Source organism: Sceloporus occidentalis, unplaced genomic scaffold, assembly GCF_023333645.1.
Source record: "Sceloporus occidentalis isolate IW3139 unplaced genomic scaffold, rSceOcc1.0.p SCAF_1, whole genome shotgun sequence".
Classification (NCBI taxonomy): Eukaryota; Metazoa; Chordata; class Lepidosauria; order Squamata; family Phrynosomatidae; genus Sceloporus; species Sceloporus occidentalis.
The window spans coordinates 174374592-174446680 of NW_028316981.1; the positions used below are offsets into that span (position 1 = coordinate 174374592).

Genomic DNA, 72089 nt, shown 5'->3' on the forward strand with positions numbered 1-72089 from the left:
GCAAAGGTGTCATTATCTCAGCCACCTATTTTTGGATTTTGGAGTATTTTGAATTTCAGATAAAGATTTTGGATATCCAGATAGGGGATACTCAACATATATACAGTTGTGATTAATCCCTGTTCTATTGTAAACTGTTTGTGAGTGGCTTGCTTTCAAATGGGTAGTTCAGAACCATTAGCTCTACAAAACACCTACACCTGGTGGTGATTAAAACTTGTAGCATTGGTTTGGTAACAGCTGCCTGCAATTTTGGACTTTTCTAGCCATGTATGACTGTGAGTACCAGCCTGAACATGTGTCCTAATGGTAGTCGAACATTCTAGGCAGTGTAGTCCAAGTAACAGAGCACAGTGCCAGAGAGATTTGTTGCACATTGGTAGACTGACCTCCTTCTTTATCTATGGGGAGGAGATCTCAGTATCCAGCAGCTCTTAGCTGGCCTCTAAGACATCACAGACCTGATGCACACGTACATGCAGAATCTAGCAGTTCCTTGTGAGATAAATGTCTTTCCTTTTTCTTTTCCATAGCATCCAACATGCCTTCATCTTTCTTCATACCAGCATTGAACTATTATTCATCTAGAGACCATGTCTGCTTAGCTTAAATGGAGCATGCCATGTCAAGACTAGAAAGAATCTCAGCATAGGCCTCCCACTACTATGTACCTGGCCTTTCAAATTCTGAAGTTTTTGCAATAAATGTGCATCAAGTAAATAAGAACCAAAAAAATCTTATTTAAAACAAAACAGAATGAAAGAGTATACTGACATCCAGGTATTTGAACAATACAAGACTGTATTTCATTGGAACTGGAAAAAAATAAAGTAATAAGCTAAACCACTAATTTGTACCAATCATTTATCAACATGTGTATTACTTTATATGTTCCCTGCTGCAGAAAACATATGCCATGTGTGGAAATGTGTTGCTCAGAACTGTAGCTAAGGGTCTGATATGGGGAATTTATTATTAGCTCGATATTGTGGGATGGACCGGCTACAATAGCCCTGCAGGGTTACCTCCCATTGTGTATACCAAGAGACCAGGAGATTCCAATAAACGGAGCTGAGAGAGACTTCTACAATTAATATCCAATTTATTTATAAGGGGGGAAACACATACAATTCACTAACATACACACACTCATACAAGGCTCGGGAAATCAAGAGTGGAAATAGGGAATAGTTCAAGGCAATACTAAGGCTATACTTACTTCAGTAGGCTTCTTCAGGAGTTCAAATGGAATATGATGGGGATGGCATGAGCCTCAGTCATAGAATGACTGGGCCAGGAGCCAGGTCAAGGTTCAAAGGGACAGAGCTTCCCCCTGAAATCCAGACTGGCCCAGTGAACAGGCAAATCTGGGAATTCTTATAGGGGCAAAAGGCCCATTGCTGGCAAAGTGTTTGATTACTTTCTTTACACCTGTATGACTAGGTCTTATTGTCTTTTAGGCTTAATCTGCTAGGACAACAGACTCAGGGAGGGGGTAAGTGCCTCAGGGAAGGCAAACATTGTTCCTCTTGGGTAATATGATAATCCCATTTGCAACTCCCTAGACTATCTATGACAATGTGTGTGTCTTTAGGGGTGGTGTGTACATGTCCCCTGCTTGGCTCTTAATGGCAGACAGGCAACTAGAGTTCATCTAGGAGTCATCATGGGCTATCAATTATACCAAAATTTATATGGAGCAGAATGGGTAACAGAACCTCTGTACTTATTTATGGGACTCAAAGTACAGCAATGTGGTATGTTCTCTCTGAAAATAGAAATGTGAAATCTGATAAATTGTCAAGGAATCTCAGCCTTAAACATACTCATTTGCAATTTACATTTAGATATCACAGCAGTCAAGCAGATGGGCTGGGAAGTGTGGTCCATGGCCATGCCAGGGATGGGACAACCACACATGTCCTACATTTTCTGGTTGCCCCATCCTATCAGCTGAAGACCTATTTCTTAGTGAAATCTTTCAACAGAGGTGTGATGGAAATCTTCAGGAGTCATTTAGGTGGATCTATTTCTCCATGGAAGGATGTTCAACTAGGTGGCTGTTGGCATCTCTTCCAATTCTAAGATTCTTTCATTGTCTAACTGGCGTTTTAGAATGAGAGTGTCGGAAGAGAAGGCGAGGGCCTTCCAATGGAACCCAGAGGAGTCATGTAAAGAGCCTGAGTGAGAACTGTCCTGGTGCATGGGAAGCCAGGATCCCTGAAATCACCTGGAAAGAAGGAGGCTCCACCAGTCTGGAAGAAAGCATCTTCTGTTGGGCAAGATCTTTTTCCATTAGGAAGATTCTTATGATGGTCAGGTGGAATGTGTTTTCAAGTGTTTGGAGTCTATTTCCTGATGTCCCAGTTTGTGGAGTAGGGGAGAGTAAACTCGCTGTATTGTCAGAAGTATAATTACTTTTTTATTTTTATTTTTGTTATTCTTTATTTTATTTTTTTATTTTTATTATTTTAATTTTAATTTTTACTTTATTTTATTATTATTATTATTATTATTATTATTTATTTATTTTTTCTTTTTATCTCTTTTTATTTATTTTCACTTTTCATTTTTTATTATTTTTATTTTTATTATTATTTGCTTATTATATCTCCCCTAAAATATGTGAAGGCATTTGCATGAGAGGGTGTGGATTTATAGGCAGTCCTACATTTGTAAGACGTGTCCTACAGTTTCAGGACATCCCAAATTTATAGGGTGCATGCTTCATTTTTACACTGGTAGAGCCAGAGTTGGAAATCCCAGAAACCAGAAACAATTTCAGTTTGAAACACATCCACCACAAGCCAAACATTTTCACCTATCAACGCAAGACCTATTTCTAACTGAAATCAATTTTCTTCGACAGTTCTCATATTTCCCTTTTTAGACATCTTTCAACCCTAACACTCATCCTAACTCTTGTCCTAAACCCTATACCCTATACCTAAACCCTAACCCTGGTGATCTTGTATGGATTTATAGGGAGTCCTACATTTGTAGGCTGTGTCCTACAGATTCTCATTGCCCCATCCTATCAACTGAAGACCTAGTTCTTTGTGAAATCGATTGTCTTCAACCCTAAACCCTAATTCTAACACTAACCCTAAACTCTGTCTCTATTGTTCTTACTGTCACACTCACACAACTGTCTCACCCACCAGAAATTGGTGCTGCTAATCATCACCAGCACACGTACTCTGTCCATGCACATATATGCTGTCCAGTATAATCTCAAATCTTGACCGGTTTTAAACATCAGAATATCTTCCTGGTACTTTCCTTCAAGATACTATGTCTATGACTTTGCTGGTAAATATCCCACAGTTAAAATCTTTTGCCCTGTTTCCATTGATGGATACCTCACACAATTGTCTCACTATAAGGGAGCTTATTGGTTCTTATCTATTCTAACTTCAACAATGCTTGGATTCATCATCTTCTAGTAGTGGCTAATATCCATCATTTTCTAACTGCAGGAAGAAGGGCTATTTCTGTACATAAAAGGCTTCAAATCCAGTGGAGCATTTATGGCAGTACTAAGGAGGATGTGATTTTTGTCAATCCCCTTCTTTCCTCTTCCTTCAACTATGTTCTACCGGACTGGGGCACCATCCTGACCAGTGGAGGGTGTCACATAGGGGACTGCAGAGAAAGGTTGACTCAGTAAAGATTGCCTTTCTGCCAGTAGAAGTGTTTGGACTAAGGGCATGTCCACACAGGCCAAATTAACTGGTTCCTCCTGCCCTTGCCATGACCTGTTGTAGGACCAAAGCTTTGATTTGACTGTGGACTGTCTTCACAACATGAGGCCAGTTCTTCATCAAATCCGCACCCTCCCTCCCTTAATCTACATTAGGGACTTACCTTTTGCTCCAGATTTTTCAGGAAAGCACAGAGCACTATGGACCAATGCCAGGCTACCGTTTACAGAATTTCCCAGTGTTCTACATGACATCACCACTACTGGTGTGAGTCATTCACTCTGAAGTCACAATGATGCTCCCAGCCATGTGACTGATGCTGGGCATCAATCGGAATCAGAGAGAGTGACTCATGCCAGCGGGGATGGTGCAGGGTGGCCAAGGAAGACACATTGTAGACAGCTGCCTGGTGTTGCTCTAGAATGTGGAAATAACAGAAGAGGAGGAATTAAGGGCAGCTTTGGGACAGAATACTCCAGGAGAAGCCCGGAATATTCTACCTGGTGTAGACCTGCCCTAAGACTCAACAAAGGGGATGCCTCTACCACTCTGAACTTAACTGCAATGTTCACAGTATATGCAGAGGAAATGGATTTGCCCACCAACAATATATTGTTGAGGGTTGACCCTTTTGTAATTCATCACATTTGAAGGATTACTTGGTCCTGAGTGGACAATTAAGAAATGGGACTAATTTGATTCAAATTATCCATTGGTTTTACAAAAGACCTACAGCTGGTAAAAATGAAAACTGCTAGGGAACTGCTTTGTTAAAATACATAATTCTTGGATGTAGAAGGTGAATGGTGGCAATGGGAATTATGAGTGTTGTGATGACCTGCATTTCTAAATTTTCCCTTAAACAACTGACTTGGTTCTTGACAGTGGCAAAGAGGCTAGATGCACGCTAATGGGTAAAGTGGCCATTCTCCATGCTCGTCTAATTGCAAGGGCAGATCAAGGGTAGAATTGGATGCTATGGATGATGTGTGGCTCATATTCCAGCTCCCACTCTCCTCCCTCCACTTTTACCTGTCATTTTTGGAATACTAAGCACCTTCATCACACTTTTAATTCTCCTTTTCCACTTTAGAGCCAGTGTGGGATCATGTTGGGGGTGAGTGGGTTTAGAATTCAGAGACAGCCATGTTAGTCTGGAATATCAGAATGCAAAGGGATTTTGTAGCACCTTTGAGACTAAGCAAAAGACATTGTAGCATAAGCTTTTGTAGACATGTGGTATCATGGTTGGAGCACTGGACTAGGACTCAGGGAGACTACGGGTCTAATACCAGCTCAACCATAGAAACCCACTGGCAAGTCAGACTCTCTCACCCTCAGAGGAAGGCAAAGACAAGCCACCTCTGAATAAGTCTTGCCAGGAAAAACCTATGTTAGGGTCTCCACAAGCTGGAGACAACTTGAAGACACTGAACAGCAACACATTTCCACTTAGGGATCTGCTAGTAGCAAGAACAGTGAGGGAAACTCACATTATGTGATCATGTACTCTCAGATCTTTTTCATGCTTAGAAATTATCTGGAGAGAGATGAAAAGGAATTGAAGTGGGACTGCTTCTTTCATCAACAAGGCATCAGTTACCATCTGATTTGGAAGCTAAGCAGGTTAGTACTTGGAGGGGGGGAATGCCATACCAGAGACTGTATGCAATATTCTGAAGAAGGCAATGATAAACATTCTCTGAATAAATCTTGCCAAGAAAATCCCACAATACAGTCACCATAAATCAGAGTCAGTCTGAAGGCACATAACAGCAAGAAACATATAATTGCCAAGGTTTAGTTTTGAACTGGGCTGTCTGATAAGGAATGCACAGGGGAAACAGGAGGAAAACGTTTCATCTTCTTTCCAGCAGAGGACAGCAAATGTCAATTAAAGCACCATACAGTAATAGACAGGTTGAGCTCCTATATTAGCAAGGAAAGAAGACACCGACTCCTTTCTTCTTGTTGTGTACTTTCAAGTTCCTTCTGACTTATGTTGAGCCTAAGGCAAATGAGTTCTAGAACAGATCAAGCCTGAATTCTCCCTGTAGGTTGAACAAATTGAGACAGTGGTACTTTGGCCAAATCTTGTGAAGGCATGACTCAGTGGAAAATACAATAATGCTAGGGAAAGCAGAGGGCTGTAGAAAGAGAGGAAGGCCACATGCCAGATGGGTAGATTCAGTCAAAGGGGACATGGGCCTGAACCTGCAGGAGTTGAACAGAGAAGTTGAAGACAGGGGATCCTGAAGATGTTTCATCCACAGGGTCACCATGAGTCGACCAGAGCAGTTAACAACAGCAAGGTGAACTTATCATGTGGTTTTCTTGGCAAGATTTGTTCAAGGGGCCCTGTGCCTTCCTCTAAGGCAAAGAGAATTATGTGAATTGTGTGAACTGACAAAGGTCATCCAGTGGGTTTTTATGACTGAGCAGGGATTTGAACCCTGATCTCCAGAACTGAAGTCTAATGCCCAAACCATTACACCATGCTGTCTGTCTACCATATCTTTTATACCAAATACATTGATACATGTAGTAGATGGACTTCTTCATGATCATATAAAACCCTTGTTTTTTTTAAAAAGATTTTTTTAAAGGTTTCCGAAAAGTGATCCACTTATGCTTGAGTGGGAAATAAAGGAATGACTAAGGCTACACTCTTCAGACCTTATTCATGAAGAAGTCCTGCTAAAATGAATGGGGAATATTTTTGAGTAGACTTGCATAGGTAGGCTTGCATGGTAACATGTGTTCCAGATGAAATTAACTTAAATAATTCAATTATGAGGGGTTTATAATTGAGTCCGGGGGAAATGGAAGGCCTTCAAATGTGGATCTGTGATAGCCACAGGGTATAAAAAACAACAAGTCAGTGAGAAGCTGTTATTGCATGGGATATAAAGACAATCAATCAACCACTGAATCATTGGCTGAACACAAGTCAAAGGATGTGTCTACACTGTAGACATAATGCAGTTTGACATCACTTTAAGTGCTACAGCCCCATTCTATGGAGTTCTAGTATTTGTAGTTTTACCAAGATTTCAGCTTTCTCTGCCAGAGAGAGTTGCTGCCTTACAAAACTACCAGTCCCAGGATTCTATAGGATGGAGCGGTGGCAGTTAAAGTGGTGTCAAACTGCATTATTTCTACAGTGCAGATAGTTAAATATTCAGATACTTAGTCTAGTACAAATTGCCACTTGGATATAAATTGCATCTTCTGGAGTGAGTCTAACTGAAATGGATTCATGTCGGTGATACTTATCCAACTATTTTACATGGGTGTGTGACAACAAAATTCCAGTAGGTTGGTGCCTGAACCTCCACTTTTGGGTTTTGCTATACCACTACACTGATCTTCAGTCACTCAGGGGTTGCATTTTTTTTACTCTATTCCCTGGAGCACACACTGCAAAGTTATCCATATCCATGAATAAAAATATTGACAAAGATTGAAAATTCGGGAGCAATTTCAGTTTCACCTATTACATTTTGAAGTTCAAATTTAAAGCAAAAAACTTATTCATACTTTATCATCAAACTGAATTTTGAGTACCTTTAGTTCACTAGCACCTTTCAGTTCTTATTTTATTAGTCATTAGACATGAAAAGCCATACTCTACCCACTGTCTAATATCAAACTGAATCTTTTCTATTCATTACAGATAGATACTAAATGTCATTGCATGTCATTTACCAAATACTAAATTGGAATACCATTGCTGTGCCTTCTATCAAACTGTGTAAAGTATCTGCTGATAAATAGGAACTAGCAAAATCAAATGGGATCAGATGTCAGGTACAAGTATCAAATGTTCAATAAGTATTTGATAAGCATTTGGAGAACGTCCAGAGAATATTCAACTTTAGAGTTTACAGAACAATCCCACTCAAGTCCAATGGGATTTATTCCCCAAAAAATGTATGTGATTCATTTAAGTTTAAAAAATAGCTAGTATGATTTGTACAGTCCAGCAACACCCCCACCATTATTTGTGTATGTGGTGCTGCTTCTACCCAGTGCACCTCAGCTTGCAGAATATAATAATAATAATAATAAATTTTTATTTATATACCGCCCTGTGGCGAACCAATCCGGGCGGTTTACAGCATTAAAATAACATACAGCATAAAAACAGTTTATTTCCCTCCCCCCTTAAAAAGTAATTAAACAACATATCTAATTTAAAACCACAATAACTAGTTAAAATAACAATAAATTAAACAAAATAATACCAACCAATAAACCACTGCAACTTCAGTTCTAAAGAAAAGGGGGCTTTGGAGACATTACTGAGGAGGGGGAAATCCTAAGATCCTGAGGCCGGGATATTTCAGTCTGGGAAGGCCTGCCTGAAGAGATCCGTCTTGACAGCCTTTTTGAAGCTGTCCAAAGATGTTAATTGACGGATCTCATCCGGCAGGCCGTTCCAGAGCCTAGGGGCGACAACAGAGAAAGCCCTCCGGGAGGTCGCCGCAAGCCTCGATTTTTGAGGCTGCAACAAGTTCCTCCCAGAGGACCGGAGAGCGCGGGGAGGATTGTATGGGAAGAGGCGGTCTCTGAGATAGCTTGGACCCAAGCCATTTAGGGCTTTAAAGGTAATAACCAACACCTTGTACTGGGCCCGGAAACCAATAGGCAGCCAGTGGAGGGACCTCAAAACCGGAGTGATATGGTCCCTTCTGGATGTTCCTGACACAAGCCTGGCTGCCATGTTTTGAACAAGCTGTAGTTTCCGAACCAGGCACAAGGGTAGCCCCATGTAGAGCGCATTACAGAAGTCAAGGCGTGAGGTTACCAGCGCGTGCACAACTGTCTCGAGATCCCTTACTTCCAGAAAAGGGCGCAGCTGGCGTATCAGCCGAAGCTGATAACAGGCGCTCCTGACCGTCGCATTAACCTGATCTATCATCAGGAGCGACGAGTCAAGGAGCACCCCCAGACTGCGAACGCAGTCACTAGAGGAGAGTGTGACCCCGTCCAGGACTGGTGGTTGCAACCCAATTCTTGGTTTCGGGGCCGCTACCCTGAGCACCTCCGTCTTGTTCGGATTCAGCTTCAATCTGTTTTTCCTCATCCAGCCCATTGCCGCCCGAAGACATTCATTGAGAGAAGAGATGCCATTAGAATTCGAGGCCGACGAACGAGACATGGAGAACCTCCTGGGACAAATCCCAAGATACCTTGCATGAACATTTGCAGATGAAAACTATTAAATTTCAATTTAGAGAACAACACGTCAACTGAAAGTGGGTGGAGCTCAGATTATCTAAGGGCTCGAGTCTCTTTCAAAACTTCAGAGTCAAGGCAACTTGCATTTGGAGAGGGCACAAGGGACCCATCTGAGGCAGACAGCAGAACAAAGACCAACCTTGAATGGAGGCTTTGTGTGCAACTTCACTGTCAGATGGCCTCAACCATCTCAAACCCAAATAGAGACAAAGTTTGTTGTTGTTATATGCCTCCAAGTCAACTTCAGCTTAAGACAACTCTGTCATAGGGTTTTCTTGGCAGGGCTTAGTCAGAGAAGGTTTGTCATAGCCATCTGAAAATAGCTTAAAGTTTCCTAGCTTTTGTCACTCAAGTCCATTCTTCCATAGAGAGTGCCTTAGATTCAGCTTTCGCCATACATTTGCCTCTCTGCTTTCTAGTGATGGAGATTTATTTCTTTAAGTCTGTTCATATATCTCATCTTTCATTTTTTTTAAAAAAAACCCCACAGTGGTTGGCAATATTTTTTAAAAATTAATAATATTAAATCAATAAAATGCAGCATAACTAATAAATACAGACCAGAATCCTGTTGCGGTCTTTACTGTTCTTCTGTCTGAAGGAATTAGAATTGGACAGTTCTGCAATGTCTATATCCAGTAGAGGGCAGCTATTGCATTATTGTGTAGAAGGCTGACAAAGTGACTGATGCACAATCTGACTGATGTACAACAGGATGAGCACCACATCAGTGCATTACATTGGTCCTGATGCACACCATATCAATTCTGATCTGTATCAGACACCAATGCACTCTAGGCACTCTTGCCAATGTCCTGTTATGTGTCTTCACAATTCAGTAAAGGGGTTTCCTAGCATCTCAGCTCCATAGCTAGGTGTATGTAAAGTTATATAACATAACAGGTCATATAGAATTCTGGCTACAATAACTTAGATAGCAGTATCATCTCAGTTCAGTCATTTTAATGTTAGGATTTCACAGCTTATTTTGTGGGGACTCTGATGATACATGTGTGCCCATGCACTTATGCATTAGAATGATTAAGACAATGGAATTATTAACATTTTAAAGTGAAATGTTCTATTTCCTGTTTTCTACAAATTCTTTGCTTTAAATCTTCAATGTCCCTGGCATATCAGTTATGCATACTGTACAGTTTAAGTGGCTAACAGTATCCTCTGGGGACCAGAACAAATCTGTCTGAAGTGCGGTTTCATCTTATAAAACTTGTCAGATGGACACCAATGGGCAAACAGAGAGAAATAAATACACAGAGATGTTATAGTTCTGCAATTAATCATAAGGGTACCACTCTGGGCTTCTGCTTTCTATTTAGTGATGGATGTAGGCTTCTCTTTGAAGGAAGGGAGGGGGGACACTCTTGTGAGTCGACCCCTCAGGCCCATGGGATTTCCTGCCCGTGAGGGAACATTGTTTGGACTATTGAAACCCTTAAATCAAATCATGTTAACTTTCTAAAGCTCTTTCAGATGCTAAACAGGCTTGTCTGCCAGGCCTGCTGGGCCAGCAGAGAATCACCAAGGGCTGAAGCAGGGATGGATATTGGATGGGGACAGCCACCATTAACTCCAGGGAAAAGCTTTGGGATAAGGCTGAGAGTTTCTGTCGACTTCAGCTGTTGAGTGTGCTCAGAGTACGAGGCAAGAGAGAATGGGTCTTAAAATTGCATCTAAAAGGATTCCCAAGAAACATTTATCATTTTTTTTCTTGAAAACCATTCTGTTCCAAAGCCTCGCCTCAAGATACATAACCCTTTGTGCAGATGAACAGTTCTTATCTTTAGAAAAACCTCCACTGTTACCACACAAGGAAGTTTCTGCCAAGAATGTTCACCTCCCCCCTCCAATTTAGACTACTTCTTTTACTGAATATTTAGACCATGTTAGTTGAGGTTGCAGCAGGAGAAGAGTCATTTAGCATGTCTTGACTGCGGCTTGGAAAATTGCAACTTGAATGCCAATGCCATCTCTTTCTTTTGAGTCTTCAGCTTTCAGAAACCCCAGACATGACAGCTGGAGAATTTTGAGAGTTGTAGTCCAAGCTTGACCTCATGTTAAACTATGTACCATGCATAATGCTTTGCACACCACTCTGAGACCCATCCTGTATACATCAAGAAAATGCAACAACAAATAAATAAATAAATAAATAATAAAACTTTTATTTGTATCCCGCTTTTCTGTGACAAGACAATCAAAGCGGCTCACAACACATTAAAATCCACATTTACAAAATTATGTCCCAAATCCCCCCTTAAAACAGGATTAAACATATTACAATTAAAATATCTATTAAAAACACAATAAAAAATACGAGGACAGAGCGGTGGGCTAATACATGATGTGAGGGGCGATCATTCTGTGGCCGGACACTTTTATTCAGGAAAGGCCTGCTGGAAGAGATCCATCTTGACAGCTTTTTTAAAGCTGTCTAAGCTGGCAATTTGACGGATCTCGTCTGGCAGACCGTTCCATAGTTTGGGAGCAGTTGCAGAGAAGGCCCTCTGGGAGGTAGCAGTTAGTTTGGTTTTTAAAGGCTGCAATAGATTCCTCCCTGAGGACCTGAGGGTGCGGGGCGGATTATATGGGAGCAGGCGATCCCACAAATAGATTGGACCCAAGCCATGTAGGACTTTAAAGGTTATAACCAACACCTTGTACTGTGCCCGGAAACTAACAGGCAGCCAGTGAAGAGATTTTAGGACAGGTGTTATTCGGTCACTACTAGTTTTTCCAGCGACCAGCCTGGCTGCCATATTTTGCACTAGTTGAAGTTTCCGGACTAGGCACAAGGGTAGCCCCATGTAGAGCGCATTACAGAAATCAAATTGTGAAGTTACCAGTGAACGTACAACAGTTTCTAGGTCCTTTACTTCCAGGAAAGGGCGCAGCTGGCATATCAGCCGAAGCTGATAACAGGCGCTCCTGATCGTCGCATTCACCTGACATTATCTGTACTGTGTGTTAAAGGGTTAAGAGGGTTTCATATACATTACCTATGTGTAATATTTACAGCAACCCTATACTACATGTCACTATTATTGTCTTGCGGATGGGGGAACTAAGACTTGAGAGTGGCTTGCCAAAAGCCATCTAGGGCTTTAACACATGAGACTAAAGAGTAGAATTTTAACAGGACAAAATGTCATAGGCAGGTACTTATTACCCGATGTCGTGTCTGTCCTGCTTCTGCGTTGTATTCCATTCATTACTGTAATGCACCTTTTCATTGATGGGCAAAATCTGTCAATAGGCTCTCAATCCTGCTGCTATTCCATTCCTGCATTTGTGTGATAGGTCCCTCTGCTGCAGTTTTGGTTCTCAGGCAATCACATGGTGTGAGTGGGTGTGATTCTGTCCTTCTTTCCCCTTTTCACAGTGATCAAAACTACCAATAGCTTCCCAAAGCTTTCCCCCTTCCCCAGGATCATAAACACAACCTAAATGTATTTGCATATACATAGTGAATATTGATGAATATGTGATGTTTTTAAAGAAAATTTTAAAAGAATATTTTAAAAATTAAAAATTACATTTAAAATTTTGAAATTTGAATTTTAAAATTGGGGGGGGCTCTCCTTTCTCCTCCCACTGAGCTTCACCCCACTTCCACCGTATCTTAAAGCCCTTTAAAGGGAAGCAGGTGAATACCATGGTGCATTTCTGCCAAAGGGTAGGTGTTTGAGGAGCAATGGTTTCACCCTCCCCCCAGGCTGTCACCTGGTGCAGTCCGCACCCCCTGTACCCCACTATTGATGCCACTGATTGCTTCTAAATCAATGCAGGAGATTCAGCAATCCCAGCTGTTTCCTGATCATTCTTGCTTAATGGTCTTTTTGGGACAACTACAACCTCCTCTCCCACCTTTCCAGATTACGTATCCAAATCTCCTTACCTCTGAGGTGTCAGCCTCCAATTCTATAGGCTCAGGGGAGGCCCAACACATTTTTGCTGCTTGAGGCAAGGGACAACATGATGCCCTACTCCCCTTTCATGTACAAAAGCTGAACACATTGGTAGCTAAATCTTAATCAGCACGGGAGACCACAGACTAGTTTAGGGAGCATTAGACAAAACTGGTAGCATACACAGTGATGGATATATGCACACACACTAGGGTTGCCATAAGTCAGGACCTCCAAACCGGGACAAATGTAGGACAACATTTTTAAATGTAGGACACATTTTTTTTAAAAATGGAGGACACGTGAACAAGCATTAAAAGCACCAAAAATACACAAAAAAGACACTTTGAGGGAAAGGGGAATAAATGGGCACACACCTCCTCATCTTCTTCCTCTTACTTCTTCCTCCTCCTCCTCCTCCTCATTGCTTGAATTTCATGCCAGGAAATGGCGCTTTTCCCTCCCACTGGCCAGAGGCCTTGGTCCTCCTCCTTCTCCTCCTCCAAAGCTCACTGGCCAATGGCAGACTGAGGCTGGAAACAGGCCAGCCCCCGCTCTTCTGCCATTGGCCAGACAGCTTCAGGGATGTGCGCTCCTTTTTAAGCCCCACGCGTGGGCATGCAAGAGGGGCAAGCGCGCACTGCTGCCGGCCACTGCCCGGGCAAGTGCTGTGGGCGGTGCAGCAGCTGCGCAGAAGGAGGAGGAGGAGGAGGGGAAGGAGGAGGAGGGCGGCACGGCCGAGGAGGAGGAGGTGAATGGCCAGCCAGCACCAGCCGCATTAGCGGCCGTGGCAATGGCCGCATGAGCGGGCCTGGCCCAGAAGCCGGGCTCAAACTCAGGATCTAGGGGGAACTGGACTGGGGCGGGCCCGGTTCCTCAAAAAACGTGATTGCCCCGGGAGCCGCTGGGATATGGCATCCCTAACACACACAAAAAAATAAGATACAGATTAGAGCAGGGGTGGGACTGCACTGAGGGTCAGAAGACTATTTTGGGTCCTCTGGACTGAGCACAGACCATATTACTGTTGACAAATGAACACTGTAATACAATGAATCCCTTTCATGGGGTTACAATAACTTCTGCTCACTTTTTTCCTTTGGTTTATGGTTGTGTGGGTTTGTTTGGGAGGAGCACAGCATTTAGCAGGAAAGCCAATTCTCTACAACCTGTTTTCTAACTCAAAAATAGTATTTTGAGTTGAGGGTTTTTGTTTTTTTTAAATGTTAACGGGGGCCTAGTGCCACAATGGAATACCTGTGGGCCACATGATTCTTAAGGCTTCAAGATGGGCCTCTAACCTGGAGGAAAAAAATGACAATTAAAAAAAAATCAGGGTCATACATATTTTTGCCAGTGCTATAGAACCCTTAAACTTGTATTGTCTTATCCCTTTGCTCTTGTTGTATACCCTTCAAGTTGTTTCTTACTTATGGCGACCCGAAGGTGAACCTGTCACAGAGTTTTCAGGGACTGTGTAACTCATTGAAAGCCACCCAGTGGCTTTCCAAGGCCAAGTTGGGAACTGAACCCTCGTCTCCAGAGTCACAGTCCAATGCTGACACCACTACACCATGTTGGTAGTCATGCCTTTCTCTCCCTAAATGATATTAAGACTGTCCCTCTCAATATGATCTACCGGTGTTTTGAGATATTTGGAGGTGTACTTTCTTTTAGTCCCCGGCACATGTTGTGAAGATGTGGGAGAGACCCATCTCAGTGGCTTTGGAACTCCCTCCCAAAGGAGGCTCAGTTAGTGCTCTCTCTGCTTTCTTTCTGACTGCAAGTTAAGACCTTTTTAGTTATACAGGCCTTTGACTTTTAACCTATGGTAGCAGAAGGAGCTTTTGTGACTGTCTCTTTTTTTAAAAAAATGTTTGAAATGCATTTTAATCTGTTAAAACTTTATTTTTTAAATAGAATTGTTGTTTAATTTTGTAACTTTTGTATTAATAGGTTTTTTTTTTTAAAAATGGTACTTGTTTAACTTGTACCATGCCTCCTTGGGTCCTGTGCTGGAAGAACGGTAGGACATTAATCAATCAATAAATTAATGGGTTGTGAAGAATCAGGAAATGTACTCAGGTGTGATACTAAGGGTGTAAACTGACTGTCTTGGCATTGGCTTGCACTTCTTATGTCCTTACAACAGTTAAACAGAACCCATTTTCTTGCTGATCCAGTGTGATAATTGATCAAAGTTGCTGTCTGTACTGAACCCAAAATTCTCCACCATCATCATATTATTCCCAATTTAGTCAGTTTATGTAGGGAAATAATCCTACAATAGCCCCTAAAACACACTCTGACTCTCCCCCTTCATCTCTCTAGAAGGCTCAGTCTCCTCTTGGGCCTCACAGAGCCTGAGGCTATGATGATAATAAGGGCTGGACATGAGAACATGGACTGTGCATACCTCCCATTGGGGACTATAGTCAGCTGCTCTTTTAAATAATACAAGTTGTAAGTCTTCTCTCTCTGCTTGACAAGCAGCACCTGTGGAAATCTTTTCTTCTTCACAACTACTAAAGATGCTGGAGCACTGTGTCTCTTTGCCATAGGGTCAATCTATACATAAACACAGGTTTCTTTGATTGCTAGAGATGTAAATAGCTCCCCTTCTCTGCATTGGGTTACTCTACATTGCACCTCTATTTCCATTCTATATGTTAAGATACTTTGGGTTTATTTCTTCCCACATGACAATCAGTATATATTTTTCTATCATGTATGTGTTTCTTTATGTGATTTCCTTAATGTGCTTCACTTCCCCCACTGACATTGACTTAATATGTGCATATTTGTACACACACACACACACACACGGATCCTAGCATGTTGGTACATATTTTCCCCAAGCTGTAGGGATTTTAGCCATTTGCATTTTTTAAATATCACTTTTATTAAAACACAAAAACACAAAAAACATAAACTGCTATCTGTCTATCTACTTATCTTGGATACATAAACCACAAAAACACACCAATATCAAATTAAGAAACATAACTAAACATACTAAAGATACATTATGTATAACTAACATACTAGTAACTTCCCTGTTACTGATGATTATTTTCCTCTAATTCATCATTAATGGAAGCCCACTAAACCATAATATATATTATTACGTCTACCTTATTCACTTAACAAAACCAAAAACATTATATTTATCCCATACATAAAAGAAATAAACAGTTCCCAGTCTTTCTTAAAACTTGTTAAGGATTTTTCCATGATTATAGTTGAAATTTTAACCATTTGATCAAGCTCAACAATCTTCATCAGCCCAAAATCTTTATGTATTTCTACTCTAATTGTTTATCCATCAGTCCAAATAGAAAGAATTCAAGTTTCATTGGTATTTTTGTTTTTAAAATGTCTTCCAATGTCATTTGCATTTGCATTTTTAATAGTATGCACAATTCTAAACCAGTTTCAGCATTGGACTATGACTCTGGAGACCAAGGTTCAAATCCCTGCTCAGTTCCAGAACCCAACTAGGTGACCTTGGGCAAGTCACACTTTCTCAGCTTCAGATAATGACAATAGCAAACGCCCTCTGAAGAACCCTGTCAAGAAACCCCGGTTACAGGTTCACCTTAGGGTCTCATAAGTCAGAAATGACTTCTAGGTACACAACAACAACAAGAACACATACATATATTGCACACTTGATGAATGTGCAAGTTTCTCAAGGAGGGCACACTTTGTCTTTCAAGGAGTCTTGGAGTGTGTGAAGTGAGCAGTTTTAATGAAATTCTTTTCCAGCCCCACTGATCCAAGGTCCCCAGAGGAAAAACTGGACAAAGCTCCTGTACCTTTAATAGATTTCAAGGAATTTTGGCAGGTGTTGAGTATTACCTGGTTTCATGACAGGCAACACCTGCTGAAATTCCCTCTTCTAAACAACCTTTAAAGGTACAGGAGTCCTCTCCAGTTTTCCTTCTGAGAAATCATCACTGAACACTTTTGTGTGCCGGCTGGTTTCTGTGCTCCTCCACTACTTCTCTCCCATGAGGGCTAATCCAATTTCCTTCCAAATCTCCAAATGGAACCAAATTACACAAGCAAATATTGGGCATAGGATAATTTCCATCTTGGGCCTGTTTTTTCCCCTTTAACCCAGGCCCTGTGCCCTGCACAGGAGAGGGCCTGAGATTCTGTGTGGAAAATAGAATTACTGGGTATTATGTGACAGTTCTAATTGAATCCAGGCAGCTGCGGCAAATGGGCTCCGATTAGCATGACACTGGATGGGGAGGTGGGGAAAATACAATTAAAGGAAGGGAATCAGGTGTGAGCTGATCTGGAGCCTTGCATCATTGTGGGGGACTGCCCTTGGCCAGTGAGGGTTGCTGGCTTGCTTCAGCCTTGGCTTGTCAAGTTGAGTGATTGTAACACTGCATGGAATGGGAGGGCAGGGGAGGCAGGGGTGTCTATGGCCTCTTCTGCATGACAAAGAGTGATGTCCGGAGGGGTCCCCCCTGATAGATTGAGGTGCACAGCTGCACCCCATGTGACAAGGCAGTGGACAATAGGATCCTGCAAGGGTGGGTGGATTGTAGGACCAATGACAAAGTAAGGAGGCCACTGAGGTGGGAACTAATGGGTACAAATTAGACATTAACAAATACAGAGTATAGATATTTCTTTTGACGGTGTAAGATCATAATATTTCTGGAACAGCCTCCCGGGAACCATTAGGAGAAGAAGAACATGCAATGGGACTCAAGAGGCATTGGATATACTGTATTTTCTTGCTGAAGATCTTGCATATGTTGCAAAAATAATCTGTGCAGAACATCCTCATGTTTCTTTTGTGTGGTCTCAAGAGAAATTCATTCATGATAATGTGGTTTTGTGCATCTGGGTCATAATTAGTTAATACTTGGAGAGTGCCAACAAATATCAGATGCTGAAAACTATATTTCAGAGAAAGGAACTGGTAAAACCACCTCTGCCTAAGGAAATCCTATGAAATTCACGAGGACATCCTAAGTCGGCAGACAGCTTGAAAGCACACACATACACACATTCTTAGGGGAGTTTCCATCAATTAACTATCCTTTTCTTCTAAAGACCAGCCTGATCTGTGGACAATAGACAATGATAAATTCCTCTCTCCCTTTCCATTGACAAGCTTCACCTGTTGATTCCAGCAGATCTCACTGCTGTTTGAAGGAGTAGGAGCAGCTCAGGCCATTTTCTCTGGCAGATGCTTATCTCAGCTATGGAATGCTGTTTGCAAGATCTGTTCTGTAGACCTATTTTGAATGCACAGCTGTTCTGAAAATGCACACTCATCAGGGATCTTTGAACTGTGGCAGTAGGGCATCCATGTCTGGAGCAGACAACTTGGATGGGGCCCAGGAGCCAGTGTTCTGCCCCAGGAATCTCCAAAGGCTACCCTAAGTGTCAAATAAGGAAGCTGTGGCAATTTTTGCTATAACTGTATTGAGTAAATGGGACACAAGAGGGAACCAAAAGGTTGGAATCATAGTAAGTGAACATTTATGCACCCTCTGGTTACCACCCAATATAAGATTCAAATATGGTTCAGACCTTGATGATGATGATGATAAATACGTTTCATTCATCATCATTCAGGCTCAGGAATATTGGTTTTTCCATTTTTTCCCCCCTACCCCACCCAGTGTGGCACTTCAGTTTATTATTGTTGTGTGCCTTCAAGTCATTTCCAACCTCCGTCAACCTTAAGACACTGAGCCTATCATTGAGTTTTCTTGGCATGTTTCTTCAGAGATGGGTTACCATTGCCATCCTCTGCAGATGAGAAAGCGTGACTTGCCCAAGGTCATCCAGTGGATTTACACAGCTGAACCAAGAATGGAATCCTGGTCTCTAGTCCTAATCCAACTCTAAAACCACTACACTTCAACTTATATTGGGCCCAAAATCTATATCCTGTTTGCAGGCTGAAACTGGAATTCTGTGGGAGTGGGAAGTCCACCCCTGACCCTCCTCATCCACATCCCCCAAAAGTGGGACCCTGCTCTCCCAAGAGACACCCTCCAGCCTCTGGCTCCTTCATTTATCCTCTTCTCCCTGCCCTTCATCCTCCTCTGTCCTGCTGTTGCTTCCAGACAAAAGGAATACAATTACCACTGCCACAAACTCTGCTTTTGTCAAAAGCAAAGTTTCTCTTCTCTTCTTTCTACGCCCCCCCCCCCCACTTCAAAGAACAAAAGAACAGAGGAGAGTCAGTAACCCTGGTCCCAATTGGTGGGTTTGGATTTCACATGAAGAATGGTGCCAGGAGTCCCATCTCAAAGGTCCCAAAGGGGATCCACGGGTGGAAAAAGAAGGGGGTGAAAGAAAAAGGGAGGAGAATGCGGCCCTTCAATGTGGGTCTGTGGCGGTGGCTGACAGATGGATCCCTGGACATTTTCTGTGTTTTGATTTTTGCTTCCTAAGAAGGTGCCAGAGAAATACAATGTGCAGGAGCAAATCCAATCTGGGCAGCATGTGCAGTGAAAGGGGAGTAGAGCTTTCTAGTTTCAGAGAATGAAGAATGTGTGATGGGAGAGGTTTGCCTGGCTCCCACCCCTGGATTGGCCCTGAGGGAGAGGAGCAGTGCCAATGCAGCCTGAGAAAGAAGGCAGCCTGCCTTGGAATGGATCCAAATGTGGCACACCAAGTGGGGCACCGATGGCTGCCTCTGGGCCAGAGCTTCTGTGGAGGGAATCTGCCCCAGAAGGGAGCTGGAAACTCCAGGGGATGCTGAGATGAGAGGGAAGATTGTGTCCAAAAACTGGGGTTAAGAGCAATAAATCCCAGAGGAAGCTAGGAGGGATGTGAGCATTTTCAGAGAAAAAAGGGAGAGGAGGGGAAGAGAGAATAAAATAGGTTGAACTTGTTGATTGATTGATTGATTGATTGATTGATTGATTAAATAAATAGCCTTCTTTCCTAAATACCCCAAAGGCAGCAGATCCCACCTGATCTTAGAAACTAAGTAGAGTCAGCCCTGGTTAGTACTTGGATGGAGAACACCAATGAATACAAGGTGCTGTGGACCAGGATATATTCCACAGGAAGGAACTGGCAAAACTACCTCTGAGGATTCCTTGCCTAAGAAAAACCCTCTGAAATTAATGGGGTCACTGTAAGTAGATAGACAGTTTAAAAACTCATACAAACATGCATACTCTCTCCCCAAATTGGGAAACATGGGGTCACAAAATCGGTTAAAAACAAGCAAACACCCAGGTACAAATAAAAACTAAACTGTTATTAGTTTACTCTTTCTATCCACATATTCTATGTAGTATATCATTATTATTAAATACTAAAATCTTTAATATATATTATATACATTGGAGACATACATATATGTATACGGATATTTACACATATTCTCACAGACTATATTTTTGTCATCTGTTTTGTTTTATTATGTGCACGCACACACATCTGTCTTTATATCTATATAACTTATAGACATATACATGCAAATTTGTGTGTGAGTGTGAGTGTGTGTGTGTGTATGTATGTAAGTAATTGGCAATCTCATATTAATTGGCAATCTCCCACTCAAATACTAGCCAGGGCTGAAAATGCTGTGCTTCCAAGATCAGAGATGTTGTTATTGTATGCCTTCAGGTTGTTTCTGATGTAGGTGACTGTGAGGGATTTTCTTAGCAAGCTTTCTTCAGAGGGATTTTTGCCTTGAACTTTCTCTGAGGCTGGGAAAATGTGTCTTGGCCAAGGTTTGGGTTTCCATGGCCAAGAGGATATTCAAACCTTGGTCTCCAGAGTCCTAAGCAACTACATCAGGCTAACTATCCCCCCCCCCCCCCCCAATATCTGTATAAACACACACAATGAGAGAGCTTTATCAGTATGTTTACATACAGAGATATATACACACACAAACACAAGGGTATACAATCAAGTAGAGGCCTGAATCCTATTGGTTAGACCCAACTAGAGTAAACCCATCAATCCAATTATTGATTAGAATGTCAATAAGTAAATCCCACTGATTCCATAGGTCTACTCTTGTCGAGATTATCTGTAGGCTTTAGCCATCTTGAATGTGTATTATATTAACTGTGGAATATATCCTAAAAACAATTAAACAGGTCACTCTTGTAAACTTAACGTAGAATCTTCTCTTGGCAATCCTAAAGCATTGGCTTTTCTTGGCAAGATTTGTTAAGAGGAGGTTTGCCACTGCTATACTCGGGGGCTGAGAGAGTGTGTCTTGACCAATGTCACCCAGTGAGTTTCATGGCTGAGATGGAAATCGAACTCCAGACTCCAGAGTTGTAGTCCAACGCTCAAACCACTATGCCGTAATCTGGCCATGACATATGAGATTTGTAATAAAATGTTGCAGTGTTATCTTCTTTACCTCATTGAAAAGGTGTTCCTGTTTGAGAAGTCAGGCAGTTCCTCCTCAAGCATCAGATTATCAGAAATGTCCTTGTCCATCCTTTTCCCGTTCTCATAGTGTGATTGTGAGAAGATTTTCATACGACATCGCTCTTGTCCAGACATTATTATACCATCCAGAAAGTGTGATTGACTGTGTCATGCATATCCTGTTATTGTCCTGTCATTGAAGCAGCATTGCCTGACATTTTGCATTAACGGGAGTTTGCGTTGATGCAATGCCGCTTCAGTGACGGGACAATAGCACTGTGATCTGAAAGCCTTTCTTGGGATTGCAAAGATGGGATAAGGGCAGGGGAGTGATCCCATCTGGATCCTGTCCCCTTGTGGTAATCTCCATTGAAATAAAATGTGATCTTGTAGCACCTTTGAAACTAACTCAAAAACAGTTGGCGGCATGAGCTTTTCTAGACTTCAGTATACTTTCTTAGATGCATGTGAGGAAGTGCATCAGAGGAAGTAGCCTGAAGCCTATGAAAGCTGATGCTGCCAACTTTTTTCTTTCAGTTAGGCTCAAAGGTGCTACAAGATCTCTCTGTGCACTGATTCTACAGACTAACATGACTGTGTCTCTGAATAAGAATGAAATGAAATGGATAAATAACGAGCAAGGGGTCCAAAGCCTGATCTAAAGTGTGGGCCTGGAAAAATCAAGAAGGGATATAGCTGTGTTAGTCTGTGAAATCAGTACGTAGAGTGATCTTGTAGCACTTTTGAGACTAACTGAAAGAAAGAAGTTGGCAGCATGAAGTCTAGTTCAGGCTGCCAGCTTCTTTCTTTCAGGGAGTCTCAGAGGAACTCTCTCCAGTTGGTGATGAAAAAGCCAGGGCCGGAGCTGCACAGCAAAAAGGGAACATCTTGAATGAAAAGTCCCCCAAGGCAGGGGAGGAGGGACGGAGGGGGGGAGGGAGTCCCCCTTAACTCTGACAGATGTGAGGCCTCTTGACAATAGGCTTAGTCTGCGGCACGTGGAGTCGCCCAACGAAGCTTTGAGGGGAAGACAATAGGTGGCCCTCTCCTTGCTCAATTCCCTGTCGGTGCAAAGGAGGAGGGAGCGTGGGTCAGCCAGCTTTAGGGGGCTGTGCGTTGCTGGAGGAGTGGGGTCAGTGTCCAAAGCAGTGGCTCCTTCCTTCTGGCGTCCCTTGGAGCAGCCTTCCTGCAGCGATCAAAGCGAACATCTTGCCAAAGAGGAACTCGTTGTTTCCAAATGTGCCATGTGTTATGTGCATGGTTCAAAGCGTTTTCAACTTACGGCGATCCTATCATAGAATGGTAGAGTTGGAAGAAACCCCAAGGGCCATCCAGTCCAACCCCATTCTGCCATGCAGGAACTCTCAATCAAAGCATCACCATTGACAGACGGTCATCTAGCCTCTGCATAAAGACATTCAAGGAGGGAGACTCCACCACCCTTTGAGGGAGTGTGTGCCACTGTTGAACAGCCCTTATTATTGTGGGTTTCTCTTGGCAAGATTTCTTCAGAGGGTGCTTTTTTAAAAAAAATTTGGCCATGGCCTTCTCCTGAGGCTGAGAGAGTGTGACTTGCCCAAAGTGGGTTTCCTATGGCTGAGCAGGGATTCAAACCCTAGTTTCAGTGGAGATGATCCCATGGAGATGGGATCAGGATGGGATCACTCCCCTGTCTTTATCCCATCTTTGACTGTGATCCTGTGAAAGGCTTTCAGATCACAGCGCTATTGTCCCATCATTGAAGCGGCATTGCATTAACTGAATCAAAGCACTAGGGGCCATCATGCTGGCTGGCTCTGTTGAACTTAGTGGGGAAAATTAATGCCTTGCCGAAGAGGAACTCCTGATTTCAGAGTCATAACAAATGAAAAGCAACAACAACTACTACTACTGCATTAAATTAAGCATTAAGCCATCTTGCATCCCTGCACTGGAAGGAAGGTGGAATATAAATAAACAGAATAATAATGATGATGATGATAATTGTGGATCCTTCTGGCATCTTTTGGAGCAGGTGTGGGTGTGCAGGCTTGGCGCCCTCCTCCAGAAAGCCAAGACAGTTGGAAGGAGGGTCCCAAGGGCCATCCAGTCCAACCCCATCCTGCCATGCAGGAACTCTCAATCAAAGCATCCCAACAGATGGCCATCTGTTTAAAGACCCCCAAGGAAGGAGAGACCACTGCAGAGGGAGTGTGTTCCACTGTGGAACATTTTTTTACTACCAGGACTTTCTTCCTAATGTTCAGGTGGGATCTCTTCTCCTGGCATCAACCAAAGTCACCCAAAGCCCCATCGCAGGGAGGAAGAGTTGTAGCCATGTCCCCCTCCACCCATAAGCCTACCTCCCAAGGGCCAGCTTGGTCTCATTGGATGCTGGGGCTCCAGTTTCTGTGCACCTCCCCTTTTTTTGTTGTTAAAGGAGAGGGGGAGGGAAATCCAACCCTACACCCCCCTCTTTCTGTCAACCTGTTGGGGCCATCTGTCGAGCGAAGGCCTCAACAGGCAGACTGAGGGGGCTCCCAATCTGTTCTCTGCACCCTTCCTCCCCCAGCCGCCTGCCATCCTCCAGCGCTGGAGATGGGACACCAGACTGGCCCCAGCATCACCCGCTTCCCTCGCCTAAGGAATTAATGAGGGTGGCTGGTAATCCGGGGAGAAGATGACGAGTGACTCCAGGAGAGCTTGGTGTTGGCATGTGGGGCCTTTTTTTTGGGGGGGGGTGTCCCCCAACCAGAAATTGCCCTCAGATGGAGTTAGAGTGACAAATGGTTGCTGTGTGCCTTCAAGACCTTTCTGATTTATCACGATCCTCAGCAGAACCCAGCTTGGCTTTGGTTTTGTGGGGCAATTTTAAGCTTCCCAAGGCTTTGCTAAGGAAACAAAAAAAATTGAGTATGCAAAATGTCAAAGCCAAACTTGTTAAGGTCCAGCTTTAAATGAGCAGATTAGCAGAAATGGGCTCTTCTCTAACTAAGACCTTTCCCTAACACCTGACACTGATGCCCCAAAAAACAACAGCAACAATAAAGATGTATTTGGTAGTTGAAAGCAAATGTTTACTAATGGGTTTAATCTATGTTGATCTAGAAGCTATAGCCTAAGCTAGCTAGTGGAAAAGAACTGTTTATCGCACCATATTTCCAAAGAAACTTGAGAGAGGAGGAAGAGGGAGGACCAGCCATTCAGGAGAAAATCTTTTGAGAGAATGCTTGTTAGTCCCAAAGAGGAAGTAATCTAAGTCACAAGAGAGAGATAAAGAGGAGAGTTAGCATGCAGGAAATCCCTATCTATCTAAGGAGAGGGAAAGAGAATGTGCAAAAATCTTCCAACATCTTTTTTAAAACAAGGTTTGTTTAGTTGAAGTTTGCCTTTTCCTTCCTCTGAGGCTGAGAGAGTGTGACTTGCCCAAGGTCACCCAGTGGATTTCATGGTCCAGCTGGGATTCAAACCCTGGTCTCTAGAGTCGCTCCAGAGTCCAGCGCCCAAACTGCTACCCCCCACTCAAACCACTACACCCTACAAACCACTATACCTCCCCCTCAACCCCATATCAATCTGAACATATCTATATAAACAGGAGGTTGGTGGCTTGGGCCAGAGCCACTAATTATTCTTGTGGGCCTTCAAGTCCTTTCTGACTTATGGTGACCCTCGGACAAAGGTATCATGGAGTTTTCTTGGCAAGATTTATTCAGAAAAGATTGGCCATTGCCATCCCCTGAGGCTGAGAGCATGTGATTTGTCCATGGATTTCCATGGCCCAGCAGGGCTTCAGACCCTGTTCTCTAGAGTCCTACTCCAGTGTTCAAACCACTACACCACACTGGGCTCTTATTTACACACTATTTCCCCTCAAATTAGTTCAAGGAGGCATTGTGAGCTGTCATCTCACTTTATCCTCACAGCAATCCTACCCTGTGAGGTAGGCTTGGCTGAGAGAAGGTGACCGGCCCAAGGTCACCCAGTGAGCTTTGGGGCTCAATATGGGTTAGAACCTTGATTTCCGAAGTTCTGACCCAACACTGAGCACTAGGCCCCACTGCTTTCATCTGACTAGGACTGCTTGTAGCTGGAGTCTGTGTCATTTCAGGCTCTGTGTTCTGTTCAAGCAGTGTGAGATGGAATGGCATGCTGTGTGTTTGTTTCCCCCTTTCTCTGTTTCTGTGCATATTACAATTGGCTCCGGCATGTATTTTGAAGCTCCACACATACACATCATGGGCACAGAAGTTCTTACAGGATAGTACAGAATCCAGCCTCATGAAAATCCCAGGCTAGACCTGGCCTGGCATGTTGCTTTGGTCCTGACACATAAACACCATTGATGACTCCTATGTGAGTGGGACCATGAATTCCCGCCAGATTTATCCACTCTGGGTTTTAGTTTTAGTCTTAAAGGAGCTGTTCAAGGTGCTGAACTTATTTTGGGAATTGAGTTCAGCATGCAGGATTGCTCAGAGCAGGCTCACTGTGCCACTGGCATGGGAATCAACCACCACTGGCCCTCAACTCTTTTACTTTCTTCACTGTTGTGTTGAGTAAGAAAATAGTTGGGATGCTATTGGTTGGTGTTGTCTAGAGTAAACCCATTACATTCACTGATGAATAGTGAGTTAACGTGTGTGTGTGTGTGTGTGTGTGTGTGTGAGAGAGAGAGAGAGAGAGAGAGAGAGAGAGAGTCTTTAAGTTGCCTGTTGACTTATGTTGACTCCATGAATTTCACAGAGTTTTTCTACACAAGAAAAATTCAGAGGAGGTATAGTTAATTCCTATCTCTGAAACAGAGCTACAGCCTCTGGTATTCATTTACAGTCTCCCATCCAAATACTAACTAGGGCTGACCCTGCTCAGCTTCCAAGATCAGACAGGATATGGTGTCGTTAAGGTATATCCATCTGATTCAATCCTACTCTAATCATAACTAATAATAACTTTAGGCCAATGTTATAACATTGTTTTGCTAGTTGTTTTACCCATAACCCATTGGCTGCCAAGATAACAGAGAAAGGGATGGTGAGACGATTAATTTAATACTCTACGAGTTTAATTCTATTTTAAAACCCCTTTTTGTATGTTTTAATTGTATCTTTTGAAATTTGTAAACCGCTTTGGGTCCCAGTTGTAGGGAAAAAGGAGGATAAAGAGAGAGAGAGAGAGAGAGCCGAATCAGGGCTGAACAAGATTATTCTGAACACTGCTGTTTTGCTACAGAGCAACTGTGTAGTGTATGCCTTCGTGCATGTGCAGCCTTTCTCCCCCCCCCCTCCCCATCTGCTGTACCTGAAACACTAAAGTGGAACACTCAGCCACTCTTTTCTAGAAAGTTAAAGCAATAGATTTCCTATGTTTCAGGAACCAAGAAATAGTCGTGGTTCTGTTGTGGTGTGCCTCCAGGTCATTTTTGACTTATGGCAACCCTAAAGGCAATAGGGTTTTCTTCAGAGTGGGTTTGCCATTGCCATCCTCTGACACTGAGAGAGTGGGACTTTCCCAAGGTCATCCAGTGGGTTTTTATGCTGAAGGGGGGACTCGAACTCTGATCTCCAGAGTTGCTTAAACCACTGCTGGAAACTAGAAAATCAAGGGACTCTTTCGATGCCACCAGAGACCACTTCTGCCAAGCCTGGCCTTCCTCCCCCCCCCTTCTTTCCCCAGATGGGAGGAGCTCTCCAAGCCGGTTCAGCCAAGCAGAAATAGCCATCACTAGAAAGCTCTCAAAAGTGTCGGGGTCCCAAGGAAGAGGGGGGCAGAAGCAGAAAAGAGCTGCCCAGAGAACTTGCAGTGCCTGGTCCGTCGGGGACTTGCCTATTTCTTCTTCTCCTCCTAAGGGGGCTGAAATCCTGGAGAGGAAAGGAAAGGAACAAGGAGCCCTTGACAGGGAGCTAGAGGAAAACTATTTGCTCCATCTCCAGCCTGAGCAAAGCGAGCCAAGAGCGAAAGGGCAAAGGCGCAGAGGCAAAGCGCAAGAGTGAATTGGGCAGGGAAAGGAGGAAGGGAGCTGTCCAGAGCCCCTGGTGCTGAAAGGTCCCGCCGCCCTGGGAGGATGTTGGAAGACAACTGAAGGCACTTTTGCTCACTTCTGTTCCGAATAAGCCCGAGGTTATCAAGCCTGTCTCCTTCGCCACGGTAAGTTTGTGGGCTGAGGGGTTCCATCACCAAACACTGGCTGAAAGGGATTGCCTAAAGCCCTGAGTTCTAGTTGCTCCTCTGTCAGTGGAAGAGAGGACCCCACTAGGATAGGGCTAATATATATCAAGACAGAGAGAGAGAGAGAGAGAGAGAGAGAGAGAGAGAGAGATCTGCATTTATTGTTGTTGTTGTTGTTACTGCTATTTGTTTCCTGCTCTTTAGAGCGGCTTACGATATTAAAGGAACAGTACATTTAAAAACATAGAAAAGTGGTACCACTAAAACTGAATTAAATTAATTAGAATATTAAAATGGATTACTTATTAAAAGAATAAAATATAATTTTAAAAGATAAAAACTGTTTAAACCACTTTCAAACAATATAATGCCCAAGCTGGTCCTTTAAAAGCATTCTTTTTAAAAAGCCTATATGCACATACATACATCTACATAGGCATGCACATACACATACAGTCAGCCCTCTTTATCCATGGATTTATTTAAATCCATGGATTCAAGCATTCACAGTTTGAAAAAAATTCCAAAATATATAAATTCTAAAAAGCAAGCCTTGATTGTGCCGTTGTATAGAAGAGACACCATTTTTCATCCATTGTATTTAATGGGACCTGAGCTTTGACAGAGTTTGGTATCCATGGGGGGTCCTGGAACCACAACCCAGCAGAGACCAAGTGCCCACTGTACATACATACAGACTTGCTGGAGTTTCTTTTAAATAGTCTTAATGGAAAAGAAGACACAGCTGGAAGATTCATCCATCCCTAAACATGCATTTGAGGAAGTATGCTCAAGTCTCCCAAAGCTGATGCTAACTTCTTTCAGTTAGACTCAAAGGTGCTACAAGATCCCTTTGCATACTGATTTTCCAGACCAGCCAGGTTATGTCTTTCAATTCTACCATCCCTAATGTTTATCCTACTTTTCTCAGTGGCCGTTTGTGGCTTCCATGTCAGGGATGCAGTTGTTGGGTTTGGGCTAAGATATTAGCCTGACTCTATCTCCAGAGTAGGACATGGAGCTGGACTGAGCTGTCAACCTGGATAGGAAGATACCACAAAAACTCTTTGGCCAAGGGTTTCGGTTGTCAACACTTGTCTCCAGCCTAGCTGAGACAAAGTTGCTGGTCAGATGGACTAACTATCAGCAGTTTATAGAACACGCTGCATTACATGAACACAGAGGAAGTGAACACAATGAATCCATTCTGGGATTCAGTTAAAATTTTAAAGAACTTGTCCAGGGTGCTGAAACTATTTGGTGGATAGAGCTTGACACTGTGGGTGACATTTAGGGATAGCTTTTTAAAAGTTCATACTAAAACATGGCATGGATTCACTGCCAGAGAACTACCAACTGTCACTGGCCTAAAGCCACACTTTGGATTGAGAAAAGATACTGAGGACCAAAAATAATAACCTACAGTGTTAAGTGCTGAATTCACACATCCATTCAAGTCAACAATCTCCATTCCACATATAGTCCATCACTAAAGTTACCTCTCTGAGTGAATGAGAGAGAGAGGGACAGGGAGTGAAGGGGGATTAAAGGTTTTCATCAGCCTTTATTAGCCCCTTCAGTTGTGCTACAAAAGAGGGTTAAAAGTTCATTAAAATGTAATTAATCCACATTAATCAGTCTTGAGAATCTCCCCTAGATTATGTTCCAGTCCACAAGGTACATAATTAAAATCATTTAAACATACACCCTTAAACACGCTGTAACTAAACTGGTTATGAGTGGTTTGATACAGAAGATGGTCTCAGCCATGCTTTCTACTGCACACTTGCAATGAACGTATGTAAAACCCTTGTTGTTGTTAGATGCCCTTGAGTCAGTTCTGACTTATGGCAACCCTGTGGATGAGACATCTCCAAGAATCCCTATCTTCCACTGCCCTGCCCAGATCCTGCAAGCCCTTGCCCACAACCCGCAATTGAGTCTATCCATCTGGTTTGTGGTCTTTCGCTCTTTCTTCAACCCCCCCTTTCCTAGTATTATCTTTTTTTCTAGTGATCCATGCCTTCTCATTATGTGGCCAAAGTACGATAGTCTCAACTTGATCATCTTTGCTTCCAAAGAGAGTGCTGGTCTGATCTGTTCAAGAACTCATTTGTTTGTCTTCTTGGCTGTCTCTGATATCCTAAATACTCTTCTCCAGCACCACATTTTGAATTAGTTGATTTTCTTTCTGTCTGTTTCCTTCACTGTCCAGCTGTCACATCCATACAGAGTAATTGGGAATATTGGCCTGAACGATTCTGACTTTAGTGCTCAGTTGTATGTCAGTGCTCTTCAGTATCGTTTCCAGTTCTTTCATAGCTGCCCTTCCCATTCCTAGTCTTTTTATTTATTGACTGCAGTCTCCATTCTGGTCAGTATTTGATCTTAGATATGGGAATTCTTTAACTATTTCAATTTCCTCGTTGTCTAGACTGAATTTGTGTATTTCTTCTGTTATCTTTATGTTCAGCATCAGACCTGCCTTTGCACTTTCATCTTTGACCTTCCTTATTAATGGTTCCAATTCCTGAATGTTTTCTGATAATATTATGGTGTCGTCCACAAATCTTAGGTTGTTAATGTTTCTTCCTCCTATCATCTCCTCTTTCTGATTCTAATTCTACTTTTCTTATTATGTTTTCAGCATATAAGTTAAACAAGTAAAGTGATAGGATGCAGCCTTGCCTGATCCCTTTTCCCAATAGGAACCACTCTGTTTCTGTTCAAGAACCCATTTGTTACCTCCTTGTAAAGTGATATTGATGAGTGCATTCAGAAGGAGAGAACCAGAGCTAACTCGGCTTTTGTAAAGGGGGATTTCTTACAACCAAGTTTACTTTTAAAATTATTTAAGGATGAGTTTCTTAATGAGTTCATCTACACTGCAGAAATAATGCAGTTTGACACCTCTTTAAGTGCTATAGCTGCATTTTACATAATACTGGGATTTGTATTTTTGTATTTGTATTTTTACAAGGTCTTTAGCTTTCTCTTCCAAAGAGTGCTGGTGCCTCAAAAAACTATAGGTCCCAGGATTCTGTAGGCTAGAGGCATGGCAGTTAAAATGGTGTTTAACTGCATTATTTCTACAGTGTAGATGCACCATATATCTTTCAGTACATGCTTATAGGTGGAACAAGGAATTAAACAAGAATAAAAGGCTGTGAATACAGAAAGAAGAGCATCCAAACTAAACGGTGTAACTTTTAATATTAGAGATGCTAGGGTACAGCAGAAGATATGCATTCCTTCTTGTCTATATAGTTTTAACAGAGTATCAATATGAACAGACTAGTTCATGGAAAGGAATGACTTTATGAATGCTATACTAGTCATAGCCAGTGTGATTCAGTGAATAGATCTGGGTTTTAGTCAGACATGGATTCATATTCCAATGCATGTTCCTGTTTGACAAACTTCAGGACACTGCTGACACCAGCTCAGTTACTTATCTGTAAAATAAGGAATGAGGGTTACTTCTCTTTAAAGACTCGGTCTAGATATACTTTAAGAAAGAAATATTTTTACTGACATTGAGGATTAAGCATAGTTGGGTGATCTAACTGAACTGTGGGAAACTACAGCATTTCCTATTAGGAGCTTTCCGGATTGTTATCTACACAATCTTCTTTCACACACACACAAAACTTGTTTTCACACAAAAGTTTGTTCCATTCATTCCCACCCTTAGATTTGGGGAACATGTTTCTTTCTAACCAACTTGAAGTTTACTGCAACATCTTGCACCTGTTGCCTTTGTCATTGGTTAAGCAATGCACTGGAGGAGAATCAATGTGACGTAAGTTTTAGTACTGAATTAGGAGTCTCGAAGTTCACGGTTCAGATCTCAGCTCAGGCATCAAAACCCAGTGGTTGACTATGGGCAAGGCACACTCTCTCAGCCTGAGAGGAACACAATGCAAAGCCCTCTGAATAAACATTGCCATGAAAACCCTAATGATAGGATAAACATAAACTGGAGTCCCTCTAAAGACACATAACAGCAACAAGCAATGGAGAGAAATTATTTCTCATAGAAGATTTTTTTCACCCTAGGTCCTAGATCCAATCCTCAGTTTCACTAGCTACAAGGATCTGGAGCATCAAGGTTGAGAGAGAGACATCTGGCCAAGATCTTGGGAAGCTGCCAAGAGTCAGTCATGAGTCATGCTAAGACATGAGTTTCCTTGCTGTGCTATAAAGAAAAACATGTCATCAGAGGTGGGGAAATAACATTGGTGTGAGAAGAATCTGCCTGTCTCAAGTAAGACAGTTTGTACCATGACTGTATAAAGGACAGGGGGAGATCTAAACCAGATCCAGAGATCTTGTCACCCACAGCTATTTCAAATGAGGGAAATGTGATCTCTTTCCCTGTGCCCTTTGGCTGTGCCCCATCTGGCTGCACTTTTCCAAAGACTTCCCTGAGTGCACTGACAGACAGCTCCTAATTCCCTAAGAATATTAATCAGATGTGTCTATTCTACAATCCCTTTGAAAAAGAGGAGAATCCAATCTTAAGCTGTGCTTTGCTTTCAGAGTGCTTTCCTTTAAACATACTTGCTTCATCATACCATCATACAGGATAGGGCTAGCAAACTAGGATACTGATCAGATCAGTGATAGTTGGTAGCAAAACAAGCTACAAAAAGAGTCAGTAAATTACAGAATGGCCCAGAAATTCAGATGCAAAATTATATCTGTATTTATTTATACACTTCAGAGAAGTAGCCATGTTAGTCTAGAATATAAGTATCCAAAGAGATTTTGCAGCACCTTTGAGACTTAACTGTGTGAAAGAAGTTGACCTCACACCACCTTTGACAGACACTGTGCAAAAGAAATTGTAGCATGGCCTTTCATAGACTCAAATAAACTGAGGCTTGTTACAGACTGCCAAAATAATGATGATGATGATGATGATGATGATGATGATGATAAGTTTTATTTATATTGTTCCGCCTCTCCCGATGGATCGAGGCAGGATTACAACAGAATTATACAAACACAATGATACTAATAACAGTTATTTAAAATCACAATATAAACATATCTCATCTAAAAACAATTGATACAATATAAAAATTTATCACAGCCTGAGGTAGACTCCTGATCGGGAGGTAGCGAACTTGTTGAATCTACAAAAGATCAGGAGGGTATGCTTACCGGAAGAGGTATGTTTTCAGCGCCTTTTTGAAGGCGTCCAAGGTGGGAATGAGTTGAAGCTCTTCCGGAAGGTTGTTCCAAATCGTTGGGACCCTAGCCAAGAATGCTCTCTGGTGAGTAGGTGTTAATCTCACCTTGGGGTGTTCAAGTAGGTTCTTCCCAGATGTTCTGAGAGTGTGGGGTAGATTATGTCGGGAGAGGCGTTCCCTTAAGTAACTTGGGCCCAAGCCATATAAGGCTTTAAAGGTGATCACTAACACTTTGTATTGCGCCCGGAAGCTAATTGGCAGCCAGTGTAAGGATTTTAGTACAGGTGTTATGTGGTCTGACCTTGAGGTACCAGTGACCAACCTGGCAGCGGCATTTTGATCTAGCTGAAGCTTCTGAACTTGGTACAAAGGTAGTCCCATGTAGAGCGCATTACAGTAATCTAAACGAGAGGTTACCAGTGTGTATACTACAGTTTCAAGGTCCTTTTGGTCCAGACAGGGGCGCAGTTGGCATATCAGCCGAAGCTGGTACCAAGCACTCCTGGCTATCGCATCTACTTGAGATGATAACTGTAGGGATGAGTCCAGGAGTACTCCCAAACTGCGAACTTTGTTTTTTAGGGGAAGTGTGACCGTGTCCAGGACTGGGTGGCAAATTTCCCTGTCTGGACTTGGGGTGCCTATCACGAGTACCTCCGTTTTCTCTGGATTCAGCTTGAGTTTGTTTCTCCTCATCCAGCCCATTACAGACTCAAGGCAGGCATTCAGAGGAGAGATGCCATCCCTAGTCACTGCAGCAGTCGGAGACATAGAGAAGTTAATTTGGGTGTCATGGGCATATTGATAACACCGCACCCCATATCTTCAGATGATCTCTCCCAGCGGCTTCATGTAAATGTTAAAAAAAATAAAGACGCTTCGGGTCTCTTTGGAGGTATGCTGTTTAAATTATGCATGCATCAGAAGAATCCGGAAGCTGCACCAAAGCTGCACTCCAGTGCTTAGGAATGGAGTGTGGCTTTGGTGCGACCTCCGGACTCTTAGGACCCATGCATCATTTAAATAGCATACCTCCAAAGAGACCCAAAGTAGCTTTATTTTGGCAGTCTGTAACAGGCCTGAGTCTAAAAAGCTCATACTACAACTTCTTTCACAGTTAGTCTCAAAGGTGCTGCAAAAGCCCTTTGCGTGTTTATACATTTGTTTGATTTATAGCCCTTCTTTCTCCCAGGGGTGGGACTTAAAGCACCTCAAGCATGATTCAGAACTAAAACCACAGTAGGTTATCCTAGTGAAATGCAGTGATGCCAGTCATATTAAAGCAAAGCGCACACATGTACATACAAATGTTAAAAGTAATCAGGCCATTTTTTAAAATAAAAAAGCACAACATCTCTATTGTAAGGCCCTATTTCAGTCTGCCTGGATAACAAATATTTGCCTTCTGGCAGAAGGACATGTGGAAGGGAGTTCTGTTATCTGGTAGCAGCAGCTGACAGGACCCTCTGTTGCGTTCTTACCATATGTGCCTGTAAGGGTAGTAGGTCCAAGAGATGGGCCTCCCCTTCACACGATATCATAATAGCACTATGATCCCATTTTAACTCCCATGATGGCATCCTTTGGAATCCTGGGATATACTGTTTGGTCAGGCCCTGGTGCTCTCTGGCTGAGAATTCCAAATGTCCTTCCATAAAATGCAAATCCCAGGGTTCTACAGGATGTTACCATGACAGTTAAAGTAGAACCATAGTATTATAAATGTGCAGTGTGAAAGGGCCTTTGAAATCTGGGCAGACCCATCTAATGAAACTTGGGACCAGTACAGGTAGGCCAAAAGAAAGCTGCTTCAGGTCACTTTGGAGGTATGCTGTTTAAATGACACATGTATCTTAAGAGGCCAGAAGCTGCGCCAAAGCTGCGCTTTGTAGATGTAGATGTAGACTTGACGGCTACAGAGGACAGCCCCAGGCCTCTCCTTGCTGGCTTCATTTTCCTCAAGCCAAAGGGAGAAGCCTGACCCAAGCAGGGAAGCTAAGTAGGGAACTAGGGAGGGAGGGAGGGAGGGAAGGAGGGAGGAGGCAAGGCGAGGGACTTTTGTCCCCAATCCGATGTCCCATGCTTCTTCACCGAGCCTCTACTGTTCACAGAAAGTGCACTTTGGTGGGGAAAAACCTTTGAAAATGGGCACCCACCTCCTCCTCCTCCTCCTCCTCCTCCTCCTCCTCCTCCTCCTCCTCGTCCTGTTTTCCCCCCCCTCCTCCTCCTCCTCCTCCTCCTCCTCCTCACCATGCACTAAGAAAGGGCACTTTTCCCTCCCCTGGCTGGCCCAGAGTCTCAATCCTCCTCCTCCAAGGGTCCACCTCCTCCTTGAGGCTGGCCAATGGCAGAGTGGGGCTGGAAACAGCTCCCCCACAGCTGCTGTGCCATTGGCCAGCCAGCCTCAAGGGGACGAGTGTTCCTTTTAGGCGTGATGGCTGCCGGCTGAGCCCAAACCCAGGATTTAGAGTGAACCGGACCATGACCGTGCCAAACTGCAAAAACTGTTACAAGCACAGGCGCAGCCGGGTTATGGCATCCCTAGGTAGGGTGAGATGTAGAAAGAATTTGCTTTTTTTTAAAGGCCATACTAATTCAGCTTTTAGGAATCTGGATTTTCCTACCTCTCTCCCAAAAATGACTTTTCAAATTCAGCTCATCCACTTCGCATTCTTCATAAATCCATCAGCATTTATAATTGGAATGGAGTGGTAGTGGATGTGTTGCTGAGCAGGAGAATATCTTTGAGGTTAACAGACATCAAGCTACCCATTCAAGTTTTTTCTTAATGTTCACCTTAAATTGCTGTCATTGGCCTGTTACAGACAGCCAAAATAAAGCTGCTTCAAGTCACAGTGGAGGTATGGTGTTTCAATGATGCATGCATCCTAAGAGTCCAGAAGTCGCACCAAAGCCACGCTCCAGTATTAAGTGGCTTTGGTGCGGCTTCTGGACTCTTAGGACGCATGCATCATTGAAACACCATACCTCCACTGTGACTCGAAGCAGCTTTATTTTGGCTGTCTGTAACAGGCCATTGTTAGGAAGAGCTGCAGACCACTATAGTCCAGTGATAAAGTACCTGAACTACATATAAAAAGTCCTAGGTTCAATCCCCAGTGTATTCAGGTAGGCCTGAGAAAGACACATTTCCAAAATCCTGGAATGTCACTGTTGGTCCACCTTGGTAGTACTAAGTTAGATGTACCAAGATGTGGACTTGATAAAAAGCAGGGTTTGTTTTTTTTAAAAAAAACCCTTTATATCTTTTTGCTGGGATTCAAAGGACCACAGGTCCACAAAGCCAAAGAGGACTTGTGTTTCAGTTCTTCAAACAGATCTGCTCAGTAAATCACTTTAAAATGAAGGGAACTTTCACATTTGTGATGTGTAATGTTGGAGCAGGAGGAGCAGCTGTTCTGAACAAAATAATTAAAAGTCTGATGGGGCTAAATATAATGCCACTCTTTGCCTCTTCTTTTGTTTCTTACTGTGTTGTGAGTGACAATGGAAAACAACTTAGGGTTCAGCTTCTTGTCCTCATGGTTTATTTTATACCTGAAAGGTGAGGGAGGGGGGGAATTACCCCTACAAAACCCCCTATTTGTATTAGTGGTTCATGGTGATTCACAACTGTTCATATCATTTGGTGGCTGTTATACTGTTGCTTTGGTGCCATTCTTATCTCTGTCCCCCCTCCCTCAGATTGTCCCAGCCAACCAGGGATTACATAGCTAGTTATGATGTTGTTACAATACTTACATAGTTATTAAAATTGGACTGTGCATGAATGTTACAACATCAAATGACCCTCTATATCAGTGATTCCTGAACTTTAGTCCTCTACGTGTTTTGGACTTCAGCTCTCAAAAGCCCCAGCCAATTTAGCCAACAGGAAATATGGGAGCTGAAACATCTGGAAGACAACAGTTTGGGAACCACTGCTCTAAATGAATCTACCCAGAGTGAGAGTAATTCTACTGTTGATGGAAAGTATGGTCAGTCAGGGATCAGTCCAACTAGCCAACACCTTTCTTATACAAAGGCAGAGAGCTCTTGTTGAGCACCAGTAGAGTATAAAGGTCCACCTGGTGTACTTGAACAGCACAGACTTCCAGACAATGTTCTTGTGGCTATTCTAGGATATTCCAATGGCTGTTCCAATGACCATTTCCAATAGGGGAGACTATGGCCACACACAGGAATATCTTTTAAAGCCAGCACATTGCATTATGGATGAATGGGAAACTGGTTTCATAAAGTGGTGATGCATAATGGTGCAACAGAAGAAGAATTTTGCAGGGTGGGAGGAGATCCAAATTGTCCAGTTCACAAAGAGAACAACTTCTTCTTTCAGGCACCGTTTTAATTTCAAATTAGAAGAACTTGTTTGAAGTTTCAATTTGCATTAAATCTAGTAAATCATTAGCATGCTTCACGAAGGTATGACACCAGCAGAGTGAAATAGATATAGTCCTGAAGCTTAGACATATTTATATATGCCATTTACTTCCAGGTATATTTATTTTAAGGACGTTTCCACTTCCTTGAAAGCATCACTGGCAACCCTAGCATGTGACAAGGGCATCACAAAGGGCCCAAAGATAGTAAAAGTTAAAAACACTTTTAAAACAGCAGTCAAACCACTTTAAAGACAATTTAAAACCATGTACACTTAGACTTGAAATACATTACCACCACCACCCCAAACATTTAGTGCTTTACATGTCACCACAAGCACCTTGAACTGAAAGCAGAAGCAACTCATCAGCTGGTGCAGTACTTTTAGGACTGGTGCTACAATGCAGAAATAATGTAGCCTGACACTACTTTAAGTGCTGTAGCTCCATCCTATGGAATCCTGGGATTTGTAGTTTGCCCTCTTCCAAAGAGTGCTGGCGCCTCACAAAGCTACAAATTCCAGGATTCTGTGGGATGGAGCCATGGCAGTTAAAGTGGTATCAAACTGCATTATTTCCACAGTGTAGATGCACTTTATAGGATGCAGTGGCCCAGTGGTTAAGACACTGACTCTGATAATTGCAAGATGGGCAGGTTGGCAGTTCAAGGCCCGAGTGCTCCATGACGGAATGAGCTCCCATCACTAGTCCCAGCTTCTGCCAACCTAGCAGTTTGAAAACACATTAAAATGCAAGTAGATAAATAGGTATACGTTCGGTGGGAAGGTAACAGCGTTCTCTGCAGTCATGCTGGTCACATGATCATAAGAGTCATCTTTAACAATGCTGTCTCTTCAGCTTAATAACGGAGATTAGCACCACATCTTAAAGTCAGACATGACTTGACAACTATATCAAAGCAGAAAACCTTTACCTTTACCTAGATGCACCTTATACAGTATTTCAGTCAACAGTACCTCTGGTGTATTTTGCACTACCTGTAACTTCTGTGTCATCTTCAAGGATATGTATGGTACACTGCAGTAGTTTAATTAGGAAGTTACCAGTGTGTGCACTATTGTGGCTAAATTATTTTATCTAGGAAAGCCTGTAGCTGGTACATGAGCTGGTGCCAGGCACTCCATTGTCATGGAGTGCACTTGGGTTTTCAGTGACAAAAATGAATCTGGGAGTACTCCTAAGATCTACACCTACTCCTTCAGGGAGAATAATAGAATTGTAGAGTTGGAAGAGACCACAAGGGCCATCCAGTCCAACCCCCTGCAGTGCAGGAAATCCAAATCAAAGTATCCCCGACAGATGGCCATCCAGCCTCTGTTTAAAGACTTCCAAGGAAGGAGACTCTATCACCCTCCAAGGGAGTGCATTCCACTGTTGATAGGGCTGAATTCAGGGTCACTTTTTAAAAATTTGTTTTGAGTTGTTTAAAAAAAAAAAAAAAATTAACGTGGGAGAAAGCAAAACTGATAGACAGAGTGGTCCCTACTTTTGCTTTCTTCCCTTTCCCAGTGGCACAGTGGGTTTTAGCCCAAACTTTAAAGAATTTATCCAAGGTGCTGAATACAATCTATCTCCAGATCGGTTCAGCTATTTGGTTAGCTCCTTGAAAGAAAGTTTAGGCTAAAACCTGAGTAGATTCACTGAACCACTGACCTGGAAGCCACCAGCTTTCACAGGACTGGATATGATTTTGTTTCCCTGCTCATGATATTTTCATAACAAGACTGTGAGGTGTGTTAGATTCAGAGTGTATCTACACTGTAGAAAGGATGCAGTTTGACCCACTTTGTATGCTGTAGTTCCATCCTATGGAATCCTGGGATTTTTAGTTTTACAAGGTCTTTCACCTTCTCTGCCAAAAGATGCTGGTGGCTCACCAAACTACAAACCCCAGGATTCTGTAGGATGGAGACATGGTGGTCAAAGTAGTATCAAACTGCACTATGTCCACAGTGTAGATACACCCTTAGAGATTATGAGCTTCATACCTGCATGTGATTTGAATGTCTTCTTGCTCTTAATCTGGAATTCTGCCCGCTACACCACCCTGCCTCTCCAGCAGTGATGGATCTGACTGTCACAGATCAGGTATCTGTCTCCACAATAGTTTCCACAGTAAGGGTGGCTTGGTCACGTTATACTTGTAAAACCATAATTAGCCTCTGTTTGAAGCTTCTGAACTACACTCCATATTTGCACAACAATTATCACTGTAATCCATTATACAAGTCCCATCAGGCATATTAAAAGTAGGATTTCCTGCGTTTGAATGAGGCGACAGTCAGTTGAGCGATTAGTTGGATGGCACATTTTCAACAAAGCTGCTTACACATTAAGCTTTATTAAATGAGTAAGTCAAGCTGGCAAGCAATTGATTATCATGAAACCTAGGCTGGTCTTTTCTCCCTGTAGTGTTCCTGGAGCATTCCATATTCAACAGAGGTAAATGAGGTTACCAGGAAAGGTGCTCAGGTTATGAATGTGGAGACAGAACATTAGCAGGGGTGGTGATGGGTAGTGTCAAGCATCTTCAATCCATACCTTTTGCCTCCAAAGAGCTCGAAGGAGATCCTCCTTGTTATAAGCCAAGTAGTTGTTCAGCTGCAGATCTGAAAGGTATGTCTGTGAAAAAGAAGTGGAGTAGATATTTAGTAAACATTCACCAAAATGTGCAGTTTCTCCCATTTGAAACCCTATATACTAATAACAAACTCGCTACCCAGATCCCTCCCGGGGGCGGCGGACCTATTAGGATGGTCCACCCTCGAAGGCTGATGGAACCCAAAAGGTTCCAGGAAGCACTAGAGGGATACATGGTTGGAAGTGACGGCGACTCTGTTGACGCCCTGACTGGTATTTGGAATACTGGTCTCTCGAGGGCTATACACAGCATGGCTCCCAAGCGCCCTCTCAGACCCGCTTCCAAACGTAAGCCCTGGTATACGGAAGATCTCCGGGCAAGGAAGTGGGAGATGCGACGGCTAGAGTACCGTTGGCGGAAACACCTTCGCTTAGACGACAAGACTCTCCTAGACCAACTGTTAGAGGACTACGGAGAGGCGATACGAGCAGCTAAGAACTTGTTCTATGGTGCTCGTATCGCGTCCGCGGAGTCGCGTCCAGCAGAGTTGTTCAGGGTAGTCAGGGAGCTAACTCAGCTCCCTCCTGCCCTGAACCAGATCCTTGAACCTTCTAAGGCCTGCTGCGACCAATTTAATAACTTCTTTGCGGATAAAATCTCTCGGATAAGCGAAGGTCTTAACGCCGACATTCAAGCAGAACCTAGGGTAGAGGCATCCAGAGTCTCCGTGGACTTTGTTAAACTGGATCGGTTTGAGTTGGTAAGTACCGATGATGTGGACAAGATCCTCGGAAGTGTTCGGAAGACAACCTGCTCTCTCGATCCCTGTCCCTCATGGCTAGCGGCCCAGGGGGGACCGGCTGTGACTTTATTGTTACGCCGGATTATTAATACATCTTTGAGGGAAGGGCAATTTCCATCTGTTCTTAAATTGGCCATTGTAAAACCTTTATTAAAAAAGCCCTCCCTCGACCCCCTGGTACATAATAATTATCGGCCGGTTTCACTGCTGCCATTCTTGGGGAAGGTGATCAAGAGGGCGGTTGCAATCCAGCTTCAGGCGGTCTTGGATGAAATGGATTATCTGGACCCATTTCAAACTGGCTTTTGGGTGGGTTACGGGGTAGAGACGGCCATGGTCGCCTTGGTCGATGATCTCCGTCTGGGCATCGACAGGGGAAGCGTGTCCCTGTTGGTGCTTTTGGACATCTCAGCGGCTTTCGATACCATAGACCATGGTATCCTTCTGGGGCGCCTGGCAGAGGTGGGAATCGGGGCCCTGCGCTTCAGTGGTTCCGGTCCTACCTCTCTGGGAGGTCCCAGATGGTGCAGCTGGGAGACGTGTGCTCCGATGAGAGGGCCCTTAAAACTGGGGTCCCTCAAGGAGCCATTCTGTCTCCCATGCTATTTAACATTTACATGAAACCGCTGGGAGAGATCATCCGGAGACATGGGGCGCGGGGTTATCAGTACGCTGATGACACCCAAATAATCTTCTCTATGTCTCCGACTGATGCAGTGACTGAGGATGGCGTCTCTCCTCTCGTGGCCTGTCTGGAGTCAGTAATGGGCTGGATGAGGGAAAACCGACTCAAGCTGAATCCAGAGAAAACGGAGGTACTTGTGATAGGTTTCCCTGGCCCAGGAATGGCGGTGGTTCCACCTGTCCTGAACGGGGTCACGCTCCCTGCGAAGGACTCCGTGCGCAGTCTGGGGGTGCTTCTTGACTCGTCCCTTCACCTGACTGCTCAGGTGAATGCGGCGGTCAAGAGCACCTCTCATCAGCTTCGGCTTATTCGCCAGCTGCGCCCATACCTGGCCCAGAGGGACCTTGAAACAGTGGTACATGCTCTGGTAACCTCGAGACTGGATTTCTGCAACGCACTCTACATGGGGCAACCCTTATACCAAACCCGGAAGCTACAAATGGTACAAAATATGGCAGCCAGGCTGGTCACTGGTACCTCCAGGGCCAGCCACATTACACCGGTGTTAAAAGATCTGCATTGGCTGCCGATTCGCTTCCGGGCACAATATAAGGTGTTGGTGATGACCTATAAAGCCCTAGATGGCTTGGGCCCAGGATACCTGAAGGACCGCCTCTCCCCATACATTCCGTCCCGCACCCTCAGAACATCTGGGCAGCAACTACTTAGGGTTCCCGGGGCGAGGTTTGTCTCCACTACTAGGAAGACATTTTCCATCGCCGCCCCGGCCCTCTGGAATACGCTGCCCATAGAGCTCCGCTCGGCCACCTCCCTGGCCCAATTTAAAAGGGATCTAAAGACCTTCCTTTTCTGTATTGCATTCCCCGACTAAAGTCCAATGGGCCTCCTTCCTCTTCACTGGCAAGGGATTGGCTAATTCGGGGCTTTTCTGTTTTTATTGAATTTGGGATGTTTGTATTGTATGTATCAATGTTTTTTATTATTGTTTTTACCTTGTTGTTAACCGCCCTGATCTGTTGGAAGGGCGGTATATAAATAAAAAATTTATTATTATTATTATTATTATTATTATTATTATTATTATTATCCAAATGCAGTACCCAAAATAACACACACATTCATTCAAGGAGGTAATAACTAAAACAGCTTAGCAAGGACTCAGAATGCTCCATGACCACAGAAGGCTGGCTGACTCCAAGAGTGTGTGTGGAATAGCCATATTATTCTGGATGAGCCAAATACAGCCTTAAACAGGAGCATTTCACACTGCAACATTTTGTTGCAGGGCAAACCTGTCAATGTATAATGCAAACATCTGCAGTGTGTGAAGTTCTGCCTCAGAATTCAAAGAGGAGAGGAATCTTTAAACCTTGCTTGTGAATCTTTTAGCCTTCTTGCTGACCACTGTTAGAAACAGAACACTTGGGTTGGGAAAACTCAGTCTAGCCCTGGAGGAATGTGTTCTTACAACAAACACTGGGATTTAAATTAATCACAAATAATTTCTTCCACTGGTTTCAATGTTGCTGTTATTATGTGCCTTCAGGATGACACCAACTAATGGGGACCTTGTCACAGGATTTCTTGGCATGACTTTTTTAGGGGAGATTTCCCATTGCCTTCCCCTAAGGCTGAGAGAGTGTGACTTGCCCAAATCACCTTGCAGTTTTCTATGGCTGAGCTGCGATTTGAACCCTGACCTCCTAGAGTCCTAGTCAAACACACAAACCACTACAGTAGACATCTACAGCCTATTAAAAACAATGAGATTGAACATCCAGAGGTATCCATATTGGCCATAGAGCAAATCCAGTAATCTACCAAACAAAAATCTACCAAACAGTGATATCTCTATTGGACCTACCAAAATGCACAGTATACATGTTGCAAGCTTTCAGAGTTACATTGGCTTCTTCATCAGGCAAGGTGTTATAAACCATATAGGAGGGAAAAAATAAAGATTTTAGTCATAGGCCTGCATTTTGCTGTCTTTTTTCTCAGTTCAGAAGGTATGGAGGGCTATTTCTTGCATGCTGGATCCTCCTCCTTCTGGCCATGTGGCTATGGGGAGATTCTCAAAGTCTAGGAAATTTAACATCCATTTGCAACACAAAAAAGATACTTCCTTTGCAATCCAATATGTCTCCCTCCTTTGTGAGGCCACAGACCCCTTTGTAGACACTGAATTTCTCAAGAGGTTTTAGCATCAGGAAACTTCAGGTGACGCTGAGGTAAAACTTGCCAATCCAGTCCAAAATTTTGAAAAAAAAGTTTTACCTTTGTTGGTGGTACACATACTGGTTCTCTCTTTAGGATTCCCCTGTTGTGGATATAATGTGGTATCTTGAAATCCAAAAAATAAAAAAAATCCAGGAGGAGCCGTGTTGGCCATATAGCAAATTCAGTAACAACATAAATCCACCAAACAGTGATACCTTTATTGGACCTTTATTGAGCTTTATTGAGATTGAAGTTAATCTTCCACTGATTTCAGTCTGTCTAGGGTCCTTCACTATGACTTACTTCAGAGGAAGTGAGAGGTTTATGTACATATTGCTGTACCCTATCTCCTTTCAGAGCTTAAAAAAGTTACTATTGGGGATTACAATATCTAGATCTCCAAGACACATGTAGCTTCCTGCCAGTTTTAGCATTTCTCAACCATAGATGTGTTGCCTAATGCCCTGACGGCACCAGACCCAAGGTCAGGATTACTTAATACTTGGAAGGAAGATCAAGTGGTGCAGGCTGTGTTCAGAGGAAAGCAGTCGCAAGCCACATTATTCTTTGCCTAAGAAAACACCTATGGGATTTTTGGGTGACACGAGCGGACAGGCAACTTGAAAGCACACAATACTTTTTTAGCCACAGATTTTTTTTTGTTGGAGGAAGACTTCCTCTGTATTTGCTTCTGATTTTAAGAAAATTGCCCGGCAACTTGGGTGTTATTGTAACTCCATAGATTTCTTCTATGAAAGTTCTTCAGAATTCTAGGAATCCTTACACATGACTAGCAGAGCAAGGCTCCTCCTTGCCTTCTCATAACTTCAAGTGTAAAGCTGATATCACAATGGCTGGGATGAGGCATTCATGCCCTCTGGAAATGCAAGGACACTGATGGTCCTTTAAGAAATACAACAAATGTAATCCTCAGATAGAGTTAAATGTTCAAAAACCTGGGCCTGAATGAATGTGCGTATTTTCATTTGCACATTCAAGTATATTCATATTTTAGCATTTTATAACATTGTTCAAATTAGAACAGTTTTAAATAAATTCAATTTTTAACTCAACATATGTGTTAATTTTACACATAAAAAAGGTTGGGAGGAGGAAGAGAAGGAGGGATCAGGGCCTCTCAGTCTTGCACTCCCCTTGACCAACTTTTGCATCTCCTGGGGGTCCCATCCCACAGTATGAGAATCACTGCTGTAAAGTAGTGTTTGTGGTACTTCACCTCTCAGTTTAAAAGGATTTTCTAAGTGTGAGCATTCTTCCATTTATTTGGGATTTGTTGCTGTTGTTTCTGCAGGTTAAAGGGATGGCCAAACTCTATGTCAAACCCAAAGAGATGGCTGACCTTATATCTTCTCAGGCATGGATGGATGAAGCCCTGAGTTCCCAAGATGAGATGAAAGAAGAGGACAGCGGACAAGCCCCCTATGGGATCCTTGCCAGCCTTAATGAAGCTGAACATGACAGCATTGAAGAAGAGGAAGAGGAAGAAGATGGTGGGAAGCCCAAGAGAAGGGGTCCAAAGAAGAAGAAAATGACCAAGGCAAGGCTGGAGCGCTTCAGAGCTCGCCGGGTGAAGGCTAACGCCAGGGAGCGGACCCGTATGCATGGGCTCAATGATGCTTTGGATAATCTGAGACGCGTGATGCCCTGCTACTCTAAGACACAGAAGTTGTCCAAAATCGAGACACTGAGACTAGCCAGGAACTACATTTGGGCTTTGTCAGAGGTGCTGGAAAGTGGGCAGACTCCAGAAGGCAAAGGGTTTGTGGAGATGCTGTGCAAAGGTTTGTCCCAGCCAACCAGTAACCTGGTTGCTGGTTGTCTGCAGCTGGGACCTCAAACCCTTTTCTTGGAGAAACATGAAGACAAAGTTTCTGTTTCTGACTCAACGATGCCCACCCACAGCTTTTCCTACCAGTCTCCAGGGTTGCCCAGTCCACCCTATGGAAACATGGAGACCCACCTTGTCCACCTAAAAGCTCCCACCTTCAAAAGTCTGGTGGATCCTTCCTTTGGCAACCACCACCCAGACTGCTCATCTCCATCATATGAGGGTCCCTTGACACCTCCTCTGAGCATCAGTGGGAATTTTTCCCTCAAGCAAGATGGGTCTCCAGACCTGGAAAAATCATACAGCTTCATGGCCCACTACCCATCTGTTACCCTGGGCAGTGCTCACGGGCACAGCGCTCATTTCTCAACCACAGTGCCCAGGTATGACATCCCCATAGATATGACCTATGACTCCTATCCTCACCATGTCGTGGGGGCACAGCTCAATGCAATATTCAGTGAATAATCCAAGAAGGTGAAATCTGCTTATGGATGAAAAGGCATTGGATGCTTCATGGAGATGCTGTGACATCTGTAGCATTAATACAGTGAAAGCAATAACTTTTTCAGCTCCTTATGAAGATAAGTATCAGACTGGTTTCATGGGAAGCCCTTTGGGAAGAAGAATAAAAAAGCCAAAAGCAGCATGCTCTCATCCATGTGAGCCCACATATTATTTTAGTGGTTCTAACTGATAGGCTTTTAGACTGGTTCCCACTTTTAAAGAACATCTCAATATTTCCTCCTTAGTGGCATTTAGGATAAAGGAGACATCACTGTTATAGAGCACTGTTGTAGAGACTCTGGAAGCACCCTTGTTACATGCAGTGCAAACATACACTTTCCTCCTCAGGGTCTAACTAGCAAATAAAATAAAATAAAATAGACTTTGCAAATTCAGAGTAACAATTGGCAGTCCATGGTGTCAATTGGCTAAGTCCTGTGACATCATCACCCAGTATTCACAGTAGTTTTTTACTGTTTTAAAAAATGTTCCTTTAATAATCTTAGGCAGCAGATGCTGGATGAGGGAGAAAAGCAATCCCAGATCCTCCTAGCTCCCCTTCCTGAGAACTCTGGTCATATGCTGTCTTGAAGGACAAACCATCCCTGCTTGTTCTGCAGCCTCTAATTTGACATTCTGCTCTCAGGTGCAGTGGAGCCAATGGCTGCATCCACACTGCAGAAATAATCCAGTTTGACATCACTTTAACTATCCTGATTCAGTGCTATGGAATTCTGGGAATTGTACTTTTGTGAGACATTTAGCCTTCGCTGACAGAGAGCTCTGGTGCCAGAACAAACTACAATTAGCTTACTTGCTAATTAGCTTACTTGCTGTTCACCGCTATGATCTTTGGAATAGCGGTATATAAATAAAACAAATTATTATTATTATTATTATTATTATTATTATTATTATTATAGTGTGTCAAACTGGATTATTTCTGCAGTGCGGATGCAGTCAGTATCCCATTGCCAAACCAACTGGCATAAAATGGAGGTGATGTCTTCTTGTCCTTTGCCTCAGACAGCAAAATGTATTGAGGCAGTCATGGTAGGCAAGGCAGATTAAAACTGTTGCTAAGAGTTGGTAATGGGCACACACACACATCCTGAAGATATTTCAGTCTAAACAGAATGTACTAGGTTTCTTTCTCCGTTTGGTTTAAATTTGTGACACTCCTCTTCTTTGCTTCCTCTTTGCCCCTGTAAAAATGTCACTGAGCTTAACACAATTATTTAAATTTGTCCTGAAAATTCTTCCAAATGTTTCACCTTAGACGGAACCTCCATTTTGGCCTCCAGTGTTTTAGAAGGCAACATTTGGCATCACTGCTAAAATAAATTGATAGGTTTTCCAGAAGATGCATGAATTCACTGATTCACATTTCTTGGAACCAGCTAGAAATAAAAGAAAATGTAGATCTCATTCTGCCCACTACCTCTCCTCTCCTCTCCTTTCTTCCAAGCCAACATGAGGGCATGATGGCAGGGAAAAGCCATGTTACTTCCTGTCCACTTGGAATGCCTCCGCTTCCTTCACAGGAGAAGTAGCATTAAAAAGGCTGTTCATTTTACCCATAGTGTGCAACACGTGGTCTTCCAGATTTTAGTGGATCATATTTCCCATCATCTCTTATCACTGGCTATTCTGGGTAGGGCTGATGGGAATTGCAATCCATCTAACCCAGCATCTTTAGTTTGGAGAATTATGAGTTTTGAAGACACACACACACACAAAACCTAGGATTGTGATAACTTATATAGTCACCATGAATAATTTCAGTCCTGCAATTACAGTACATACCTCTAAACATTAATCCAATCTATTCCATTACCTGAAAATCCTGATAAGATATGAGAATTAAACCAAGGGTGGTAACTTTCAGCCTTATAGATTTAATGGACTGTACTGTCAGCCATCCCTGACAATTGGCTGGGGCTGATAGGAGTCTGAGTCCAATGTCATCTAAAAAGCTGCAGTTTCCTTCCCTGTGAATTAGGCAGGGGAGGGGATGGGAGGGGGGGGGCGGTCATGGTTTCATGCTAAAGTGCTTTGGTGAAAACAAAAGCATGAAAGCCAACGGAAAATCTGAATCTGACAATGAGAAAAATGTTTTCACGGGAATGGCTTATTCTGGTGGTAAAGAAAGCAGCATCTACCCTTGCACTGAGCAAACTCACATGAACGAAAACCCTAACAACCTATGATGCTCTGAAGAGCAGGTCTTCTTCTGAGTCACACAATGAGCAGTTGTCTCACCTGCTAACAGCTGCTATACTTCCAACAGGAATGCAGCACTAATTCTTCCTCAGGTTCACCAATGGCTAGCTTGTATGTATTCAGGTCGATTGCAAAGTAACTAGTCCTCAGGATCACAGCACAGTAGTAATAAAGGAAATGCTGGCCTCTCATCTCAAGCTCCAAAACAGACATGCCCTTCTAAATACACATAAAAAGAACTAGATTTGAATGGATGCTTCCATCATTCCAATGGAGTAAGAGAGGAAAAAACGATACTTTTCCTATGCCTGGAAGTTGGTTCTTGTCTCCTACATGAAGTCCTTTTTTCAACAATCACCAATAGAAAATGATACATTTCTAAGCATCTGATGGCAAATTTGTGGATATTCAGATCCAATGAACTCCATCTCCCAACAGTGACAACAAAATCATCTAAGGTGCTCAAGCAGCCAAAGCTACTGAAGTTGGAAAGCTAGCTGTGGGCACTCAGTACATATTCAGGGGATGCCTTCTTTCCAGCCAGCTAGCAAATGTGAATTGTATTTTGTTACATATCTGAATTAATGCATGATACATGGTAGCTTCAGGTTTCCAGCCCTGTATGCAGGGTTGGCACTTTCAATTTTTCAGAATGTTAACCTTATATTGCTTCTCCCATATATGATTTCCATTTGGTTTGGTATCACCATTTTAAAATGCCATTGATAATGTTTGTCCCACAGAGTGTCATGTGTCGTTAACACTGAATGCAAATTTGATGTTTAATTTTCATTTGAATTGGGTGGTGCCCAGGCAAAAGATTGCATTTCGGATGAACTTAGCTTGAGGTTGAAACAGAATCCTGTCTCAGCATTAGATGGCAGACCAAAGCAATGTTTGTCTGGTTTCTTGCTCAGAGAGAGAGTAGAGCTAGGTGAGCCAATAAAACAGAGCTGAGCTAAACTTTCACAGAAAACATGGGGGGTTGATTTCTCAGATTTTTATTTTATTTTATTTTACTTCATTTTATTTTTGAACCACCCACCAACCACTGAAAAAGAAGACTACCTGGAAGAATTTTCCCAAAATATGCCAAAAAATTTAATGGTTGCTTTCACCATCACCACCACTCCCAGCACTCCAGAATAACTTTAGGAGTGTATGTATACTCCACATGACAGCAGTTTGATACTCTTTTTAACTGCCATAGCTCCCACCTAACTATCCTGGAATGTGTAGTTTGATAAGGCATTAAAAATTCTTTGCTAGAGAGCACTGATGCCTATTGGCAAAGAACAGAGTGGAATTGCCACTTTGAGTCCCATTATGGGCAAAAGGCAAGATATCAAATCAAATCAAATCAATCAATTTATTTTTAGGTACTTCATCACACTACAAATCCCATGTGAGTAATCGTTCACTTTGAGAGAAAGATGGGATATAGATAAAATCAAATATTAAATAAACAATTGGATACATTTCTATGCCCTTCACCAAACCATAAATTCCAGGATTCCATAGGGTCAATGCATTTAAAGTACATCAAACTGCTAGCACTGTGGAGTGTGCCTATAGTCCAGGCCTGAAGCGCCTGGAGGCCAGGCTGCCTAAACAGTTGGCACTGCTTGTCACATGCAGTGTTGGCAACAGCAACAAAAGGTTCATGTCAAGGAAAAATAAGCAGCTGTGCTAAAGGACAGCCCTATTTCTGAGAAACTACTGGAGATTTTTTTCCTCCCCTGGAAGAAAAGTCCATGAACTGGTCCCTCAGATTCACTCACATATGTGGTGATGGATTTTTAGAGATTTATTGTACAGTGCAACCAAGAAATGTTCCTTTGCAGAAAATAAGTACGAATTCTTGACTGTCCAATATAAGCAACCTGGGCCAAGGTGGTTCTTCTGTTTTATTAACATTAACCATATTCCTCAAATCCCACCTTTGAATTGGTGGAATTCAAAGGAAATGCAGGGATTCTTCCTTAGGTGCACCATGTGAAACTTTGTAAAAGGAAATGAATTTTTAAATAGCAGCTTTGCTCATCTCTGCTTAGAACACTTTCAGACTGTGGTTTATAAAGGAACCTACAATTAGGTCAGGCTGAGTATCTTTCATTGCCAACATTTTAGAACACAACTGGCTAAGAAAAGGCATGTCTTAAGCTCCCTTATTTATTATTTATCTGGATTCTTTGAGTTATTTCCCCTTTTCCTATCACATAAAATGTGAAAAATGCTGAAATGACCTGTGGTTTTTCATGATTTGCTTTTAAAATAATTAGTTGGAGTTTTTATAGCAATGTTGGGACAAATGTGTGTATGAAGTTGGATTTCCCCTTTTCTTTGTTTGGTGGTGCCTTTGCCCCCATGATTATTTATTAGCTATTATTTATTTAACTTATTCAGATCCTCCTCCTTCCCTTTTGGGTTAGGGTGAGTTCCAGCCCATAGTGTCACCAAGCAATAATATATATATTGCTGCTGTTTATTTATTCTCATTGACAGATAGCTTCCTAAGGGATGACCTTATTAGCTGTGAGATCAGCAGCAGTACAAGCAATAATAGAAAAAGTCCAACGCTATGCAAACTGAGGAGCAATCCTATACTTATCAGTACAGACTGATATCTGTTGGTAGTACCCAGGGATGCAAATAGAGAACTGTGCTGGGCCTGATATTCTGAAGGTGGTATTTGACCCATACAGAAGAGAGAGCTTGGGACATAATTGGACAAGTTTGTGCTTAGCCCTTTTGTTTTCCTTTCAAGAAAAATAAGCAGCAATATTTTTGTGCTCTCTAATAGCCTACAGTTGTGGGCAGCCACTGGAAACCCTCAGGCCAAATCTGTCTGGCAGAATGCTGCTTTTCTTGTCCATCTTTTTACTGACACATCACGGTTATCAGTCCCTAGCTAGCAACTTTGGTTACCAAGGAGTCTCATTTTTATAGAGGGTCCATCAGTGGAGTATAGAATTTTGGAAATCTATTGTATTCCCAAAGGAACCTATTAATCCCAACAGCTTCAAGAACAAGGACAGTCACAGAGTGTTTGTTTTTTGTCACAGGATGTGTGTTTTGTACTAATATATATATACATATATATATTATCCTTTTGTAAAGAAAACAGAATTGGCTCTTCAGCCCAAATAAAAGTGGTGACTCTTGTTTCAGATAAAAGACTCAATTTATTTATGATTGAACCAAATCTGCAGGTGTCTGTACTGCTCCAAACGCTGATCAAGCTTTTTGAAAGTACGGAAGATGCATTCAGACTTCTACTTTGCTACATCCTTCACATGCCACAGAAGAGAATTTTGGAGAGGCTTATAGTATACTCGAAATTTCACAGACAGATTTCACAGTTCTTTTTTTAAAAAATAGTCTAGGTAAATCAAAAGGTTTGGTTTTTGCAATGATGATGCTTGCAAATCCCATTTGAGAGCACACCCATACCCTATGTAATATTGCAAATAACTTTTGAAACTCTCCGCATTTCAGAAATGATCTGTTGTGTATCCTAAGAGCTAGTGTTTTAGAGAACATGATCAGACCCAATTGTCACATGAAATTACTCATGCAGTTCTTCTGAAACAGTGGCAAAATTCCAGCAGTCCAAACACTACCTTAGAGCAATAGTTTCATAATACATGGAAAAGGGTTGCATTATTTCAGAGCAATCTGTTGCTGAAGGGCATATGCTAGCGGACTTTAATGCCTGTCTTTCTCCCTTTCTGCAGCTACTTCTCTTTCTCTCCTCCACCACATCTCTTTTAATTTATTTCTGTTGCTCCCTTCTATCTCTCTCTCTCATTTTCTTTACCACTCACTCTCACTCCACTGCTATCTTCTCTCCTTTCTTTTGACAATCCTTCCTCTCCTCCCCCTCACCACTTTCTCTGGTGGTATCCTCAAAGGAAAATAAACATTCCTGCCCCATTCCCACACTGTCATGTTAAATGAAGGACAAGGCCAAAATGGGTGAAACACAGGTCCAATCTCACTTCAGAATAATTCTCTGGAGTAAAAAGAGTCCCTGTTTGCTCCAAATCAGACTGGAAATTCTAGAGAATTCCTTGAGGGTGTGGAATGCACACTGGTGCAGAGAGAGGGATGCAAACATGTGTTTATGTGCATGTGTTGGGGGTGGGGTGGGGAATGGTGTGTCAATGGCTGTGTAGCCACTCGTATTGCATTTTAATGGAATTGGTCCCAGGACGGGAGGGAGAAGTGTGCAGACATTGCTGTAGATATTGACACATTGTGGGTGTCTGTTGTGCAGACTGCTTGTCCTCCCCACAGATCAACTAGAAGCCCTGACACTAAACCAAGTTTTCCTGGTAGAGCAGACATGGCCCATACCTCTCTCAGTCTCAGTCTCTTTCTTCCTCTTTTCCCATGCAGCATGGCTGCTATCAGGGAGAAGATCATTATTGCCAGAGGTGTGAACTGGCCTCTTGCCAAGACTGCTTAGGCCCAATGCCACCTTAACTAATATATGCAGCAGCCAAAGGGGAGTCTGAGAAGCCTTGAAACTGCAGTTGGAGAAGGGAAGTTTAATCCTTATTCTTCCCATCCACTACTCTTCCTACTTGGTGACCTTCTGCAAGTCACACTCTCTCAACCTCAGATGATGGCAATGGCAAACTCCCTCTGAAGAAATTTGTCCAGAAAACCCTGTGAACATTGATCTTAGGGTCACCTTAAGTCATAAATGGCTTGAAGGCACACACCACACACCATCACCAGTCTGAGACACACAAAAAAACCCTCTCCTATGATTCTGTTTACATGTCAAAGGCAATGTCTATTGACACCAGTGGCAACATTCTTCAAAAATGTTGTTGTTGTTGGGACTGTTCTTCGGGACAGGAAGAGTTAAACCTTTTCTCAGTTCAGAGTTCCCAAGGCTTCTCAAGCTTCCCCATAGCTGCTGTTTACATCACAAAAAAGTGTATGTCAGTTACACTCACAATAGTAACAGCATGTTCTGTCTGGGTCTTGTAGGTGAAAGAAGAACTTTCATCCAGTATCAGTTAAGCACTATAAAGTAATAGTCATGACCTTGACTAATCTACTCTTGTTGATGGCCCTGAGAAATCCGTATTGAGGTTATTTATAACATCCAGAATTCACAAAGGCTGCATTACCTAGAAGAGTTACATATTTTTGACTGTTTTGTATTCACAATCCCTACATATTCTTTAGTTCAGGGGACACATAGGGACTGTGAAAGCCCTCCAGTCCCCACTTACCAGACAACAGCTGCTACAATTGATGGGGTGTTTTCCCCTGTCAATTGGGAAGCAGCTGATTGATGGTCCTATCTTCTTTTGTATGAACAATCTCTGATGTAAGGGGGAATTGTAACAAGGATCCTGCCTCTGGCTGTGGCATCAGAGAGCATTTGTGGGGAGGGTTGGGAATGTCAGTCAGCTGTTTCCTGATCAACCAGGGAACAGAACTTGATCTATTGTAGTGGTGTTGCCCAGTAAGTTAGAAGGGTTGAGCCAGGAGACACTACATAGAGATGGAGCTAAGATGGTTATACAATTCCAGCACCCTCTATTAAACAAACTGAAAAGGGAAGACCTAAGGCAAACAGAGCTGGGCTATTCTGATTTAATAAATTTTAGAGCCCAACCCCTTTGTAGTAGGGAGAAAGAAACACCGGTTACAAAATAATTATTTTATAAATTTTATAAATAAATAAAATATTATTTTAAAAATAATAAATATTCCCTTGCTAAAAACAAGCTTTCATTCTTTAATGGAGTGCTACACATTTAAAAGACTGTATTTAGTGTCATTTTTAAATAATTAGGTGGGATGGTCAGTATTCAAGATGAAACAGGTGACAAGATGAAACAGTTCAGTATTAAATAATTAGGTGGGATGATCAGTATTCAAGATGAAACACCTTGTTAGGTTACATCCCAGGGGTCTCCTAATCTCTGAGGGATGGTGTTTGTTGCAAGTGGTCACATAGGTCACACATTCTGAACAGGGAGAGAGGTACCACCTGCCTTCTGCACATCAGTTCTTCATTCATCAGCAGTAAATGGGCCCATTTGAAGCAAAGCTACACACACACATACAGCTCCTTCCATCCTACAAGTGTTCATATACTGTAGGTCTGCTAGTGTGGTAGAACTTTACACTGTGTTGATACTGAAAAGGATCTCAGCTGTTCTATTTAAAGTCTTGCAGTTTGAAGATAGAAATATTCCCTCCCTTTCAGCAGTGTTGGAGTTTGAAATTGGTGGTCTCCTCCATCAGGTTAAGGACCACTCAATGTAATTCACAGATGAGGCCTGAACTTGGGTTTCCCTGATCATGCTCAAAATTTTGGTTGCTGCAACTGGGGCCAATGGGGCACCCAAGTGGTAGGGGTTACTACCTGTACATTATGGCATGACAACTCCCATGACAACTGATTGCCTTATGTGGGAAACTTAGATTGGCCTCTGTTCTGATCTGGCACAGGCCCCACAATGGCTTTTCCATGCCATTTTGGTAATTTGAGAGTGGGGTTAGTCAACATTTCTTGACCCTTGTTAATCAGTTTGTCTTTCTCAGGCATCCAGACTTTTACAACTTTACCTTCTTTCCGTCCCAAATATGCAAGTCTTTACAATAGCACACCCCTTCCCCAGTTCTCACTGACTTGCAAGTTGGGGCAGGACATTTTAGCAACAAAGTGACTCTGATTCCCTTTGTCACAGAAGTTTTCCCTGTCCTCACTTCTGGTATACTGATAAACCAAAACATTCCAACTTCAGGCAGATCAAATAATTTTGAACTGGTCCTTGCTAATTTAGTACAGCTCCAATTTTCATATGTCCACAAGTAGACATTTGGAATATGTCCATGGCTGAGCAGGGATTAAAATCCAGGGCTTCAGATTTATAGTCCAACACTCAAACTACTAAACCACATTGGATGTAGATTTGTTGTTAGAGACAGATATACCCAGAGACAGACATAAAGATTCATCTTCTTGGTTTGATGCACATGAGACCACATGGGAGAAGAATGCTCTAAAGGTGCCTTGCCCTCACCCCCATAGCTATCCCTGGTGGGCTGTGGCTCCAGCTGGAAGGTTATTAACAACTCTTTCTTCCTGTGCTAGAGCCAGCACCTCCCTTGACCTCTTCTCTCCTGCTTGATTCCTTGTAAAGTGCAGCCTGACATCCCCCAGGCAGTCTCAGCAACAGCCTCTGGCCCCACAACTCTTGGGCAGCAGGAACATCCCACTTCCTTGGTGGATCATGCATCTAGCCCAGCGGAGTGCCTTCTGCCAGTTCCATGTGTATGGAGAACTGGAGGGACTGACAGGGAACACAAGAGAGACACAGTGGCTGCTGCTGACTCCCAAGGGCTGAGCCCAGGGACAGCCAGCAAAGGCACCTACCTGATCTCCTCAAATGTGTGTATGTGTGTGAGCTCATTTGCACCAGTGCACATGGAAGGGAATGCAAGCAGCTGCATGGGGAAGGAAGAAGCAGCCTGGGGCTGACCCTGAGAACAAGCCAATTTCAAGCTCAGCTGATCCTCATCGCTTCCTAGGATTCCAGGCTGGCCAACATTTTTCCCTGTGATAATGCAAAACATTTTTAATGCCCATGCTTATGTATGCATGTTATATATAAGAATTCAAAGATATAGCTATGTTAGTCTGTAGAATCAGTATGTAGAGAGATCTTGTAGCATCTTTGAGAGTAACTGAAAGAAAGAAGTTGGCAGTATGAGCTCATGCTGCCAACTTCTTTCTTCCATACATAGGAATGCTTGTGACAGAGTGTGCATATGCTTATCTATATGTGGAGAGGTTGAAGAGCATGTTCCATTTCATGAGGAGAAGACTGTGGGGTGATATGATTGCACTCTTTAAGCAAGCATTGCCACAATGCAGTGTTGGCTTGTTCTCTGCTGTATTAGAGGGTAGAACTACGTCAAATGGTTTTAAGTTATAGGAGGGTGGATTTTGACTGAACATCAGAAGGAACTTCTTGACAGTAACAGTGGTTCAAGAATGAAACCAACTGCCTGGAGAGGTCATAGGGTCTCCTTCTTTGGACATGTTCAAGAAAGGGTTGAACAGCTAGCTGCTGGAGATGCTTTAGCTGGAGGTCCTGCAGTGAGCAGGATGTTGGACCCAATGGCCCATGAGGCCCCTTCCAACTCTATGATTATATGATTTTATGTGCGTAGTCAAGGCAGAGATGCTATTTAATAAATCAGTGCAGAGAACAAGGAGATATCAGTGAGTAGTCAAAGGATCCAGGAGGTGGAGCAAAGGCTTCCTTTCCTTGGATGGTGTGTGGTTGAGAAGGGAAGAAACAGGGCAGTTTTACACCAGTAAGATTTAACCCTCAGATTACTAGTAGAAGGAATCTAATTCTAGAAGCTGAAATATGAGGCAAAATGAGCAGCTGTTCTGCTATTGTACAGATAGAAAGCAGTAGGACAATTTAAGAGCATGCGCTATTGTCATTTCCATATAGTAATAATTGAGTCATGCAGTGGTATATTTACAAAGTGCCAGGCTTTTTCAGCCCCCATAACCTCCTATCACAGGTGGTCCTAAAAGATACAGACATGTGTGTGTATGTGCCTTCAAGTCACCTGTCAGCTCATGGCAATCCCATGAATTTCATAGGGTTTTCTTAGACAAGGAACATTCAGAGGTGGGTTTGCCAGTCCCTTTCTCTGAAATATAGCACACAGCAATTGAAATTTATTGGCAGTCTCCGCTCCATACACTTAGGTCCTCTAGCAGGAATTTATTACAGTCCTTGAAGACCAGACTATGGCGACCTCCCAGAGGACATTTTCTGCAACCGCTCCCAACTTATTTAATGGCCTACCGGATGAGATCCATCAAATTACTAGGAAAGCCATTAAGATGGATCTCTTCTGGCAGGCCTTCCCAGAATAAAATACTCAGCCAGACAAGACTCCCCCACACATGTGATGACTCGGCCCATGGTTATCGGTTATTGGTAGTGGTTATTGTTTGGTTTTTAATTGTTGAATTTTACGGGTTGCCATGACTGAATGGGTAACCGAACCCCAATCTCTGGAGTTCTAGTCCTATGCTCACACTACTATACCATGGTGGCTCTTGAAAGTTCAACTTACCACTGCAAATAAATAAATAAATAAATAAATGGGGTTGTTGTGGAGGTCAGAATTTTCTGGTAACCTCATGGAACGACTCTTCTCAAAAACCACTTCTTAGCTTCTGCAGCCCCCCAATTTACTGGCTAGTGAAGAGTGGGTAAGCAGTAGAAAAGCATCCAGTTGGACACACAGCACTGGTATCCTCCAGGACCTCTGGGGGATTCCCAGGGGTTCTCAGAGGATATCTGTTGCTGTATGCCCAGCTGGACACTTCTCTGCCACTCCTGAGCTGTCGATCAGCCAGTTTTTGAAGAGGACTGCAGAAGCTAAAAGATGAGAGCAGAGATGCTTCATAAATTCTGACTGTGTGGAATTTTATGTCTCTTAGACTTCTGCCACACTACAAAAATAAAGCAGTTTAACACCACTTTAATGTCCATGGTTCAATGCTACAGAGTTATGGGATTTGTAGTTTGTTGTGGCACCAGAGCTCTCTGGCAGGATATCTCACAAAACTACAAATCCTAAAAGTCCATAGCATTGAACAATGGAAGTGAAAGTGGTGTCGAACTACTTTATCTCTGCAATGTGGCAGCAGACTCAGCTTAGGCATTGACATTATCTCTGGATGTCCCCTGGGAGGTCCTAGGAGATGCCTTGTTAGTGTGTATCAAGCTATAGGAAAATAATTGGATGTTTCTCTGATGCCACCCGTTGTTCAGTAAATTAGCACAGGTTGGTGGGTAGTTTGCAGCAGCTAAAAGGTAGGTTTTGTCAGTGAGAAGGCATTATTCTGCCTATGTGGTACTTTATGATACATCTCCCAATCCAGGATCTTGGCACTTGTGTTCTATGCAACTTGATTTGTGTGCACAATGCCATTTGCTGCTCTGCTTGAAACAGCAAAGTCTTGGAGAGGTCCTGGCTAGTTTGTTCAAATGACATTAAAATACTTGAGATCTGTCCTTTCCTGGGTCTTTTTCCGGTGAACTCCAGTGAAAAAGTATCCCACTCTCTTCTTGACTGGGATAAATAAAAACAACATCTTGCATTTTTTTGGTGGAAATCTAGTCCCTAGTCTTTTTTGCTAGTCTGCTCTGTATGAAGCAAGATTTCTGGTGATAGTTATGAAAACTATTACAAAAGTTCCTCATTTGTACTGCAGCTCTGACATTTCCTCAGCCAGCATGGTCATTGCTCATGCTAACTGCGGCATCCTGGAAGTTGTGGTTCAAAAAAGAAACTTTCCTAAGTGTTGGCATGGAAAGATATGCTACCTGGGGACAGGGGCAATCCCAGATCATATGGGAGCATGGGTTTCCTCAACAGGCTGAGCCATAAGCCAGCTGGACTCTGGGCAAATTTGGCTCCTGTTAGGAGCAATGCTTGACAGCACGCCCAGCTCCCAGCACACTTTCACTACAGAATTGCCAGCCCATGGCTGAACTCTGATGTTCTGGAAGCCTGGAGCAGCTGCTGGCTCAGCTGGGACTTGGTTTGCAGCTGTGCAGGGCCTTCTGTCTCCCAGAAGATGAAATGTTCATTAGCCTCCTATATGTGAGTGTGTGTATGCATGTGCTCTGCCATGCATGTGAATCTGAGATGGGTAAACATATATATAAATAAGAAAAAAAATCTTGTTTGCACATTTACTTCACTGATCTGAGAAAACTGGGGCAGATGATTTTGTCACATTGCTGTCAATGGTCCAGCAAGCCATGAGTTATGAGTACATGATACACTATAAGACATGCAGTTTAGAAGTACCAAATTACCACACATAAGATGCAACTTTACAACTTTGTTATTTCAGTTTTGCACCACATAAGTTGCTCCATCTCCATCCGAAGGAATCCTGGATTTATAGTTTGGTGAGGTACTTAGAATTGTCTGTGAGGGACTTCTGGCCTACGGTCCTCACCTGCAGTTCCAAAGGTATTCTGTATGTCTGTTTACCTAAGAGAATGAAACTGATCTAATCTTTGGCTGCTCTCTTTTCAGAGGTCTTAGCATCTTGGCATCTTTTAACTAACTTTAAATTACAGATCCCAAGATTCCTAAGGGCAGACCTGTGACAGTTAAAGTGGTGTGGAACCAATATATTTATCCAGTAAAGCAGCACTTATAAAGTCACACATTGCGAAGGAGGAGAATGATACGAAGATGTTTGAATTGGATTGAGAGAAGAAAAACATCTTGTGGATATTTTTAAAATATATATATTCTGAGAACTACTACAATAAATACCTCAACTTTCTGACCCATTTCCCCTATCTGAAGGAGTCCTATATTAGTCTAATCTCAATATGAGACCAGCTACAAAAGGCACAAAAGTCTCTGCTTAAGCTTTCAAAACTAAAGCAAAAGTATTGAAATAAGCATGCTCATGGTGATGGAAAGGGGTGTAATAGTATGAAAGTCATGTCACCTGCATCATGGCATTCTTAGATGGTATAGCTAGTTACCATCTACACTACCACTCTACAACTCACCCCTCCATCCTGGCAGGGGCAAAATATGGGTGGCAAAGGCTGAAGAATCATTCTCTCCCCCAACTCAGCAGACCTCCTCTTTCCCACCAATCCCTACCCCCTCAACCAGCTGCTTAGGAAAGTCCAGAGCTATATAATTGCTAAGCCTTTGTAAAATCTAGTTTATGGCTATAATTCTGATCATCTGTAATCTGATAACTCCATGCGCCAGTAAGATTCTAATGTGCCCAAGCCGAGTGTATCCTGAGGATTTTGTCTATTCCAAGCCCAAATATCAGACTGTTGATTCTTGAATAAATCATCTTTCCAATCCAGCTACCTTCCATCATCCCTCTAGTGTCACATTTAGGCCACCAGCTTTCAAGACAGATATTTGAAAGAGCTGCTGTATAAGTATGCTTAGATCCTGGAAGGGTGCAGATGCCAAGATATCACGTCTCATTAACGTCTGACACCTAATAGTGTCCATCAAGCACCTCTAATGCTCACTTGCCATAGGACGTAGAAGTGATTTGGTCAAAAGAAGATGGTGCCACATGACATTTGTTATTTAGATTGGAGTATTTTCTCAGGGGCAACCTAAATACCCAGATTCTGTCTGCTCTTGGAAGCTAATCAGGATGAGCTCTGGCAAAACCACCTCTGAGTATTCCTTGTCTTAAAAAACCCTAGGAAATTCAGGGGGTCACCAAGAGTCAACAAGTGACTTGAACACACAAACACAGAGATAGAGATTGGTTCAGGGAGCAAGATTGTTGCTAAGAAAACAGTGGCCAGCAGATTTCCCTTGGCTCCATCAAGAATTGGCTCAGCAAGAATTCAGAATCAAGCAGTATTTTGAGCTGGCAAATGGTAAAATGTATTGAACCACCATCACTCCAGCAGCCACCAAGAAAGTAGGAGAAAATCCAGTCTGTCATGTGGAAGATGCACTAGTGAAAAAAGGAGGTCTAAAATGGTCTGGAGGACCAAAAATAGGGTATACAGTAACTGCACCCTCATCCCCTCAGATGTTTTTTGGAGCCCCTAGGGCCATTAAAACAGCCCTGGGGCCACATGTGGTCCACAGACTGTGCTTTCCGTGAGAAGGTACAACTAACTAGAAAACACAATAGTGCTTGAAAATAATGCTAGGAAACAATAATGCTAAGAAAGGTTGAAGGTAGTAGAAAGAATAAAAGACCACACATCAGGTGGATAAATTAAATTAGGGAGGTCATAGGCCTGAATTTGCAGGACCTAAGCAGAGCATCAGAAGACAGGGGGTCTTGGAGATATCTCATCCATAGGGGGTGACATGAGCTGGAGTTGACTCTATGGCAGTTAACAACAAACAGCAACATATCCCTGAAGCAAAAGGGAATCTATGGGTTGACAGCATCACTGCATCTTCACAGGTTTGAAATCTTCACACAATGAATGGTTTGAATAAAATAAAATTTACACAGTTCAGAAGAGAAGGAGGAAAAGAAGGGAAGCTGAAGAACAACGTTCTGCTGGAGGCATTGACAGCAACATGATCCATGATTGCTAGGATGAATCCTGATTATGGATTCATAATTGGAAAAGGTTTCAAAAGAGAGAAATTTATGGCTTGCGGTAGAAAAGTCACTGTGACCTGGGAAACATTTGCAGATTTGAGCTTATGTTTTTAAGGAAATTACATCTTAATATACTTCCTCAGGGGGCTTTCTTCCTCATAACTACTGTTTTAGAGGGAGGTACAGCTGCTTTGTGGATCTGTTTGTCTATATTTAAGTGTTGTGTTTCAGGGAGAGAGAGATGAAAAAATCACACTGGGAGAGAAGGAAAGGTGAAGAACTTTATTAGCTAACTAGACTGTCAATTAGCCTATAATTTATAGGCTCATTCCAATATCAATCCTATACAGAATAGACCTATTCAAATGAATGGGACTTATTAATACGTAACAACTTGTATAGCTTCTAAATTGCAATGGGTCTTCTCTGGTTGAGACTAGTTTTAGATTTAGCCCCAAATGTTGTAAAATGTAACAGTGAACAGTGACCAAATTATCAATGGGTAATTTAATTAGCTCAAGGTCACAAGAGGAGGCCTGTTACCACACCTCAGGGATCGCCCCTTCGATCTGTATACCAGGAACTAGAAATCCAGAAATGAGGCAGAGGCTCTAAGTACAATCAATAGTCTCTTTTATTGGAAACAAGGATTCAAACATACAGGCACATACACTCACACATTCATACAAGACTCAGGAAATAACATGGTAAATGTGGAATAGATACAGTGGTCCCCCGGGTTACGAAATTAATTCGTTCCGCTGCCCTTTTCGTAACCCGGAAGACTTTCGCAAGCCGAATTGCCATAGGCGCTAATGGGGAAAAGCCGCGATTTGGTGTGAAATCGCGCCGAAAAGCACCAAAAGTTTTTTCGCAACCCGAAAAAACTTTCGTAACGCGGAACAGTTTTTTTTAATTATTTTTTTTCGTAACCCGGGAATTTCGTAAGGCGGTGCTTTCGTATCCCGGGGTACCACTGTATTAGGCTTTCTAATGGAAATACTCACCTTATGTAGAAGTTCTATCTTCCAATTTGTGTGTATGGGTTTGCAGGTCTGGTTAAGCAGACAAGTCAGAGAGAGAGAGAGAGACTGACTTTTTTTTAAAAAAACGGACATAGCTCTTGGCTGCCAGCAGTGAATGACTGGCCGCAGTGAATGGCTGACCGCAGCTGAGAGTGGCTGGTAGCAGCAGACCCTTTAAGGGTTTAACTGGATCTCCAGACAAAGGGTAATCAAAGGAGACTGTTTGATGTGTATTTCACATCTTCCCCCAAATGTTTCATCTCCTCAAGTTTCCGACAGACCAGGGACCCAAATGGCTATGCAAATGTTATTCTTTTGATTCACCTGGCTCCCCCTCAATCACAAAGAGAGACACTTCCTTGAGACACATGATAGCATCTTTCCTGAGAGCACTTAGCAGCTCCTTGCATAATCTCATCCAAGCTGGGAAAGGAAATTCGTTTACATATCAAAAACTCATGGCTTCCCTTTTGTTTCAGTGGGAGATCACATGCTAGGGCCATATAGCTGCTCAGGTCAAGATGCACTTTTGAAATCAAGATGCAGGCCAGAGATTATAATTTAGATATATTAAAAAGGTGTTGATCAATGCCTATCAATGTACAACACAGGAATTGAGAACATGTGGCTCTCCATATGTTATTGGGCAACAGCTCCCATCAGCCATACCCAGCATAGCCTACAGCAGTGATGGCGAACATTTTAGAGACCAAGTGCCGAAACTGCAACCCAAAACTCACTTATTTATCGCAAGGTGCCACATCCCTCTGGCTTTCTAGTAACAAACTCTGGTGAACTCTGTGCTGGGGTGACAGCGTGTGTGCCCACAGAGAGGGCTCTGAGTGCCACCTCTGGCACTCATGCCATAGGTTCACCACCACTGGCCTACAGCAAAGAATAATGGGAGCTGCCATGCAGCTACATCCAGAGGGCCACAAGTTGGTCATCCTGTACAGTACTAGAGCAAAGGAAGGCATCTCAGGAGTTCCTTGGATCTGCTGACTAGATTTGTCAGAAAGACAGAGTGAGCTGAAATAGAGGAAGCACCACTGGACCAGTAACATCAATTCCAGGCTGCTGATTTGAGATCAGCTCTAATAATACATGTAATTCTGAAGCGGAAACACAGAGGGATTAAAGACTAAAGCTTTATGAGCAGAGAAGAACAAGCCTGATGAGCAGAAAGAGGCCTCATGAAGCTGGGGGAAGGGCGGGTTGTCAATCACATCAAAGCACCAATAGGAAGATAAAGTACAAAGAAATACACAGTACATAGAAATATGCAAGCAATCCTAGAACTGCACCAAAGTCTTTTTTGGAAACCCAGCCCAACACAGTGCTTTGGAAGCCTGTGCAATCACCTATACTTTTGGCTGCTAGCAAGACAATGACTATTTGGGCAACTGTACTTACGCAGGAGACCCCAAAGGAAGACCAGATGCTGTAGGCTATATTTCAGAGGAAGGCAACAGCAAACCGCCTCTGAATAGTCCTTACCTAAGGAAACCTATAAAATTCATGGAGTCACCATAAGTCAACAGGTGACTTGAAGGCAGTTACAAACACATATGCAAATTCAGAACTAAAAACCATCCCAATGATGACCCAGAAGATATTGTTTCTGAGAAGATGTGGTCTAGGCTTAAGGTGCTGTCTCCCTACATGTGTACTTCACAGCCATGACTAGAGATTCTCCCCAATGAATGGGAAGAGCAAGCTGGTAATTCGGGTAAATCTGAGCTATGCTCACAAAACCCCCTGTAAGCTCCAGATCAGCCAGCATTTCAATCTGTTTTCAGAGAAGTACAAAATGTTTGCTTAGTGGTGGCCAAAGGCCAGGAGATTAATCAGTGGGTTTCCCCCCTCACCCAGCCTCCCATCCTTGCATCTGCTCTATCAACCTACAAACAAGGCAACCAGCAATCATATATATATATATGGTCTCACAGCTGATCAGAGAGAAGGGAGGCTTGGTTTGTCAGGCAGTATTCTTGGTTGTTGGGACTTTTTAAAAAATTGATTTCCTCTCTTCTTTTCCTCCAAAATACTAAAAAATACTTTTTCCAATCAGTTCCTGAAGAAAAAAGTTTGCTTTCCCAGTATATATGTTGACTCATCTGAGAAAGTGATGAGGAACTAGGGCAAACACTCAATTTGCTCTCTCCCTCATTCCCTTGAGCCTTGCTAAGGCATTATTTATCCAATTTAAATTAACACATTGAGAGGAGTAGGTGACAAGTCTGACAAAAGGAGGTCTCTGTTCATGTTGAGGAACACTGCATGACCAAGAACTCTAATGCTTCCATCTTGTGTAGAGATCCTCCACATGAAGGGAAACGTCTCTTCTTCAGGCTTGGTGGAAGCAATGACAGAGGAGAGGGAAGTAGTTTCTCCCCTTTCTGCCTGTTGAAATGCCTTAAGAAGTCTGAATAGTAACATCATCATCATCAACAACAACAACAACAAAACAACACAGAGCATGGAAGATAGGAAGGTGCCTTATATCGGGTGAACTGTAGGATCTTTCATACTATGTCATTATAGTGCTATGATTCCACTTAACTGCCACAGGTACATCCTTTGGAATCCTGGAGCTCTTACAGTACATCTGAATTGTAGAAATATTTCAGTTTGGCATCATTTTAACTGCCATGGCTCCATCCTACAGAATCCTTAGATTTGTAGCTTTGTGAGGCAGCAGTACTCTTTGGCAGAGAAGACTAAAGACCCTGTAAGACTACAAAGCCCAGGATTCCATAGGAAGGAGCTACTGCACTTAAAGTGATATCAAATTGCATTATTTCTACAGTGTAGAAGCACCTGTACTTGGGTAGCTGTGGATCCTAAAGGTTCCTTCCCTTAATTGCCAATCCCAAGATTACATAGGGTGGAACCATGGCAGTTAAACTGGACTCATACCACTATTCCTATACTGTGAAATGGCCTTATTTGTCTATGTATCCCAGTTTTCTTGACTTCACCTGAAACCATCTGTTGCACCATTTTGCTGTCTGTGCCATTTTGCTGTCTGTGGCAAAAGACAAAATGGCATTCCTCTCCTTACCCATTTGATGAACGGAAACTTATTTTTGATGAAGAGGCAGTTAAATCTTACTGGAACACTGACACTTGGACAGTGCCTTCTCAAATGCACCTTGAGGGGAGCTAGTTGAGAAAGCCTACACTGTGTCTAAGTGGCATACACAGCTCTGCTTTCTGACAGAGGAGACCAGCCCAAGAATCCTGGAGAAACAGTCCGAAGTCTGCCACTACTGTTGCCCAATGCATGCTGCCTAAGAGGATCAGCTCATTCTGCCTAATGGTAGAGCTGTCCATAGTTGGAGGATGTCAAGATTCTCAAGAATGTTTGTCACTGGACCAGTTATCTCAAACAACATCTAACCCAAGTCTTGTAGCTCGATGTGCGCCTGAGGTAGTTATCTACAATAATCCAGGGGAAGGTGATCTGTCAGTGTGGAAGTTTTTTCTAACTCTGCTGTTATAGACAGAACACTATACCTGGGAAGGTTTGAGGTATGTGCTGCTCCTGATCTCTAAGAGGTTTTGGGGACTATCAGAATGTTTGCTCCTTTCCTGCAGCCCTGTGTATCCAGGTGGCTTCCTGATGTGTCTGCTGCATTTTCACTGGTATAACTCAGGTGCTTCCTGTAACATGTAGTTTCCACACCAAAAGCCCTTTCACAATCCACAATTACTACAGCATTATGATTCACTTTAACTGTCATGGCTGTATCCTATGGAACTTAGAGACTTGCAGCCTGGGGAGGTTTATTTAGAATTCTCAGCCAGAGAGCTCCTTTGGTGCCTCTTCAAACTACAAATCCCAAGATACCACTATAGTTGTGCATAGTTAAAGTAGCATTATAATTGTGTAATGTGAAAAGGCATTGATACTTCCATCCAAATTAGAGTATGGGTGTGAGAGGTCTTGTGTCCACACCCCCACATAGGTTCTTCTTACAGAGGTAGAGCCTGTGCACATTTAACATTCTGCAATGCAGGCAGAAATTCAATAGATACTGCTGTCCACAAGGACAATGGGACAATGTCATCCTTTCTATTTCAGCAGTCCATGATGTAGTTTTTAGCCCTGTTTTGTCTTTTATTAAAAAAGCAACTGCAGTGTATAAAATGGATGAATCCACCTGTTTTACTTTTTATGCTGTGCCCTAGAGCCACCATGCCATGGTAGCATTGGACTAGAACTGTGTAGGCCAGGATTCAAATCCCCACTGGGCCATGGAAACCCACTATAGATAACCTTGGGCAAGTCACAGTCTCCTCTTTGGATAAATCTTGCCAAGAAAATCCTGTGATAGGCACACAAAAACAAACTATGTCCTAGAGATATAACTATTGGGGGGGGGGGGGGGTTGAGGACTTTTCCTCTGTAAGAATTCTGCCCTTCCAAATGAAACTTTCCTTGAATCCTAAAATTTCTAGCTTTGCAGAGGGTGAGATGCTGAAAATGGTTCCCACCTAGAACTCTGACATTTGCTATGTTTGCTTTTCTTGAGTAACTTTGCCTGTCCTTTCTCTTGGCTGCCAAAATTGTATTTCTAAATGTTTGACTGCACTTTTAAGTTACAACTCTGCTAGAAATTTGAGGAATAAAGGAAAATTTCATTGGGTTGAGGGGCAGAATTCTTATTTGGAGGCAATACCTTCATCACCCACCCACCCACCCAAAAAAATAGCTACCCTCCTGCTATGGCTTCTTCTTCTCCCTCCCTATCAGATTTCTTCATTTCCTTTCTCACCTTACTTGCTTTCAGAGAGGTGCCAATTTGTTCCTCCCAATATAGGCCAAAAAAGATGATGCTTCTGGGAATACAGTGTTCTGTCCACATCCTAATCCCCTCCTTTCCCTTGCTCACCAGAGCTGTAGGGGAGGCAGAACAGCCTCTGCCTCTTTGTCAACTGGTGTCAGTTTTCACAGCAGATGGCACTTCCCTGGCAGAGGGATTGAGGTCTCACTTGGGCTATTGAGCTGCCTGAGACAGCAGGGATCAGCTACAAGTAGGAATTCAGGGCAAGAAACCGCACAGAGTTCTGCATCTCCATAATAATGGGATGGAATGCCCTAGAGATCCGGAAGGAGGCATTCAACTGCTGGGGAGAGCTTCCCCAGCAAGTAGTTACTCCATGCTTAGGGATTCTTACAAGTTTCATCAATCTAATGATTGGTGAGTAAAATGAAGAAGCTGGGAATGAAGGCTGCCTGGAAACCATATTCTCTGACTCAGAAGCTAGTCTCCCAATGTGGACTAGCGGCATGACAAGTCGTGATATTTGCTCATTTGTAAATCATGATTTTACTTCACTCTTCCTCCAAGAATATGCACTGTTTTCCCCTTGTGGAGGTTTTTTTTTTTGGTCTCATAACGATTTTGTGAGGTAGACTGGAGCAAGCAAATGAGTGGGAGAGAGAGAGAGAGACCCAGGAGATTATCACTTGAGGCTTTGAAACCATTATTAAAGCTACAGAATAGTACCTTTGGCAATACTTATCGCATGATGTCGTCTCCGTCTTGTTGCTCTGAGCCTTTGTGGCAGAAGAGCAGAATATAAATACTTTGAATTAATTAATTAATGTCCCCAAAGTATTTTGATCCCTGCTCTAGTAAATTCCAGGTTGGATTACTCATATATATATATATTTAAATTATATTCCACCATGTTCATCACACAGGATCCAAGTCAGCTCACATCAAGTTAAGAACAAAGTACAATTTTTAAAAGTTTGATACACACACACACACACACACACACACACACACACACACATTAATTAAGCAGTTCTATTATTATTTGTATCAATTTTAAATATATATATACATCTTAACTTGATGTGAGCTGACTTGGACACTGTGCCATGAAATAGTGGGATGTAATAAAAATACTAAATTGCAGCTATTACAACACATTGAAACATAGTAAAATGATTTTAAAATACCTCCTACTTATAAGATCCTTGTGCCACTAAACATTAAAGTCTTGTCTGCATAAAAAGGTCTTTGCCTGCTGGTGGAAAGAGATCAGATTGAGAGCCAACCAAACCTCCCATAGAAAGAAATTCCTCAATACCTTATATGTAGGACTGCTGATAAAGATGATCCAGAGGTGTCAATTAGTGCAGAATACACAAGGTACAATCCTCACACCCTCCAACATTTCACATATGAAAACTGGAACATATGTGGCCAAGCAATATGAGAGTGCGGTCAAGATGGCAAAAGTTATTAATAAGGAAGAGCACATAAGCTAGGAGAGACTGCAGCAGTTTGCTTTCGCCTGAGTCTACTGGGAAGGGTAAGATCCTGCATCTTCTTCAACCTGTTGAGCTACCTGAGGTGGTGTCTATAGTGGCTACAATACTCTGGGGGAAGCCTGGAACATCCTGGTCCTGGAGCTCCTCCAACCTCCTCCCATTACTTTGGCTATCTGTTCTGATGCCAGGTACCTGTTGTATGCATCTTCCACTATGCAACCCAGCATGGTTGTTGTGAAACCAACTCACTTACTTCTAAGGTCAGAATGAAGTGCTCAGCATCTACCACATACCTGTGCACCTCTTTCTGACCTCCGAGTGAAATGACCATGGCAGTGGTGGCCACACCAGACAGCATAGTGGGATGCACATGTGAGCAGCCACCCAGCATCAGAATGGGAAATTCCAGAGGGACTGGAGACATCTGCTTTAACAGTGTTATACTGCTGAATTTGCCACTGAACAGCCTGGGCATCGTCCAGATTGTTCATGCCACTTGGGGATCAGGTCCTGTGTCATCTGGATCAAGTGGAAGGGGGAGGCCACTTTATTTGGCCCTTGCACACAGGGCCAAATGAGTGAAAACTTTTTCACTTTGAACTCATTTTGCAGCAACTGACAAAAGCAGGGGGGAAATGGGAGGACGAGAGAAAAACCAGAACATTTCAAAAACAGCTTTAAAAAGTGGGACTGTGCCAGCAAAATCAGAACAACTGGACGGTATGAATTCTGAATGGATTGTGCAGCTGTGACCATATCACCAAGGTTTACATTGAGAAATAATGTCTGTGAACCTGAATCTAAACCATGTAGAACTTAATAGAACATTATTTGGTCTCTCAGATAGCCCAGACCTAGTAATTTAGGGTTTTATGTTCACTATTTATTTCAAAAATGTGCATTTAGCCAAGGAGTGGAATTCATGCAGTCTACCAGATGTCTGCTGAACTACAATTCTCAGCATTCTTCAGCATTGCTATACTGGTAGAGTTGCAGACACTTGGAGTCCAACAGTATCTAGAGAGTTGTACAATCCCCACTGCACTCTGAATATATACATTATTGAGTGCCAATGTATTTATATCTATCCTCTCTTTTGAAAGTGTATCTCCTGCTCCTGCATGGCAATGGATTTTGTTGACTAAAGCTTCCTGCTTACTAAAAGACCTCATTGCTTGCCCATTAGAGTTTCCTCTACTTCTGATTTTGAATTGATTTTGAGCTGAATCTCTAAAACCGCCTCTTCTTCTGTCTCATATCTTGATGATGACACCAGGATCTAGATGGGCTGACATGAGAAAATATAGAATTTGTCTCTCCCTCCTGTGAAGATTCCCTCCTCCTCTAAAAAAAGGAAAGATGACTGTAAGCAATAAGCGCAGGGAAGGTATGTGTGGGACCATGAAATCAACCTCCTCTGACATAGTTACTTATATCTTATTTTTGAATGTGGCATTAATTTTGTTTTTACTCTTCTCTGCTGAAGCCTTTGTATGATATTTGAGTATTCAGTGACAAAAAGAAGAGAAAAACTCTGAATATTATATAAAAAAAGATTCCCTCCTCCTCCTCCTCCCCCTTCGATCCTCACTATCACCACCCCCACCCCAGCCCATTGGCCTGCCCCATTGCGTCTGTTCCTAAGAACATCTTGCCCGATTACAACTTTCTGGGAGGATTGGTCTATGGGACGAGTTTAAAGACAGGATTATTCCTACGTAAATTCTCATTAAACCATCTCCCAAACCCTCATTGTACAAGATTAAACAGAGCCCTAATCTCATCGGAGCAGCAAGATTTTGCAAATAATTCCAAATCTCTCCTCTCTTAGTTTATCTCTTGGGGATTAAGCAGGGTGGGCTCCTGAACTGTGTATTATAATAAAGCGGGACATGTCTGCCAGTCCTGTAAAATGACAGCTGTCATGTCAGAGATACTTGAACGAGGGGTGGCAGCAGTGGTACAATGGGACCCTAATCATGCCCACTGACACAAATTTTGCATCTTCATTTCAGAACCTTCCCTCAGAAACCATTATTGTAAAATAGTCTTCTTAGACAATAATATCCCCAGACAGCATGACCATTGACAGAGCTGGCTGGCAGTGATGGGAGTTGTAGTCCAGTATTGTCCTGAAGGAGCCCAGGTTGGATGGCAGGGACTGCCTGATATGATTGTCCCCTTCTGCTGGTGGGTCTCCTACTTACTGTTGCTGTCCCATAGTTTCAGTATGTGCAGTGATGTACCTGTGACCCTGTTACCAAAGACTAGTACTTTGGCATACCTTCACTGTTACCCTTCCCATCAGAGCTTTGATGTCAGTGGATTTGAGGGGCTACTACACTTTTGCATTCATGAGACACAAATGCAATGTTCAGATCTGTTACAGAAAGAAGGAGACAGAAAGAGAGAGAGAGAGAGAGGTGTGGGGGGATTTTAGATTGATTTTTTTTCTAAGAAAGGTACATCAATAAAAACAAATAAATAAACATTCAAATAAAAATTTGAGGTCTTCTGGCAGACATTGGAAGAAATCAGTGAGGACCTCCCCCCTCCACTAGTCAATCAATCAATAATCAATTAACCATTTTTGGGACTATTGGAATTAATCAGACTCTGGTGCCACAACAAACTACAAATCCCAGGATTCCATAGCATTGGCCAATGTCAATGAAAGCAGTTTCAAACTGCATTGTTTCTGCAGTGCAGATGCAACTTTTGTGTGATGTGGCTTTCCCATCCCTATATTGTTCCCCCATCAACTCACCTGCAGATGAGAATGCCTCCTTTTTCATTTTTAAATTTTACTTTTTGTTGACATGAAATTTAATAGAGTACCATAAAGTAGCACCTTAATAAATCCAAAATACTATTAAGATTTTTATCTCTTAAGGACAAGTCACATTTGTACGTCCACTAGCATTTCACAAATGAAAACTGAGACATGTGTAGCCAGGCAACATCAAAGCATGATCCATATGGCAAATATTATTAATGAGGAAGAATGCTCAAGCTAGGAGAGAGTGCAGCAGTTTGCTTTTGGTTGAGTCTACTGGAAAAGGCAAAATTCTGCCCCCTTGTCTCCTCTTCCTTCCCAGCTGAGTGCAAAATACTTTTGCATATTAAACTCAGTTTGCAGCAAAGCTGAGGATGAAGTGAGAAAGTGGGAAGGAGAGAGAGAAACTAGGACATCTTTAAAAATAGCTGAAAGGTGGGATGACAAAGGAGTGATCAGTACTGTTCCTGGCAAACAGGGACAGTTGGAGGGTCGGCACTTGGCTTATCCCTGGTGTTCAAATTACATCTTGAAAAAGTCTTCAGCTAATAATCGTATCATATTTCCTACAGCAAGTCCTTTCAAAACGTTCTTTCATGACCAGGGAACCACAAAAGGCTGGCGACCCATAGAACAGTTTATATAATCAGTGTAGGGTCATTATTTCTTTCTAAATGCATCTATTTTTCATCTCTGAGAGTGTTTCTCCCCATTAGCTTTCCATTTGAAACTGTCCCATTCCCGGTCCATGTTCATTGTAACACTGGTAAATGCTTGAGGCAGTGTGGCCTAGTGGTTTGAGTATAGGGCTACAACTCTGGAGATCAGGGTTCAATTCCCAGTTCGACCATGAAACCCACTGGGTGACCTTGGGTGACCATGCTCTCAGCCTCATGGGAAGGAAATGGCAAACCTCCTCTGAACAAATCTTTCCAAGAAAACCCCATGATGAGTTCACTTAAGCATTGTCATCAGTCAAAAATG

At 42.7% G+C, this 72089-nt stretch overlaps 1 protein-coding gene across 1 annotated transcript; it reads left to right on the forward strand.

The window, feature by feature from the left end:
- The first annotated feature begins 26956 nt into the window (after window positions 1-26956).
- Window positions 26957-46074, forward strand: NEUROD4 (neuronal differentiation 4). Its single transcript, XM_089482809.1, has 2 exons — window positions 26957-27388; window positions 44590-46074. Exon 2 carries the CDS (start codon window positions 44599-44601, stop codon window positions 45592-45594), a length of 996 nt encoding a protein of 331 aa, XP_089338935.1. The 5' UTR covers window positions 26957-27388; window positions 44590-44598; the 3' UTR covers window positions 45595-46074.
- The last annotated feature ends 26015 nt before the right edge of the window (window positions 46075-72089 follow it).

Coding starts and splice junctions, on each gene's coding strand:
- NEUROD4 (XM_089482809.1), top strand. CDS start 44,599: ATGGCCAAACTCTATGTCAAACCCAAAGAGATGGCTGACCTTATATCT.